The following is a 72089-nucleotide window of genomic DNA, read 5'->3' as shown; positions in this document are numbered from 1 at the left end:
AGAACTATGACAAGAAAGACCTGGAATTTGAGTAGAACAAATTACTTACCTTCTGTAACGCCTTGCATGGGAGAGACTCTAGCTAACTGCAGATTTCTCACCTTTTGAATGTTTCCCCAGGAGTCAGGCTGGATCTGGAAAAGTTTCAGCAGTACTCCTGCGCACTGGCAGGTGGCGCCACCTGGCTCTGCAATTGCATCATTCCGCTGTGGAACTGAAAGGCAGAATCATGTATAGGCACCACTCATGCATGCTGACCTTTCTTGCTTTCTGAGCTGACCATATCCTCAGATGTGGCTTGGATCAGTGTGCAGAACTCTAAAGTGGGGACCTTTTTAGTGGAAAAGAGTCCATTTCACAGAACAGGGAAGATGGGAGTGTCACTGACGAATGTACAGTTAGATAGTCTCTCACAGAAAAGGCATTACCGAAGGTATAGAACTTGTTCTTCTGATAGAGACTTCTAACCGTAGATTCCTACCCTTAAAAACAGAGATCAAAGCAGTACCATCCAGGAGGGAGGTCTGTGAACTCAACTTGAAAAGGAGTCGCAACTTTTGAGAGAAAGTAGCCTCAGGTCTTCAAAAGCAGTTTGTATGAGTACAGCACGGTGCATGGTGGGTTGACAGAGAGGACTTGCAGGATGCTAAACTACTGTGTCAATGTTGCGCTGACAAGTAAGGCTGTCTTAAGTGTAAGTAGCCATAGAGAACAGGTGTGCACAGGTTCAAAGAGAGTACACGTAAGGAATGTAAGAACTAAATTTAGGTCCCACTGGGACATAATAAATGGAGAGGGAGGAAAGGTATGCTGAAAACCTTTGAAAAACCTCATCACAACAGGTGATTGAGACAAAAAAGGCTGATTAAGCAAACTCCAAAAAGGTGAAAGAGCCAACAGGTGCCCTTTACCTGCGCCCAAGACAAAGCTTTGCTGGACGAGGGGCAATGGAAAAAGCAACACTTGGGAAAGTCTGGCCTGAAGTAAGTTAATCTTGTGGGAGGCACACCAAGCTATAAACTTGTCCCAATAATAGGTATAGACAGATTTAGTTGAAGGCCGTGTAGCCACTAAGATGACGCTGGCAACTTTGGGAGTAATGTCAAAGGAAACCAATTGCCGCCGCTCAGTCTCCGAGCATGGAGGTGGAGTGGGTGCAGGCTCTGCAGGCCCTGCTGCTGTGACTGAAGAACCTTCCAAAGAGGCAGCCCCATAGGAGGCAAATACCCAGGAGTTCTGAATACCGCACTCTCCTTGCCCAATCAAGTGCCACTAGGATGACTTGAGCCCGGTCATTCCTGACCTTCTTCAGAACTTGGGACAGGAGAGGTATCGGTCGAAGGGCATACAGGAGTCTCAAATTCCACCTAAGACAGAATGGCCCTCATTACAACCCTGGCGGTCCAAGACCGCCAGGGCTGTTTTGACTGAAGCACCGCCAACAGGCTGGCGGTGCTTCAGAGGGAATTACGACTGCGGCGGAAGTGCTGCGGTCGCACCGCCGGGGCTGGCGGTTTCTCGCCACATTTGCCCCGGCGGTGATACTCTGCCAGGGCAGCGCTGCTTACAGCGCTGCCCAGGGGATTACGAGTCCCCGACCTCCAGCCTTTTCCTGGCGGTACGGGGAGTAGCGGGGCCCCTGCACTGCCCATGCCAGTGGCATGGGCAGTGCAGGGGCCCCCTGACAGGGCCCCATGCAGCTTTTCACTGTCTGCTATGCAGACAGTGAAAAGCGCGACGGGTGCAACTGCACCCGTCGCACGGCCGCAACACCGCCGGCTCCATTTGGAGCCGGCTCCTGTGTTGCGGCCGAGATCCAGGTCTCCGCCAATGTGTCTCCAAGCCAGAGATGCCATTGAAACTCCAACACACAAACGTGCTGACATTGCACGTTTTCAGTAGCGGCAAAAAGGTCGAGCTGAGGTTCTCCAAATTCATGCAAACCTGTCGGAGCAGATGCCTTTAGTGAGCTGCTGGGAATCAATAGCTGAGTTTGTCCTCCCTGGCATTCGAGGATCCCACCAGATGGTACACCACCAGGAAAATCTCCTTCTGTTCCAGCCACTTCCAGAAACATAGAGCCTCCTGACACAAGGTCCACAACACCACCCTGCTAGTTGCAATACCAAATGGCCGTAGTGTTGTTTTAAAAAATGTTTAATGGATTACAGGAAGGCTTTCAACACCAAGCAAATGGCCTGCAAATCCAAAAAGGTGATGTTTAACGAAGCCTTTGCCAGAAACCAGATGACTCTGATATTCACCCTCAGCTCTGGATGGGATAGGCATAGGGGACTGCCACTCACCCAATCGGAGACCAGCCGCCATCACTGCAGATCTTTTTCAGTCTCCTCCAATATCTGGACATGGTCAGAGAGATCCCCAAATCCCCAGTTCAGACCCAAATGCACTATATGCCACCTGGTGTGTTTCACTAGCAGAATGCAGGAGGCCAACAATGTAAGTAGCCTCAGAATCATCCTCACTGAGATCCAGGACAGAGGCTTAAATATCAGGTTCATAGCTCAAATGTCGTGGAGCATCTGCAAAGGCATCCGATGTGACTTTGGCTCGTTGAGAGTGAACCCCAAAGATGTTAGATGGTTTGCTGTTTTCTAGAGGTGGGTGACAATTGCCTGGGGTGAGCCCGTCCTCAGCAGCCAGTGGTCAAAGTAGGGGAAGACTAGAAACCCAGCCCTCCCAAAATGTCCTGACATCACGTTCATGAACACCCAAAGGGGACTGGTGAGGCCAAAGGAGAAAAGAGCAAACTGAAAACACTCCTGGCCCACTGTGAACCACAGGAAGACCTGTGGGCCTGCAGTACGAGTATGTGGAAAAAATCACCAATGCTACCATCCAGTATCCAGGGTCAAGGGCAGGCAAGACTTGGGCCGAGGTGAGCATCTTTAAATTTGAAGGAAGGTATTGATAGATCGAAGATCTAAAATAGAACAAAGGTCTCTGGCCTTCTTTGGCACCAGAAAGTAGCAGCTATAACAGCCTAGTTCTGATGCAGTCAGCAATAGCAACCTAGTTCAGATGCAGGCATCCTCTCTATGGCTCCTTTAGCTAGACGGGCCTGTACTTCCTGCTGCAAGAGGGACACATGGTCCTCCGTCAGCCGTTCCGAAGGTGGTGGAAGGTGCAACGGGGCAGCTACAAATGGTATGGCACAGCCCAGCTGGATAATTTGCAGGATGCACTTGTATGAAGTAACTGTCAGATCCTGCCTCCGACAGGGTGGCTGTGTGCCAATAAGGAGATGTTAGAAGGCTTGGAGGCAGTGGCAGCTGGAGGGTTGAGGTGCAAGGATGGGATTAGACATTAACAGGGTTGCAGGACTCGTAACGGGTCGGAGGGCCCAACTGACACAGAGGGCAGACCTACCAGCAGAAGCCAAGTTGGTAACCCTTGCAGTTCCTTGGGCCCAAAGGCTTACCAGAGGGAGCTGATAATGTGCCAAATAGGTGAAGCATGGCCTCACAAAACTCCTCTATTTGCTGTGGAGTCGCTATCTCCACTAGGAACTTGGATAACCACTGAACGAGGGTCTGAATCGGCTTGGAGGATCAACTGCAGGACCAAGACCAGGAGGTACGTTGAGGTCAAGTCCCTCTTGGACTTCTTTCACTTCTTAGACCTTTACTGCAACTATGATCTGCGACTAGAATGCCTTCGGGAACGTGAACGGGATTTCCTCTTTGACCTTAAATGGTTGTGGCATGGAGTCTTTCTGTGTTTTGCAATGCAGAGCTCCGCTTCCCAAACATGAATGGCGTTATGATGTATTAAGGCACATTGATTGTAGGCTTGGAATCGTGATCCGACTCCAGATACCATAGGCAAACCTGATGGGGATCTGTCATACACATTTGTTTGCAATAGTCCCTACATGGTTTAAACTGTGTAGTTCTGGGAGGTGACATTTCCTTTGCACACTAGTAGTAGAATTTTAGAAAGAAAATGGTCTCACAGAGAGAAGGGTAGCATCAGATCCACATCTGTAGGCGTGAAAAGAAAGGAAGTGAAATAAGCACAAATTGTTGGCTCCTACATACAAATCCGCATGTCACTTTTCGAGTCGCAAGATGCAGTTTCAGAGCCACGTGATGCTCCTTCCTGGTGGGCAGGGGTACCGCTGAAGATTTTCCGGATCCAGTCTGATTCCTGGTGGAATATTCAAAAGGTGATGAATCTGCAGTTAGAAGCCTCTATCAGAAATGAAGATTACTGACCCCAGACTGCCAGCTAGCCACTAAGAGTTCCCGCACCTAAGGCAAAACACACACATACATTCAATCCAGCATAGGTAGGCAAGACAGTCAGCAGTAATGTCGGTTAGAACAAGATAGGCACTGAACATAGGCAATGAATGCCAAATGGAATAACACAACAGGCATGACAGCTGACACATATCTAAAACAGAAAAGATAGCCTTATAATCAGCTGTCACTTTGCACCCAACTGTGCCGCCCTCCAGGTGATGACACAAAATGCAACCAAACTAATTACACATGACACTGCACACAAGTCCAACCAAACGCAAATATGCCAAAGGCGAACGTCAAAGGCAGAGTGACTATAAGAGCAAGTACCGACATATGCTGGGTACTTGGAGACTGGCAGTTTTAACCATACTGCAGACATGAGCTGGGGGTGGTGTAAGGGGGGGGGCGATCAGCAATCCTTACCTGAAACGACATTTCTCCGGTCTTAGAAATGAACGAAAAAACCTCCGGAGGAGGGTTGCTATCTGAAATGAGAAACACAGGACATGGTCAGCTTCATCTCAGAAGAGAGGCGCACAGAGGTAATATGCATTAGGGGCATTGCCAGCATTAGAGGGGCAGTGAGTACAGGAGGTCTTGCTTAGGGGTGGTATCTACACCAAAGAGACAGGGAGTACAGGGGGACATACCTAGATGTACGTTTCAGAATTAGAGGGGTAGTGAGTAATAGAAAGATGCTCAAGGGTGCCCATTGTCAGCATAAGAAAGGCAGTGAGTACTAGGGAGTGTGCTCAGTGCACAGTGTAATCATTATAGAGGCAGTGAGTATCAGGGAGTATGCTCACAGGGTTGTGTAAGTATTATAGAGACAGTGAGTACCAGGGAGAATGCTCACGGAGTAGTGTAAGTATTATAGAGGCAGTGAGTACCAGGGAGTGTGCTCACAGGGTAGTGTAAGTATTATAGAGGCAGTGAGTACCAGGGAGTATGCTTGGGGCAGTATAAGTATTATAGAGGCAGTGAGTACCAGGGAGTATGCTCACGGGGTAGTGTAAGTATTATAGAGGCAGTGAGTACCAGGGAGTGTGCTTGGGGCAGTGTAAGCATTATAGCGGCAATGAGTACCAAGGAGTGTGCTCATGGGGTAGTGTAAGTATTAGCTGGTCATTTAGTAAAGGGGGGGCTCAGTGGGTAGTTTTAGCATCAGAGGGGCAGTGGGCACAAGGGGAGATGATCTGGGGAGGTTCAGCATTAGATGTACAGTGAACACAAGAAAAGATGGTCAGATGACTTAGGCCCTCATTCTGACCTTGGCGGGCGGCGGAGGCCGCCCGCCAAAGTCCCGCCGTCAGGTTACCGTTCCGCGGTCGAAAGACCGCGGCGGTAATTCTGACTTTCCCGCTGGGCTGGCGGGCGGTCGCCTTCAGACCGCCAGCCAGCCCAGCGGGAAAGAGGCTTCCACGATGAAGCCGGCTCGGAATCGAGCCGGCGGAGTGGAAGCTGTGCGACCGGTGCAGTTGCACCCGTCGCGTATTTCACTGTCTGCGCAGCAGACAGTGAAATACATGTAGGGGCCCTCTTACGGGGGCCCCTGCAATGCCCATGCCAGTGGCATGGGCACTGCAGGGGCCCCCAGGGGCCCCGCGACCCCCCCTACCGCCATCCGGATCTCGGCGGTCCGACCGCCGGGATCTGGATGGCGGTAGGGGGGGTCGGAATCCCCGCCGCGGTGCAGCAAGCTGCGCCGCCGCGGAGGATTCAATGGGGCCGCGGTACACTGGCAGGACCCCGCCAGTGGTGCCGGTCCGACCGCGGCTTTACCGCCGCGGTCGGAATCCCCATTGGAGCACCGCCGGCCTGTCGGCGGTGCTCCCGCGGTCCTCCGCCCAGGCGGTCAAAGACCGCCAGGGTCAGAATGACCACCTTAGTGTCAGTATTACTAGGGCAGTGAGTACAAGGCCATTATGGTGAGGGGTAAAGTCAACATTAGAGGGGGGTGACTGGGGACATGCCGGGAAAAATTCAACATTATAGGTGTAATGTCTGCATCGGAATGGAAGAGAGCAGAGAGAAGATATCAGGGGAAGGAATCAGAAGGGCAGTGAATTCAGGGGGGTGCTCACGGGGTGGTGTCAGCATCAGAAGGGCAGTGAGGACAGGGGGAGATGCTCATATGGTGGTGTCAGCACGTGTGTGGCAGTGAGTACTGGAGAGATACTCACAGGGTGGTGTCAGCATCAGAAGGGCAGTGAGGACAGGGGGAGATGCTCAGATGGTGGTGTCAGCACGCGTGGGGCAGTGAGTACTGGAGAGATACTCACATGATGGTGTCAGCATCAGAAGGGCAGTGAGGACAGGGGAAGAAGCTCAGAGAGGTAGTGTCAGCATTAGGGGAAACGGAGTACAATGATAGATGCTCAGGCACATAGTGTCAGCACGGGTGGGGCAGTGAGTGCTGGAGAGATACTCACAGGGTGGTGTCAGCAGTAGAAGGGCAGTGAGTACAGAGGGAGATGCCAGAGGGGTTATTGTCAGCATTAGAAGGGCAGTGAGTGCTGGAGAGAAACTCACAGGGTGGTGTCAGCAGTAGAAGGGCAGTGAGTACAGTGGGAGATGCCAGAGGGGTTACTGTCAGCACTAGAAAGGCAGTGAGTGGTGTCAGCAGTAGAAGGGCAGTGAGTACAGTGGGAGATGCCAGAGGGGTTACTGTCAGCGCTAGAAGGGTAGTGAGTGCTGGAGAGATACTCACAGGGTGGTGTCAGCAGTAGAAGGGCAGTGAGTACAGTGGGAGATGCAGAGGGGTTACTTTCAGCACTAGAAGGGCAGTGAGTGGTGTCAGCAGTAGAAGGGCAGTGAGTAAAGTGGGAGATGCAGAGGGGTTATTGTCAGCATTAGAAGGGCAGTGAGTGCTGGAGAGATACTCACAGGGTGGCGTCAGCAGTAGAAGAGCAGTGAGTACAGTGGGAGATGCAGAGGGGTTATTGTCAGCACTAGAAGGGCAGTGAGTGCTAGAGAGATACTCACAGGGTAGTGTCAGCATTAGAAGGGCAGTGAGTACAGTGGGAGATGCAGAGGGGTTATTGTCAGCACTAGAAGGGCAGTGAGTGCTGGAGAGATACTCACAGGGTTGTGTCAGCAGTAGAAGGGCAGTGAGTACAGTGGTAGATGCATAGGGGTTATTGTCAGCACTAGAAGGGCAGTGAGTGCTGGAGAGATACTCACAGGGTGGTGTCAGCAGTAGAAGAGCAGTGAGTACAGTAGGAGATGCTGAGGGGTTACTGTCAGCACTAGAAGGGCAGTGAGTGCTGGAGAGATACTCACAGGGTGGTGCCAGCAGTAGAAGGGCAGTGAGTACAGTGGGAGATGCAGAGGGGTTATTGTCAGCACTAGAAGGGCAGTGAATGCTGGAGAGATACTCACAGGGTGGCGTCAGCAGTAGAAGGGCAGTGAGTACAGTGGGAGATGCAGAGGGGTTACTGTCAGCACTAGAAGGGCAGTGAGTGCTGGAGCGATACTCACAGGGTGGTGTCAGCAGTAGAAGGGCAGTGAGTACAGTGGGAGATGCAGAGGGGTTACTGTCAGCACTAGAAGGGCAGTGAGTGGTGTCAGCAGTAGAAGGGCAGTGAGTACAGTGGGAGATGCAGAGGGGTTATTCTCAGCACGCGTGTGGCAGTGAGTGCTGGAGAGATACTCACAGGATGGTGTCAGCAGTGGAAGGGCAGTGCGTACAGTGGGAGATGCCAGAGGGGTCACTGTCAGCACTAGAAGGGCAGTGAGTGGTGTCAGCAGTAGAAGGGCAGTGAGTACAGTGGGAGATGCAGAGGGGTTATTGTTGGCACTAGAAGGGCAGTGAGTGCTGGAGAGATACTCACAGGGTGGTGTCAGCAGTAGAAGAGCAGTGCGTACAGTGGGAGATGCCAGAGGGGTTACTGTCAGCACTAGAAGGGCAGTGAGTGCTGGAGAGAAACTCACAGGGTGGTGTCAGCAGTAGAAGGGCAGTGAGTACAGTGGGAGATGCAGAGGGGTTACTGTCAGCACTAGAAGGGCAGTGAGTGCTGGAGAGAAACTCACAGGGTGGTGTCAGCAGTAGAAGGGCAGTGAGTACAGTGGGAGATGCCAGAGGGGTTACTGTCAGCACTAGACGGGCAGTGAGTGCTGGAGAGAAACTCACAGGGTGGTGTCAGCAGTAGATGGGCAGTGAGTACAGTGGGAGATGCACAGGGGTTATTGTCAGCACTAGAAGGGCAGTGAGTGCTGGAGAGAAACTCACAGGGTGGTGTCAGCAGTAGAAGGGCAGTGAGTACAGTGGGAGATCCCAGAGGGGTTACTGTCAGCACTAGAAGAGCAGTGAGTGCTGGAGAGAAACTCACAGGGTGGTGTCAGCAGTAGAAGGGCAGTGAGTGCAGTGGGAGATGCAGGGGGGTTATTGTGAGCACTAGAAGGGCAGTGAGTGCTGGAGAGATTCTCACAGGGTGGTGTCAGCAGTAGAAGGGCAGTGAGTACAGTGGGAGATGCAGAGGGGTTACTGTCAGCACTAGAAGGGCAGTGAGTGGTGTCAGCAGTAGAAGGGCAGTGAGTACAGTGGGAGATGCCAGAGGGGTTACTGTCAGCCCTAGAAGGGCAGTGAGTGCTGGAGAGATACTCATAGGGTGGTGTCAGCAGTAGAAGGGCAGTGAGTACAGTGGGAGATGCAGAGTGGGTTACTGTCAGCACAAGAAGGGCAGTGAGTGCTGGAGAGAAACTCACAGGGTGGTGTCAGCAGTAAAAGGGCACTGAGTACAGTGGGAGATGCAGAGGGGTTACTGTTTGCACTAGAAGGGCAGTGAGTGCTGGAGAGATACTCACAGGGTGGTGTCAGCAGTAGAAGGGCAGTGAGTACAGAGGGAGATGCCAGAGGGGTTATTGTCAGCATTAGAAGGGCAGTGAGTGCTGGAGAGATACTCACAGGGTGGTGTCAGCAGTAGAAGGGCAGTGAGTACAGTGGGAGATGCAGAAAGGTTACTTGCAGCATTAGAAAGGCAGTGAGTGCTGGAGAGATACTCACAGGGTGGTGTCAGCAGCAGAAGGGCATTGAGTACAGTGGGAGATGCAGAGGGGTTACTGTCAGCACTAGAAGGGCAGTGAGTGGTGTCAGCAGTAGAAGGGCAGTGAGTACAGTGGGAGATGCAGAGGGGTTATTGTCGGCACTAGAAGGGCAGTGAGTGCTGGAGAGATACTCACAGGGTGGTGTCAGCAGTAGAAGAGCAGTGCGTACAGTGGGAGATGCCAGAGGGGTTACTGTCAGCACTAGAAGGGCAGTGAGTGCTGGAGAGAAACTCACAGGGTGGTGTCAGCAGTAGAAGGGCAGTGAGTACAGTGGGAGATGCAGAGGGGTTACTGTCAGCACTAGAAGGGCAGTGAGTGCTGGAGAGAAACTCACAGGGTGGTGTCAGCAGTAGAAGGGCAGTGAGTACAGTGGGAGATGCCAGAGGGGTTACTGTCAGCACTAGAAGGGCAGTGAGTGCTGGAGAGAAACTCACAGGGTGGTGTCAGCAGTAGATGGGCAGTGAGTACAGTGGGAGATGCACAGGGGTTATTGTCAGCACTAGAAGGGCAGTGAGTGCTGGAGAGAAACTCACAGGGTGGTGTCAGCAGTAGAAGGGCAGTGAGTACAGTGGGAGATCCCAGAGGGGTTACTGTCAGCACTAGAAGAGCAGTGAGTGCTGGAGAGAAACTCACAGGGTGGTGTCAGCAGTAGAAGGGCAGTGAGTGCAGTGGGAGATGCAGGGGGGTTATTGTGAGCACTAGAAGGGCAGTGAGTGCTGGAGAGATTCTCACAGGGTGGTGTCAGCAGTAGAAGGGCAGTGAGTACAGTGGGAGATGCAGAGGGGTTACTGTCAGCACTAGAAGGGCAGTGAGTGGTGTCAGCAGTAGAAGGGCAGTGAGTACAGTGGGAGATGCCAGAGGGGTTACTGTCAGCCCTAGAAGGGCAGTGAGTGCTGGAGAGATACTCATAGGGTGGTGTCAGCAGTAGAAGGGCAGTGAGTACAGTGGGAGATGCAGAGTGGGTTACTGTCAGCACAAGAAGGGCAGTGAGTGCTGGAGAGAAACTCACAGGGTGGTGTCAGCAGTAAAAGGGCACTGAGTACAGTGGGAGATGCAGAGGGGTTACTGTTTGCACTAGAAGGGCAGTGAGTGCTGGAGAGATACTCACAGGGTGGTGTCAGCAGTAGAAGGGCAGTGAGTACAGAGGGAGATGCCAGAGGGGTTATTGTCAGCATTAGAAGGGCAGTGAGTGCTGGAGAGATACTCACAGGGTGGTGTCAGCAGTAGAAGGGCAGTGAGTACAGTGGGAGATGCAGAAAGGTTACTTGCAGCATTAGAAAGGCAGTGAGTGCTGGAGAGATACTCACAGGGTGGTGTCAGCAGCAGAAGGGCATTGAGTACAGTGGGAGATGCAGAGGGGTTACTGTCAGCACTAGAAGGGCAGTGAGTGCTGGAGAGATACTCACAGGGTGGTGTCAGCAGTAGAAGAGCAGTGAGTATAGTGGGAGATGCAGAGGGATTACTGTCAGCACTAGAAGGGCAGTGAGTGCTGGAGAGAAACTCACAGGGTGGTGTCAGCAGTAGAAGGGCAGTGAGTACAGTGGGAGATGCCAGAGGGGTTACTGTCAGCACTAGAAGGGCAGTGAGTGCTGGAGAGATACTCACAGGGTGGTGTCAGCAGTAGAAGGGCAGTGAGTACAGTGGGAGATGCAGAGGGGTTATTGTCAGCACTAGAAGGGCAGTGAGTGCTGGAGAGATACTCACAGGGTGGTGTCAGTAGTAGAAGGGCAGTGAGTACAGTGGGAGATGCCAGAGGGGTTACTGTCAGCACTAGAAGGGCAGTGAGTGCTGGAGAGATACTCACAGGGTTGTGTCAGCAGTAGAAGAGCAGTGAGTACAGTGGGAGATGCAGAGGGGTTATTGTCAGCACTAGAAGGGCAGTGAGTGCTGGAGAGATACTCACATGGTGGTGTGAGCAGTAGAAGGGCAGTGACTACAGTGGGAGATGCAGAGGGGTTACTGTCAGCACTAGAAGGGCAGTGAGTGCTGGAGAGATACTCACAGGGTGGTGTCAGCAGTAGAAGGGCAGTGAGTACAGTGGGAGATGCCAGAGGGGTTATTGTCAGTATTAGAGTGACAGTGAGCAGTAGGAGGTGCTCTATGGTGTAGTGTCAACATTAGAGGCATGAACATGTTGCAGTAAGGAAATTGCTAAACAACCAAATAAAGGGAATGATTACAGAGACACTAGATCATGAGATCGGCCTGAGTGACAGACAATGACACCGGGTCAGGAGATCAGTCGTCAGCCACAGTCATTGACCCTGGGCAGTACGTCACTCCTCAATTCTTGAATTACAGACAGTGACACCAGAGAAGGTGTCAGTTACGGACAGTGACACAGGAGATTATTGTCAGTCACAGAAAGTGACATTGGGCATTGGGTCAGAATTCAGTCACAGACAATTACCACAGGAGATCATTCTGAGGTTGCTGATAGTAACGCTGGGCAGAAGGTCAGTCACAGATCGGTATTCCAGACACAGTCAGTGGCCCGTGGAGATCAGTCACAGCCAGGGATGCTGGGCAATGTGTTAAGTCAAAGTAAGTCCAGCAGATCAGAGTTTAGTCATAGACAGTGACGATGGGCTGTAGGTCAGTAATTAGAAACAATGAGCCCAAGAGGTCAGTCATTAGTCAGAGACACTGACACTAGGCTGTAAATCAGCATCAGACAGTTATCACATAATATCACACTATCAGTCGTCAGTCACAGGCAGTGGCACAAGGAGATACATTCTCTGTCATAGACAATAACCCCAGGAGATCAGTCCTCAGTGATCCCTCAGTCAAATACCTTGACCACTGGAAATCAGTCATCACTCACAAACAGTGACTCTAAGACATTATTCATCAGTCACACGCAGTAACACTGGGCACTAAGTCAGTGTTCAGGGACACACAGTAAGACCAGGAAGTCAATCTTTAGTGACAGACATTTACCTCGGAGATCAGTCTTCAGTCATAGACAGTGAAGCAGGCCTTAGATCAATTCTCAGCTACAGACAGTGACATCAGGAGATCAGACCTCAGTCACAGGCAGGGAGGCTGGACAGTGGGTAAGTCACATATAGGGATCCAATGGAAATATCTATTCCTAGTTACAGTGAATGACACGGGAGATCAGCCCTTAGTCACAGACAGAGGCATTGAGAAGTAGGTCAGTCTTTGTCACAGATAATATGCCCAGGAGATGAGTCCTCAGTCACAGGCAGTTACGCTATGCAGGAGGTAATCCTCAGGCACACATAATACGACCATGATATCAGTCTTCAGTCACAGACAATGACACTGGGCAGTAGGTCAGTCGCTAGTCACAGATAATGTGCCCATGAGATCAATCATCACTCAAAGGCAAAGAAGTACCGTCAGTCCTCAGTCACAGATAGTTACCCCAGGATATTAGTCCCAGTCACAGACACTGATCTCAGGAGATCATTCTTCAGCCTTCAGTCACAGACATTGATAGCAGTAGATCACTTGACAGTCACAGAACGTGACCTCAGGAGATAATTCCCCAGTCACAGACACTGATGTTGGGTGGTAGTCAGTCACAGACCATGACCATTGGAGATCAATCGTCAATCACAGACTATCATTCCAGGATATCAGTTGCCAATCAAAGACAGTGACCCCAGGATATTAGTCCCCAGCCACAAACAGTGCCTCCGGGACATCAGTGCTCAGTCAGAGCACCATCAGGAGCAGGGGCATAGCTTCGGAAGGTGGGAGTTTGGGGTAATCTGAGATTCACACCCCTCAAATCTCACTAAGCTACGCCCCTAACCAAGAGATCAGTCCTCAGACACAATTACTACAGGAGATCAGTCCTTAGTCACAGACAGTGATCCAGGAGATCCGTCCTCAGTCACAGTTACTCTAGAAGATCAGTCCTAAGTCACAGACATGAATGCTGGGCAATTCACACCCAGCAACACCAGGAGATGAGTTGTCAATCTCAGATGATCATCCCAGGCAATCAGTTCTCACTGCTACACAGTGACAGTGGGACATTGGTCATTAGTCAATGACCTCAGGAGATCAGTCATCAGTCACAGACAGTGAACCCCCAAGGGATCAGTCGTCAGACAGTGACGCTGTGCAGAAGGTCAGATATCTGTCACAGAGAGTTACTCTAGGAATTTGGTCCTCAGTCACAGATAGAGACACTGGACAGTAGGTGAGTTCTCTGTTACAGACAGTGACCACACAAGATAAGTAGTCAGTCACAGACTGACAATGAGATCAGTCCTAGTCAGAGACAGTGACTTCAGGAGACCAGTGGTCTGCCATAATCAATGACCACAAGAGAGGAGTCCTTGGTCACATACACTGAGCACAGGAAATCAGTCCTCAGACACAGATGGTGACCTTGGGTGGTCAGTCCACAGTCGCAGACAGTACCCTCAGGTGATCAGTCCTCAGCCACAGACAGTGACCCCAGGAGATCAATCCTCAGTCACAGTGAAACCAGGATAGCTGTCCTTGTTCACAGAGAGAGACCCCGGGAGATCAGTCCTCCGTCACAGATAGTGACATCAGATCAGTCCTCGTTCACATACAGTAACCCAGGGAGAACAGTCCTCAGTCACAGACTGTGACCTCGAGTGATCAGTCCTTAGTCACAGATAGTGACCTCGGGTGGTCAGTCCTCAATCACTGACAGTAGCCTCAATTGATCATTCCTCAGTCACAGACAGTGTCCGGAGGGTATCAGTCATCAGTCACAAACAGTGACCCCAGAAGAGGGGTACCCAGCAAGTGTTAGGCTCATCCCAAACGGCAGATAGCAGTTATGTACCATGTTTCTTTAATTGTTTTTGTCTGCTGATATTTCAAGTGAAACTCCATCTTTGAATTATTATTCCTTACCGCTTTGAATATTATCCGTCTGCGCTCCAGATACTTTCTTGACGAAGTGATGGCGTACTCTGGGTCCCACCCATCCGTACATGTGCATTTCACCCCTCTTCTAGCAGGTTTTGCAGGACGCTTTGCAGTCGTTGTGCTTGTGGCGGTGGTCACACCTGCAGGGGTCAATTGGAGTTCAAGATTAATCTGATCTCTTTCCCTTCACTCAGCTTTTGTCTGCCCTGCTTCCTGGCAGGCGGGCTTCAAGGTGACATTTCATTCTCACATTATCTTAGGGCTGTCATATCACATTATCTTCACATCTTTACAGTCACATCTCTCATCACAGCTGAGGTATGAAGAACTACTTCAAAAGAGCTTACAGCATTGCTCGGGAGGATGATCATAGATGATGCATGAAAAATCGCTGCCATAGGATCTTACAAAAACAACAGATGATAGACGAAATGCAGAACAAATCAAGCATTCACCCCCAGTCACAGATCTGGGTTTAATCCATCAGTTTTTTTGCTTGCCACACCATTCCAGTTTGGACCCAGCCATATGCAAATCTTACATCATCTCTCAGGTACCAAGTATAGTCACCTCGAGCACATCCTAAAGCAGCAGTGCGCTACAGCACAGCTGAGGTAGAAAGAGTTACTGCCGTAAGCACTGAGCTATGGAGAGTTACTGTCCTTTGTTACATTAAGCATGAAGGAGGGATGAGTGTCGAGTGATGGGAAGGAGTCATAGAGCACAATGCTCACCAGTATACCCTGCAATGTCGGGGACTAAAGAGACAGAATCAGGAGAGGTGTAGTAGTGGGATTTCTCTGATGTCACATGCCTGATATTTTGTAGGTTCAAGAGGCTCCTTTTGTAGGGGGATTTCCTGACAGTGGCCCATTACAGGCCACTGTTGCATGCAGGGTTAATCACAGGACCAAAAGGAGTAGGAATAATCTGTAAAACAGGGTCAAGGGGAATGGGTTTAAAATGTAAAGGAAATATCCCTTTAGCGGGCGGACAAAAAGGATTGATACAGGATAGTGTATGGGTTGCTTCAGCAACACAGATACTCCTCGGTGAACGTCTACGCACCCAAGCCTTCAAAGGCTTCAAAGAGGCACTGGGGAAAGTTTGTACCTAACCTTATTCAGGGTGATATTTTTGAGGTTAGTAGAAGAGATAGGTCCATAGGCAAGGTGTAGGAAAAAAAACACTGTGTTCTCTCTGTCCCTCAAGGTATGCCTGGAAAAGGTCCTGCAGTGTTGACATCTGTCATGGATGTGGCTGTCATGATACATACTTCATGAGGGTCTGATTTGGCCTTCTTTCTGCCACAGGCAGGGTATTTGTCAAATAAAAATTAAATGGCATTTTATTTGACTTAAAAAAATAAGTTTCCTGTCAAGAAATGACAGAAAAACACTGCCAATGTTAAAATCTGTCGAGTGAAGTTGTTGACAAACAATTCTGAGAGAAATCTTTGAAGGAAAAAGCCATAAAAGGTTGAGCTCTGTGGTCCAAGATTTTGTCACCAGGAGCCGGAAAAAAAGAACTAAGGTAACTGCCCCCTACCGGGCATGATGGGATACTGGTGGGCTGTGAGACCTTAAAGGCACAGTGTCTCTTTTCATATCTGCAGAGCTGTATTCTGTAAGTTTACACTGTCCTCTTACTTCTTCGCCATTTTCCTTTGAAAAAGGTTTGTGAATGAGATTTAAAAGAGCAAATAACACAGCTCCAGCTATTTTTATCTGGCCTTTTAATTATATGCAAACCCTTTTTAAAATGCAAGTAAGAGCAAATGGCTAAAATAGCTTCATTTATAGGCTGAAAACCAAAAACATTTTGATAAATTAAGTTCTTATCCTGGCCGTAGTGAAGAAAGGCAGACATTTACACTTAAGAATAAGTATTGTAAAGAAGTGGGCAGGACTACTCACTGCTTATGAATGTCAATGGAGATCAACTGAGAGGGAAGTTGGTATTCAGTGATAAAGCCCAGTCTATGTTGCTAGCAAGAAACAGCAGGTGATGTTACTACTGAAACTGAAAACTGATGTAAAACATGATCACAGTTTCAAAATAAAATCAAAATTGCAAAGAAAAAAATGAGCTAATTAAAGCAAAGACAACGAAGTTGCAATCCATAAAAAACATGGTCAATAAAATGGTCCCTGGGGTCTGACTTTAATGTCAGTGTGCTTTAAAAAAGCAACTTTTTTTACTAACTGTAAGAGTTTTGTAATTTGCCTGTTTGTGTTTTATTAGGGTTATTCAAGTGCTATTGTTCAGCCTGTTACTACAAGAGCTGTTATTGTTTTGAACCCACCTGTTGTTGCAGAGGTTACAGCTACTGTTGTTCCTGTTGTTGTTTTAGCAGCAGTTGTTGCTGTGGTCGTTATAGCTGTTGTTGGGGCTGTTGTTGAGGCAGTTGTTGCTGCAGTAGTTGCAGAATTTGTTGTAGTAGTTGTGGCAGCTATTGTTGCTCCTGTTGATGCAGCTGTTGTGGCTGCTGTGGTGGCTGCTGTGGTGGCTGCAGTTGTAGTTGCGGTTGTTGCAGCAGTTGTAGCCACTGTTGTGGCTGAAGTTGTTGCTGCACTTGTTGGAGCTGTTGTTACATCTGTTGATGCAGTGGTTTCACCGGTTGAAGTGGCTGCAGTAGTTGCTGCTGTGGATGCCATGGTTGTTGCAGCTGTTGAAGCTGCTGTTGTTGTAGCGGTTGCTGCTGTAGTTGTAGCAGCTGTTGTTGCTGCTGTTGTTACAGCTGCTGATGCAGTGCTTGTTGCAGCCATTGTGGCAGCAGTTGTCAGAGTTGATGTGGCTGTTGTTTCTACAGTTGTTGCAGCTGTTGTGGCTGCTTTTGTAGCTGCAGTTGTCGCTGCAGTGGTTGCCACAGTTGTTGCTGCTGTTGTGTCTGCAGTTGTTGCAGCAGATGTTGTTGCACTTGTTGCTCCTGCAGTTGATGTGGCTGTTGTTTCTGTAGGTTTTGCTGTTGAATCTGTTGCGGCTGCTGTTAATGCAGCAGTTGTTGCTGGTGTTGCAGCTGTGGTTGCAGGTGTTGTTTTTGCAGTTGTTGCTGTCAGTGTTGTGGTCGTTGTTGCAGCTGTTGCGGCTGGTGTTGTGGCTGCTGTTGTTCCAGCTGTTGTAGCTGCTGTTGTTACTGCAGTTGTAGCAGTGGTTGTTGCTGCTGTTGTGGCTGAGGCTGTTGCTGCTGTTGTTGCAGCAGTTGTTGGGGTTGTTGCTGTAATTGTTGCAGCAGTTGTGGCTGATGTTATTGCGGCTGTTGTAGCTGCAGGTGTGGCTAGTGTTGCTGCAGTTGTTGCAGCTGTTGTAGCTGCAGTTGTTGCAGCTGTTGTTACATCTGTTGTTAGGGCAGTTGTTGCAGCTGTTGTTGCTGCAGTTGTGGCAGCTGTTGATGCAGCAGTTGTTGCTGGTGTTGAGGCTGTGGTTGCAGGTGTTGTTCCAGCTGTTGTAGCTGCTGTTGTTACTGCAGTTGTAGCAGTGATTGTTGCTGCTGTTGTGGCTGCGGTTGTTGCTGCTGTTGTTGCATCTGTTGTTATGGCAGTTGTTGCACCTGTTGTAGCTGCAGTGGTGGCTGCTGTTGATGCAGCAGTTGTTGCTGGTGTTGCAGCTGTGGTTGCAGGTGTTGTTTCTGCAGTTGTTGCTATCAGTGTTGCAGTCATTGCAGCTGTTGTGGCTGGTGTTGTGGCTGCTGTTGTTCCAGCTGTTGTAGCTGCTGTTGTTACTGCAGTTGTAGCAGTGGTTGTTGCTGCTGTTGTGGCTGCGGTTGTTGCTGCTGTTGTTGCAGCAGTTGTTGGGGTTGTTGCTACAGTTGTTGCAGCAGTTGTGGCTGATGTTATTGCGGCTGTTGTAGCTGCAGTTGTGGCTAGTGTTGCTGCAGTTGTTGCAGCTGTTGTAGCTGCAGTTGTTGCAGCTGTTGTTGCATCTGTTGTTATGGCAGTTGTTGCAGCTGTTGTTGCTGCAGTTGTTGTGGCTGTTGTTGCAGTTTTTGCAGTCGATGAAGCAGTTGTTGCAGCAGTTGTAGCAGTTGCAGCTGCAGTTGTGGTTATTTCTGCAGTTGTTGCAGCTGTTGTAGCTGCAGTTGTTGCAGCTGTTGTTGCTACAGCTGTTGTTATAGCAGTTGCAGCTGTTGCTGCAGTTGTTGCAGCTGTTGTTGCAGTTGTTGCTGCAGTTGTTGCAGCAGTCATTGGGGCTGTTGTTGTGGGGGCTGATGTTGCTGCAGTTGTTGTAGCTGAAGTTGTGGGCTTGTACTGGATTCCTGTGAACAGTACAAGAGAGAGGGAGAGAACATGAGAGAAGAATGAGAATTAGTTTATGCAAACATGTCAAACACTGACAACACTGAACAGTATGGACAACAAGCAAGTTCACAATACAGAGTTATCCTCACACGAGAGCCTTCCTATCTAGAGAAGCCATGCCATGGTGCAAGGGATGGCCACGTAGCAGTGTGTCACTAGGGATGTGTTGAGTCACTGCAGAGTTGTCCACTGACCCCTGCTGGGGCTGAGGAGCAGAGCAGGCACATGGCCATGGTGTAAGGATGGCCACGTGGCAGTGTATCACTAGGGATGTGTGGAGTCACTTCAATGTTGTCCACTGACCCCTGCTGGGGCCGTGGAGGCGAGCAGGTACATGACCATGGTGCAAGGGATGGCCATGTGGCAGTGTGTCACTAGGGATTTGTGGAGTCACTTCATTGTTGTCTACTGACCCCTGCTGGGGCCGTGGAGACAAGCCGGCACCTGGCCATGGTGCAAGGGATGGTCACGTGGCAGTGTATCACTAGGGATGTGTGCAGTCACTACAATGTTGTACACTGACCACTACTGAGGCTGGGGAGGTGAGCAGACACCAGGCCTGATTTACTGATGTTTTTTGTAGCCTAGGAGTGTCTTGATATAAATGTGAGGCCTTATATTAAGACTCTCTTTTCTGATAGTCACATCAATGCTTTAAGCCATAAAACCCCTATGAATCAACCCTCTGGTATTTTCTCTGAGTAAAAAAGCGCATTAACTTAGTGACACTGGTAGTAGGAGCTATAAGCTCAAGACATCACAGCTAGAAAACTCAGAGCCTTATGTACAAAGGGTCTTAGCGTTCAAAATCAGAGGGTTTGTGAGTGCTTAAAGTATTAAACCCATTTAACAGTTTGGAAAAGGTCTTCTGAATCGTAAAATGAATTTAGGAAACCATTTGAAATCTCTGTTTGGAAGGAACTAGTTAAGGGCATCCCTTCCAAATACCAATTCCTTATGGTATGTATTGTTTTGGGACAGAAATTCGACTGTAAAACATTAATATTTTACCATCAACTCAAAGGAGGTAGTAACACATTTTCAAAGTGGATAGGGTGCCCAGGGGCCACTTCCCATCTGAGCATGTTTACAAAAATATTTTTTAGGAGTAGGCAGCGGTTCTCTGGACCACTGCTGATTAACAAACAATGGGCCTCATTATGACCCTGGCGGTAGAGAACCGCCAGGGCCAACGGGGGCGGGAGCACCGCCGACAGGCCGGCGGTGCTCCCTTGGGCATTCTGACCGCGGCGCTTTGGCCGCGGTCAGAACGGGAAAACCGGCGGTCTCCCGCCGGTTTTCCACTGCCCGTAAGAATCCTCCAAGGCGGCGCAGCTCGCTGCGCCGCCGAGGGGATTCTGACAATCCCTACCGCCATCCTGTTCCTGGCGGCTCGGTAGGGATTGTCGTGGGGCCCCTGGGGGCCAATGGCATGGGCACTGCAGGGGCCCCCGTAAGAGGGCCCCGCTAGTATTTCACTGTCTGCGTAGCAGACAGTGAAATACGCGACGGGTGCAGTAGCACCCGTCGCACCTTCCCACTCCGCCGGCTCGATTACGAGCCGGCATCCTCGTGGGAAGGGAGTTTTTCCCTGGGCTGGCGGGCGGTCTTTTGGAGACCGCCCGCCAGCCCAGGGAAAAACTCATAATACCCTCCGCGGTCTTCTGACCGCGGAGCGGTATTATGGAGGGCGGCATCCTGGCGGGCGGCCTCCGCCGCCCGCCAGGGTCATAATGAGGCCCAATGTTTGTTAAACTTTTCATTTATTTTTAAACACATCCCCTTTTCTTTTTAGGAAGAGGGCCTGTTAAAAAAAAGATTACTGTATTGAACAGCCATCACAAACATGATCAACACATCAAGCCACCATCCCTATGATTGTAGCCAATCAAAGTAGGTCACAATTTGTGACTAATTTCATGCATTTTAAAGAAGTAGGTCAAATTGCAGCCCACTACAATTCTGTAGTTTTTGAACTGACCTATTAGTACATAGTTCGGTTCACAAAATACAAAGGCATTCTGTAGACTTTTACAGAATCCATTTTAGAATATTCCAAATAGGAAATTGCAGATTGTGAATTGTTAATCTTAATTTACGATTTCTAATTTTGAATCCTTGTACGTGAGGTCCTCATAGTAGTTATCACCTGTCGACGTTTTTAAGCTGTGCTTACACCTGTCACTGCACTGACTCTGTATTGGTTTAATGCTTGTGCCTGTAGAACACACAATGGGCCCCATTCACAAAGGTAAAGTTAGACCACAAGTCTAACGTAGACCAAAAGTCTAACTTTTCTACTTTTTGGTATTCACAAAGGTAAAGTTGGACCAAAAGTCTAACTTAGACCAAAAGTCTAACTTTTCTGCTTTTCGGTATTCACAAAGGTAAAGTTGGACCAAAAGTCTAACTTTACTAGTAGTAAAGTTACTAATAGTAAGAGACCTTTGTGAATACCAAAAAGTAGTAAAGAGAGGCTTTTGGTCTAAGTAAGACTTTTGGTCTAACTTTACCTTTGTGAATACCAAAAAGTAGTAAAGTGAGACTTTTGGTCTAACTTTACCTTTGTGAATACCAAAAACTAACCCGCCTGCCAAACTCTAAATCAAGCCCTTAGTTTTGATTTTTCCTTAAGCCTAGTTGAAATCTGTACAAGCCTGGCTGCATTTCATATTCAATAAAAACTCTCCTTACATGTAAATAGATTTTTTACTGTGTGTATCTTTTTCAGTTTTAGTAGTTGGCTATAAATGTGGCTCCTCTTTTCTGAGGAGAGGCTCCACACATACCGTAAACTACTTTTTTCAGATTATTTAACGTATGTGTCAGTCATCACTTTCTTTCCAACTATTTTGATGTTCTCGTCCAAAAACATGAAATTGACAGGCGTGCCTCTTATTTCTTGCCATAACATTCTTGGCCTACAAACCTCTACCACCAAGTCCTGTGCTCCACAAGTTTCAAGGTTGTGGCTGAACATTCTAGCGTCTGGGTGACTGCTCCGTCCTCTGGTGTCAAGGTAGTAGTGGTCCTCCTTTGGGCATAGGGTATTTTATCACCCACCTTCAGTGCCAAAGCAGCCGAGCCCCAAAATTAAAGCTAAGGTTGTTCGTCCATGGTTTGCGCTAGGGTTTCTACCCCACAATCGTAGCTCCTGGGCCTATTCCCATCTAGTGTGAGGATCTTTCCCATCGAACTTTATTATAAATATCTCAGTCCCCATTTCAGGTAGCCAAGTCTCTTCTGAAGTTTAGCACCAAGGTTTCTTCATCGTGGCTTCTGTTGTCCCTCTGCTTCCATCGGGGTATTTGTTCCCACATTCAATGACTGGATTTCTGTACTCCCCACCTTACGTGTCATGCTCCCTTCCTTCCATCATTATTGCTGGGTTCTCTTTCTCCTCCTTAGGACTCTTGACCACTGTCTCCTGCCTTGGATTCTAGGGTCTCTGCTCCTCCTGAGTGGACTGTGTGGACCTCTGCCAGCCCCTTAGCACCAAGGCGTCTGCTTTTCATCTTTTACACTAGCATCTCTGACCCAATGCCAGCATCTCTGCCCTCCATTTTAGAGCCAGGCTCTTTGTCCCTCTCATGTAACATCGTGCTCTCTGCCCTCCCCTTTAGCATGAAGGATTCTGCCTCAGCCTTCAGTGCTAGTGTATTAATGGCCCTCACCGGTAATGCCAGGATCGCTGCACTCCACCTACAATGACAGGTCCTCAGACTCACACCTTGCATGCCAGGCACTCTGCCCCCTTTTAGCACCAAGGCCTCTGTCACTCACCTTTCCTGCCAGGCACTCAGTGTGCCAGGCAGTCCTTTTTGATGCCATAATGTCTCCCACTGTATCACTGATAGACCTGTTACTGCTGTTTTTAGTGCTTCCCATGATGCGTCTGAATCTCTCTCTTTAGTGGCAGGTGGAGTGGCACAACAGGAAGTGCTGTAATTTGCCAACAGGATGGTCTGTCTCTGGAAGGGGCACAGTGCTGAACACACTATACCGCAGTGTCAGCCATAAAAAAAATAAAAAAATGACACATGCAAGATGTCCCAGCATGATGCAGACTGGCCCTGGGGAAGATCACCTGTGACCCAAAAGGCCATTAGTGGTCCAACAGTCCACCGGTAGTCCAACAGAGAGATGACAATTTACCCAACCAGGCATTACGCAGCTACAACAGCCCTCACCTGGCCAATGTTAGCTGTTTCGCCAGAACTTCAAGTACTTTACTAGTCCATCCTCAGAGAGAGGTAGTGTGAAGTAGGAATGGCAACCCAGCACAGTAGGGCTGTCTTTCACATGTAAACACAGCTTCAGAATTTGGTGGTTTTACTAACTAGTTCTCTATCCCTATTACCGATCACTGGTTAGCAGTATGGTGTTGGCGGGGTGGAGGTGGGGAATCCAGAACTGGATCATGGTGATGTTTGACAGGAGTATACCACTTCAGATAACCCCATTCTGTCACATCCTATCATTGCGTGGGAGTAAAAGGGTGTGTGACGTCACTTCCCCGCCACCTGTAACTTCAGTGAAATTACGCTTGACAGGTTTCACCTTGTAGTGAGGGTCCTCTAATGAGGATTTCTCTCTGTTCAAAGTGAGACACCATCTTCGGAAAAGACTGGTGCAAGCCTCTGTAGAAGCCTTTGCTCCTTCCCTGGATGGTGCTTTAACAAACTCTGTATTTCAGGTATGGAAACACCTGGTGATCTTCTTGTCTGAGAAAAGTAGCAACTGATGCAATACATTTGGTGAATATTTGAGGTGATGATTTTAGCCTAAAAGGTAGCGCTTTGAATTGGCAGTGTTGCCCCATCACTTAGAAACAAAGGTTCTTTCTGTTTTTTCAATGAATAGGTATGTGGATGTATGCATCGCAAAGGTCCAGGGAGGTCATAAACTCTCCTTCCTGCATCATCTGGAAGATGTTTTATATAAAAATCATGCAAAATGGCTGTTTCTTTACAAATTTAATTAGCAGTCTCAGATCTAGTATTGGTCTCAGTTGATCCATCGTCTTTTTGATTAGGAAAACCGTGGAATAAATCCTTGGTGTCTTTGTGAGTTGGAGACAATTTTTATAGCTCCTTTGAGGAGAAGCATGAGCATTTCAATTTGAAACTCCTTCAAATAAAGACGATGGTCCTTTTTAGGTGGACAAACTGGCGATCTCTGATGAACTCCAACGTATGGCCTGACTGGACAATTTGTATCACCCATTTGTCTGATGTTATGTTCTTCTATGCTGGAGCAAAAAGGGAAATTCTCTCCGCCAACTTCTGAAGACCAGATAGAAAAGGGGGTACAAGCTGGAAGTCAAGTTTATTTTTTTGATTATCATTGTGCTTATGAAGAACCTCTCTTCCTTTCTGAAGACCTCCTGTAAAACTGTCTTTGGTTCCGATTGATAGAGTATCCTTGATTGTATGCAGACTGCCTTTGAAGATAATATGAACACCCATGAACGTCCCTGACCTCTATATTAATTGAATCCTGCTCTGAAATTTGGAGATCTTCTCGAGCCACAAAAATTAGACGTCCCAAATCTGCGATACTGCAAAAGTCTTAACACTCTTGTGGTGTCAATGTAAGTTTTAAGTCCTTGGAAAGCGTCATCTACATGTTACCAAAAAGAGTGAGGCCATTGAATGACATATCTATGATCCTAAGTTGGACGCCATTATGGAAGGGTGTGGACTTTAACCAGCCCATTCTTATTAGTACAGTACCTCCTGCCAATTGTTGAAAATCTGTATTTGTGGTTTCCATTGCTGCTCTCACTGTTTCCCTCTTATCCTCAGGAATGAGTTCCAGTAATGGAGAATTGTCATGCCAAATCTGGGGGCATAACGACCTAGAATTTCTAGGGCATCGGCTGTATTAATCGAAGCTTTTGCCATAGACGAAGGTCTTTGGCCCAGATTATCAATGCGTTTGCTATTCTTGTCTGGAGAACTAGAGGATGGTGTTATTGGGATTTTGGTTCTTCTTAGAGCCGCAAATGACTGCATACAGTTAAGTATCACCAGTGAGGCAAGCCGGAGCTGAATCCAGAGCATAATGTTTTTTTACTTCAGACAAGGTATCACTTTTGAAACTGTAGCAGGTGTCCACATCAATTTCAAACTTTCCGACCAGACATAAACAAGAATGGGGGTGGACTTAAGCGTTCCTGAGGTTGGTCTTCAAAGTCATAAAGAAAGTATGGTTGATCTACAGTCATTGATAGATTGAATTGCTTGCAGCTCTCTCAATCAATGAATTACATTTTAAGTTGTCATCTGTAGAATCATGTGGAATTGTCCCAGCATCATTTCCACTTGGGACAATGAAGTCACATCCGTTATCATCTCATCTGCCACTGCCTGGTGGAAGCTCGCCTTCCTCTACCTCCGTATCAGAATACACAGAATCATTAGAATGAACATCATCCATGTCCTCTCCAGGAACAGGTCTGGAAGAGGATTCCCTTGGTGTTGGAGGAGGAGGCGAAAGTGGTAAAGGAGCAGATTGAGGAGGTAGCAGAATGGGTGTAGCAGGTAAGCCAATATTAGGAATATTAGTTGGTTCCAGTGGTAATACCTTGTTGAAAGTATCCATCATTTGTTGCAACATTAATAAAAAAAGACCATTGGCACTTGGACTACATCTGGTTCTCTATAATATTTTGGTGATTTCTGCCTCATACCAATTCAGGTGCTCTCAGACCTAAAATCCTGCTGGTAAACATATTCGCTGTAGGACTCCTCATCGATTATTTCATCCTCTCCAAAATTTGGGCCATATCTTGCATCTAATTATGTTGGGCTGTAAGCTGTCGGCAAAGGAAAATCACTAATCGCTTCTTCTTGAACAGACTTCAGTATTTGAGCTGGAGGTAAATTTGTCAACATAATGGTGAAAAATCATCTCCTCCTATGTTTTTTGTAAGCTGTGTGGCCATCAATGGTGAAGTCGTTGAAGGTGATTTTGTCATTGATGGTATGGTTATTGACAGTGTTCTCGTTATCGACGATATGGTCATTGTCGACGGTATGGCCGTCATCAGTGGTAGAGACATCATCAACGGCATGGTCGTCGTCGTTGGTTTCCTCGTCATTGACAGTAAATTTGTTGTCAACGGTGTAATCATTGATGCTGTTGTCGTCAACAGTGTGGTCGTCGTCAATGGTCTCATCATTGTTGACGATGGAGTTGATATAATCGATGGTGTTGTGATCAACAAGGCTTCCTTTGAGGATGAACCTTTTGAAAATGTTGTCTCCTTTACAAAAGGTAGATCATCTCTATAGATCTTAGAGGAATACTTATTTGGTTTGTTACCAGAGAAGGTGGCCGTAAAAACCAGGGGCATAGCTTCGGGAGGGGGATGTTTGGGGTACTACTCCCCCCAAATGAATCTATTTTGTGATAAATAGTTGGGTACAGGTGCTTTCAGTCGGGTGTGGTGCGGTGTCTGTCGAATTTCACCACTAAGTTTTACACATACAGACAAAAACACGCACACACACTCGCCCTCTCATTGTTTGGAATGACTTTAAAAATGTTGTTTTTTCACAAAACAATGTGCTTTCTCTCACTTAGTGCCCCTGTCAATCTGCATTTCTCTCCCTTTTGCTGCCCCTTAAGCACCTTTTCTGTGTCCTGCTTGTTGTATCATGCATTTCAGCATTATGTGCCAGCGTGAGTGTTGGGAAATCTGAAGCTCACCCCCCCCACACACCTCCAGTATTAGAGACCAAGCTACACCCCCAGCAAGCGCTATACCAATTAAATTTTGCTCAGGAAACTGTACAAGTGTCCCCGTGTGGAAATGCTTGGAGGGGCACTTTTTTTTGGAATCCTCCCCTCAAGAGGGGGGATTCGCTTTTAGAAGGAGGAAAATTCTCTTTATCCATAAAGAATAATGCCAACCTCCTTTCTCTAACCTTAAGTGTTTCAGTTGAGAAAGACTGACAAATATTGCATTCTGATGGCTTATGCATGGTATAAAGGCAATGAATACACTGAGAGTGTGAGTCATCAGTGTAAATCTTCTTGTTTCGACAGGATGAACAAGGTTTAAAGAGAGATTTCCCCTCCTTATCAGCCATGGTGACAGTTGGTGACAGTGGGGTGTCAGGTCAAAAGATCTCCCTGGTCCAGAAAATATAGTAATCTACCCTAACAACAACTCACAGTACCACAGAGCTAGACAGGGCCGGTTCAAATCTAGGGCAGACCAATATAGTAATAATTTCAGGGTCACTGAAAGGTTAGAGCAGAGCTCACACATGCTGTACGGTAGAAATCTGAGCTATGGTGGCCGCTAGAGGGAGACGAGCTTAAGCTTCCACCTCATTGGCTAAAGTTTGTGTTCTTTCCCAATAAGTGGATTTACAACAGAAGGTTCTATGCTGTGTTAGGCCTATGGCCTTTTTTGAACTGGCTATACTATGATGTATATTTTTACTGTATACTGCTATGTTACTGTACCTGGGATTGTCAACCTGACGATGGGGAATGGTTGCGGTATGTTAATATATAAAAGACCCAGTGTTGGAGAACTGCACAAGATGCTTTTGGGGGGCTGTGAGGGTCCCATTACTAAGAGAACTAATGGTTCCTTTAGTACATCAAAAATTTGAACACTGTGACCCTTGGGGTCCCATGTAGTAATACGTTAGTGCAGTGAGGGCCTGTGCTCCTCAGCAAGGGGTTGGACACCGTTACCTGGGACTCTGATGTATTAGTGAAGTGCTGCTCCTTGCTCTCTAGCAGGGGGTTGGGCACGAAGACCTAGGGGATCCCATGCACAAGTGTAGCAGTGCCTCGTGCGCCACAGCAGGGTGATGGGCATGAAGATTCTGGGATCCCATGCATTAATACAGCAGTGCTTCCTGCCCCACAGCAGGGGATTGGGCATGAAGACCCTGAGATCTCATGCATTAATGCAGCAATGTTTCCTGCTCCACAGCAGGGGTTGACCATAAAGACCCAGAGGATCCCATGTATTAGTGCAGCAGTGCTTCCTGCCCCACAGCAGGGGGTTGAGCATGAAGACCCTGGGATCTCATGCATTAGTGCAGCAGCGCTTCCTGCTTCACACCAAGGGATTGGAAAGAATGATTCAGGAGGTCTCAGTGCATTAGTGCAGTGATGGTTTCTGCACTACAGCAGGGCATTGGCCATGAAGACCAAGAGGATCCCATGCATTAGTGCAGCAGAGCTTCCTGTTTAACACCAAGGGCTTGGATAGCATGATTCAGGAGGTCTCAGTGCATTAGTGCAGTGATGGTTTCTGCACTACAGCAGGGCATTGGCCATGAAGACCCAGAGGATCCCATGCATTAGTGCAGCAGAGCTTCCTGTTTAACACCAGGGGCTTGGATAGCATGATTCGGGAGGTCTCAGTGCATTAGTGCAGTGATGGTTTCTGCACTACAGCAGGGCATTGGCCATGAAGACCCAGAGGATCCCATGCATTAGTGCAGCAGCCCTTCCTGCTTTACACCAAGGGCTTGGATAGCATGATTCAGGAGGTCTCAGTGCATTAGTGCAGTGAGGGTTTCTGCTCCACAGCAGGGCATTGGCCATGAAGTCTTAGAGGATCCCATGCATTAGTGCAGCAGCCCTTCCTGCTTTACACCAAGGGCTTGGATAGCATGATTCAGGAGGTCTCAGTGCATTAGTGCAGTGATGGTTTCTGCACTACAGCAGGGCATTGGCCATGAAGACCCAGAGGATCCCATGCATTAGTGCAGCAGAGCTTCCTGTTTAACACCAGGGGCTTGGATAGCATGATTCAGGAGGTCTCAGTGCATTAGTGCAGTGATGGTTTCTGCACTACAGCAGGGCATTGGCCATGAAGACCCAGAGGATCCCATGCATTAGTGCAGCAGCCCTTCCTGCTTTACACCAAGGGCTTGAATAGCATGATTCAGGAGGTCTCAGTGCATTAGTGCAGTGATGGTTTCTGCTCCACAGCAGGGCATTGGCCATGAAGACTTAGAGGATCCCATGCATTAGTGCAGCAGCCCTTCCTGCTTTACACCAAGGGCTTTGGTAGCATGATTCAGGAGGTCTCAGTGCATTAGTGCAGTGATGGTTTCTGCTCCACAACAGGGCATTGGCCATGAAAACTTAGAGGATCCCATGCATTAGTGCAGCAGCCCTTCCTGCTTTACACCAAGGGCTTGGATAGCATGATTCAGGAGGTCTCAGTGCATTAGTGCAGTGATGGTTTCTGCTCCACAGCAGGGCATTGGCCATGAAGACTTAGAGGATCCCATGCATTAGTGCAGCAGCCCTTCCTGCTTTACACCAAGGGCTTCGATAGCTTGATTCAGGAGGTCTCAGTGCATTCATACAATTACGATGTGGATATGATGCAGTACACAGCGCCATGCATTAGTGCAACTGCGCTTCCTGTTCCCCATGTTGGGTTGCACAAGATGACCCAGGAGTCGCACATGATAAGACACAGGACACATTTGCATTAACAATCCGATGGTCCTTGCTCCGCTTTAAGCGTCTTAACACCATACTGCATGAGGTATGTTGGTGCATTATTGCAAGTGTTGGTCTCTGCACCACAGGAGGTGGTTGGACACAATGACCTAGGGGATGCTGTGCAGTAGAGCACTGATAGCTCATTCACCACAGAAGGAATTGTATGTGAGAATACAGTGTGTGCCTCTTGCATTAATACTGTGAGAAAGAACACAGCCATGTGCCCATCGTCTACACTCTCAAGTGATGCATGCACGTCAAGAAAGCAGTCTGCCACACACTGCAGGCTGAAGTCCATTTCTCCACTGTATAGCTTCTTAGAGTGTCTGGAAAGTGATGCCATCTTGAGGCCTACTGAATATTGCTCTTAATGGTCTGGCTTGACAGTGCAGCGGTTGTCAAACCACTATCTGAGAATAACGTGGAGAGGGGCTTTGGCTCCATCCACATGTTGAGTGCCAGGAGTACGTTTTGATTGGGCAGAAGTTTTCTGCTTCCATAAATTTATGGTGTTTTTTTCTCATGCAGCAGCAGGGATGGGAGGAGGGTTGTCATTAAACTTCACAGATTTTTTAGAGCTGGCTTGACAGTGCAACCTTTAAACCTCCTACCTACTACCAGGATACAACATTACTGGGACTTACTTTTCCAAATCATTGGTTTAGGTCTGCTGTTTGGTTTAACGAATTTAAGCAAGTTTACAACTCCCACAATGCACTGCTTTTTTTGTGTTTTTTAATGAGGCCCCCAGACCGAAAAGAAAATGGCCTGGATTATGGGGCCTTTAGTAAATTTATGTGGCAGAAAAAATACCTTCTGTTAAGAAAGTATCATGACTTAAGCACATGACCCTGAGCCCATCCCTCGCCTAGAGGTTGGTGTGATTTAGGTGGAGCGCCTCAAACCCCCGTGATGTGTCCTGCATTGAACAGGAGCAGCACGTGCTGCGGGTTCTCCAGACAAGGTCCGCCAGAGCGGAGTTACTGCTATCCTGATCTTAAAGGCACCCCTGTGGTCTAATCTGTGTGGATTTCACAAACCTTTTTCATGTTTCATATTCAAAGTATTATTTCATTTATATAGCGCTTACAACCCCTGGCAAGGAGTTTATGTTGTTTTGTAATTGCATTTATTTAGCACTTACTACCTCTGATGAGAATTTTGTCTTGCAGTTGTATTTCAATAGTGCTTACTAACTCTGATGAGGCGTGTGCTTTGTATTCTAATTGCATCTATATAGTGCTTACGACCCCTGATCAAGTGTATGCGTAATTGCATTTACTCACTAGTGCTGTTGAGGAGTTTTTGTTATTTTTTATATGCATGCATACATAGTGCTTACTAACCCTGATGATGAGTTTGTGTTGTATTATAATTGCATTTACATAGCGCCTGCTACCCTAAATGACAAGTTTGTGTAGTATTTTAACTGCATTTACATATCGCTTACTACCCCTGATGAGGTGTTTGTGTTGTACTGTAATTGCATTTACATAGCACTTACTACACCTGTTGAGGCGTTTGTGTTGTAATTGTGTTTACATTGCGCTTACTAACCCTGATGATGAGTTTGTGTTGTATTGTAAGTGCATTTACATAGCGCTTACTACCCCTGATGAGGTGTTTGTGGTGTATAATAATTGCATTTACATAGCACTTACTACACCTGTTGAGGCGTTTGTGTTGTAATTGTGTTTACATAGCGCTTACTACCCCTGTTGAGGTGTTTGTGTTGTAATTGTGTTTACATAGTGCTTACTACCCCGACGAGGCATTTGTGTACTTACCATTGACTGTGATGCTGTTCAGATCCACAGGGAAGCCCGCCAGCGTGTTGTTGCTATTTGCGATGTAGTCTCCAATCTCCTTGGTGATTTCCTCAGCGGTAGGCACACCAGAGGGGAGGTAGAACAAAACTTCCAGCTCTGTTACCACTGAGTCCTCCTGGCTGTGGAAAAAGCACAGAAAGAGTGAACGTTTCCGTGGATCACACCAGCACCCACCAGCCTTGCACACCCCTAGTGTCTGTACTTCTCTAGAAGGCCCTGTGGACATTTAAATATGTTACTGGCTAATTATATGTGCTGGTTATCTACAGGAGTGCTTTAAGGAATTGATTAGCCATCTCACTCTTTACCGTTTGCAAAAACACCTTTTAAGAGCATGGATTCCACGTCTTCTGAAGTTTCTAATCTGTTCAGGCCACTCACTTGCCCTCGTACCTTGCTGAGTGCTGCTCTGCCATTGGCTGGTCTCTCAGCTATAAATCTGAGGGCCTAATTTACAAGACCCTTGATGCAGGGCGGTGCAGCAAGTGCCTTCCTGCACTGTCCCACCGGGAAACGGCAAAAATGTGCAGTAAATACAAGATACGGCACATTCTGTCCTCTCCCCCTGCGCTGGTGCACGAACTGCTGTCTAGCACCAATGCACGCAGGCACCCTGGTCACCAGGGACACCTTCCTGCACAAAAACAATCACAAGGTGTGTTTTCATCTCACTATGTGTGTTGCAGAATGCAGCACACAGAAAGAGGAAAAATGGATCCCCATTGTGTCATTCTTACACCACCCATGACATGGCTTGGGAACATGAAGCATTCTCAGAATTGTAAATCTGGAATGCACCAGATTTCTTCAGGTTCCATTGGTGTTGCTTAGGAACACCCTATACAACAGCTATGGCACGCCCCTTTCACACAGTGATATGCATGAAAGGGGTCCATATTTACAAGGCCATTAAAAGCCAAGCAAGGTGGCTTTGTGTGGCCTTGTAAATATAGGCTGGCATACCGTGCCACTGGAGCGTAAAAAAAAAAAAGACACTCCAGTGGCACAGTGTGCCACTTAGGACCTCGTAAATGAGGCGCTGAGAATTGTTTTTGTGCCCTGTCTACTTTGGGTGAGCACAGACGGGGCCAGGGTGTTCTTGCTCATAGTCACTGAAGTGATTGCCCTAAGTAGAGTTAATGCATGTTAGAGTGGTTTTCAATTAGACCTGGGTGAGATTTGCATAATTTCCTCTGTGGAAATTACGCGAAATGTCCAGATGATTAGATGTCATTACGCAAACTTGCTGGTCTGGCATTATATACTATTTCTGGCACAAAATGCATATTCACGTCCATTGTGGACCCAGACTTGTGAACCTGAAAATATACCTGACAGTGCGAGAAGGGAGCAGGGCTCTATGCCAAGAATTACCTGAGAGGCCTGTCCCTTGCCCTATTGACCTCCTCCACACTAACAAAATCGAAAATAAAGGGTGGCTGAGGCTGCCACCAATGTCCTGGGGTGTTTTCACACCCCTTGAGGACAACAGTAGTCTACAGCCTCCAAAAACGAGCAGGCAATATAATCTTTGCAGTGGTTTCCAGCTTGTCTTCTCTGCCACCAAGAGATTTCGGCTTCTCACCGCATAACCATGTGAAGGGAGCCAAAATCGTGTGACATGCAATGGCACATTGGGAGTTGGCAGGTCCGTGGACTCATTTTATACTTAAAAAAAGTAGCACAAAAAAGCATGTGGCGCAAACAACAGCCGCTTGCATACTGATCATTCAATTACTTCCAGTTCTCCTATGATGTGATATTGACCTGAACAAATTTTCAATTACACCTTGTGGTGTAATGGTGTAAAAGTTAGGAATTTGGTGTAACAAAGGGCAGCATGAACTCCTGGAAATTACAGATGATTACGCTGGCATAAATAAAATTGCACCTGGTTCTAGTTTTGAACTGGAATCTATATCAGATGCGTGTCATTTTGGATGATGCGGTTATTTAACCCAGTCAGGGTCCTTGAGGTGGGCTGGTGGCTGTCTCAGCCTCTTTGAATGGCCACATAGAAGGGGTTTTGCCATAATCAAGACAGTAGCCAACAATGGCAAGGAAGGAAAGAGAATCCTTGCAGTAAAATTCCATTAACAAAAGGTCCTGCAAACAGGTCCTGTGGTGTGTAGTGCTTGCTTTGTTGTGCTTCTGCAAGATGGGGCAGAAGGCAGAGAGGAGTCACCAGTGGAATGGTTCTGCACCGTCTATGCACGGATGGGCTCCGGGCACATTTCTTGGTGTTACTTGAATAAAGAATGGTTGTGAAATGGGGCACAATGGTTAGTTATGGAACAACATCCCTGTATTCTCCAGGACTGCCCCATCCCTGCTCCAGTCTGGGAAACAGCTATAGGCGCATCTCTTTAAAGAACACTACATCATGATGAAGTAACAGTACTCCTCTACTCACGGAGCCCAGCTACCCGGTCAATCATTCGCCTTTAACCCTGTACAACACTTGGCTACTTTTCAACGTGGTCTGAGATATAGAAATACCACATTCGTAAATCAGTTTTCATACCATTAATGCATATCCACTTTGTGGGAGTCAATGAATGGATTTGGATACATATATCTTAGAATCTGCAGAGTAAGAGCTTGTGTGGGGCCATGTTTTATTGGCTCACTTTCGACAACGAACCAAACAACAACAAAGAGCACAGGCAACCAAGAAACACAGAAAAAGCAACAACGGAACAGAGCATCTCTTATGCACGTGTAATGTATCTGGAAATAGCTTAACTTCAAAGAGCTCCAGCTCCCAAGATACACAACACAGAAAGAGAACAGAAGATATTGATTAGAGCATTACTGCTACACACCACATCACAGATCTGTCACACGATGGTCTATCTCCTGGTCCCTCTTCCAATCCACCAGTCCTACATGTAGTAGTTGAAGAAATTGCTCCTTATTCTTTTAACATATAGATTGAGATGTACTTGTATTTCTTTGACTGAAAAGTTAGAGGGATTTGCAAAGTGAACTATTTAACAATCTTGCTGGCATACAGGGAGTGTGAAAGGAAAGGCTGCAGGACATAGTTTCTTTTCTACCACACAACATTTAAATACCTATACAAAAACTACACCTCAGTGCCAATTGTAAAATGTTTTTTGTAAAAGACAGTGTGTTACCCCACTTTTATAATATATGTGCACTGTGCACCAAAACGCACATACATACTACACCGATACCATTCTCCTGCTGATTGGACATGGCTCATTTCCTATACTTGATCTTTGGGTGACGCTTGGGGTTTTCACCATTCCAATGACTCCAGTGATGGCAGCACCCCCACTCTGAAATATTAATCCAGCACCTCTAAACTTTCCAAACAGTTCTTCTGTTCTGGTGCCACCAGTGTTTACAAACTGTTCATGGCTCTTTCAACTGCTTAACACCTGAGTTTAGAGCAGGTCGTTTCATGGCTAGACACCCTGTAGAGTGCACCGTTAAACTTTGTTACTACTTAATTTGTGTGTGGTCTCTAAGTACACACAAGTACCCACCCCTAACACCTTGTTTTTTGCCCCTGCACCCCCAAGTGGTTTCTCCCGAGATTCAACTCTATTTCTAGTTCTCTTCACGCGTCAGGTGCACTGCAGGCTGCCCACTCAAGCCCTGCCTGGGGTTCCATACAGGAAGAAGGTGGGAAGTGTTGAGAAGGAGAGTGTGGTGTATTGTTGTAGCCGCGCCGCGCGCAGGTCTCCACGGAGATGCCGAAGGAGAATCCTCGCGCGGTCTCCGTGGAGAAGCGCGGCTCGCGGACGGGGAGAAGACGGTTGTAAGATGATGAAGGAGGACGGAGAAGCTTTGTCAATGGCTGGGTCAATATTATAATAAACGTACCTTTTAAATCATCTCGTTTGATTCCTGAGCCCACAGATGTTACACTGGCGACGAAAGTGGCTCAATTTTTGCCCCAACATCAAGGAATACATTTATAACGGTAAACCGAGGTCCCATTTGATGGACACTGGTGTTTTTGTTGAGTTTTTCAACGCGAGGAGCGCACAGACGAGTGAAGTGCACTGGAGTTGAATCGAGGAAGTGAAATGCCCTGGATTTCCTGAGAAAACGGAGGTGTGGTTTCCTCTTAAAGGCATGGTTGGAGAACAACGTTAAAGGGGAGGTGTCTCTTCTCAGCAGCATTGGCAATGGTTTCAAGATTTTCTGGAGGTGTGGTTTCCTCTTAAAGGGATAGTCGTGAACCAACATTAAAGGGGAAGTGTTGCTCTTTGTTCAACTGCATTCTTTATTGATGGACTCAATATGTTGGAAAATCTGTAGCATCTGTATACGGTGATAGGCACACCTTTTTCATGAAAGCGTACTTGCCTGTCACATACATTGCACGGTGACAGGCACACCTTTTTGAAGTGGGATTTTGTTTGAGTTCAAACACGCTTTTAATAAGTTCTGTGTTAATTCGCCTGTCGTATACATTGCACGGTGACAGGCACACCTATTGGAAGGGGTTTGTGAATGAGTTTAAACGTACATAAAATGTGAAAATGTGTGTGATGGATATTATATAGGAAATTTGAGAATTTAGGATTCTGCTTTTAGTCTACACTAGCGTATTTTATGTATTTGTGTTAGTTGTGTTAAAATATTGAGTATTTAAGAATGCAGAATGTAACACCCCTCACTTTTTCTTAAGCAGTCCTGGTGATCCTACTTATTCTTGGTCTAAGTGGGAGAAAATGTTTGTTCATTATGCTAGAGTGTGTGGGCCGACACTCAGCACAGAGAGAAAACATGCACTTTTGATGCACTGTTTAGGGGGTGAAGGTCAAGAGGTTCTTGAAAACCTACCAGATTTAAGTCTTGAAGAATCTAAAAATTTAAATGAATACGAATTGTGCATTAGAAAGTTGGACAAACATTATATACCAAGAGTCAGTACGATAATGGAGAGGTACTATTTTGGAAGAAGGGAACAAGGGAAAGATGAATCGGTGGAAGAATACATTACTAGTTTGAGGAAACTTGCAGCCTCTTGTAAATTTGGATCTTCAGTGGACGAAAGAATTAGAGATCAATTTGTTCTTAGGTGCAACAGTGACAAAATTAGGGAGGAATTGTGGTTAAAGGATGAACCACCTTTGGAAGAAGTGATTTTGGTAGCAAAAGGAGTTGAGCATATGCTTAAATGTGTTAAAGAACTAGGCAGTAACAAAGGTATGACTAGTGAATCTTCAAAGGTGGATGATGTGATATGTGAAGTAAAAAGCAAAGAACTTAATGCAATGAGGAAAAAAGATGATAAGTCTAAGATTAAAGGAGAATGTTTTCAATGTGGGAAAATTGACCACAAAGCTAATGCTAGCAATTGCCCAGCTTTAAATGTAGTGTGCAACAGCTGTGGGAGAAAAGGTCACTACTATAGATGTTGTCGTAACAAGAAGAAGAAGTATAGTAACAGCAACACCATGAAAGAGATTAAAGAAGTGTCCCAGGAAGTGGTTTCCCAAATTAAAACATGGGAAAAAAATGAGGACCATCCAAGTGAAGTAATGAAAGTAGAGGGAGTTGATATTTTGATGAGGTTTGATTTATGTTCACAATTAACAATAATTTCTAAGAAAAGCTTTGACTTATTAGCAAGGAAAGTTAGGGTTTTAAATAAAATGGATGTACGCCCAGGTGGATATGGTGGTCAACCAATAAAAATGTTAGGATTCTTTGAGGGTCATCTTGAACTGAAAGGGAGACATTTAGTTGGTAAAGTATATGTGTCTAATCAGGGGGACAATCTTTTAAGTTGGGCACATCAAAGGTTGTTGGGGGTAGTATTGAATCACAATGCAAAGCCACAAGTGCAAGCACAGTGTGTTAAGGGTGTGGAAGGAGAGGTAGTCTCTGAATTTCCTGAAGTGTTTTTGGAGAAGTTAGGTTGTCTAAAGGGATACAGACATAGAATTAGACTGAAGAAGGGTGCCACTCCGGTAGTAGCTAAAGTGAGAAAAATACTGTTGGCGCTACAAGAGCCGGTGAGGTCAGAACTCAAAAGATTGCAGGAGTTGGGTATAATAGAGGAAGTGGAAGCAACTGAATGGTTGGCACCCATAGTAGTAGCAAAGAAGGGAGATGGAGATATCAGATTATGTGTAGATCTTAGGGCCCTAAACAGAGAAGTTGTAGTTGACAGATTTCCTCTTCCAAATATTGAAGAAATTGTGTCTACGATTGGAGGAGCAAATTTTTTTTCCACCTTAGACTTAACGTCGGCATACCATCAGGTAGAGCTGGAAGAGATTTCACAGGAGTTGACGGCATTCATCACTCCTTTCGGCGCATTTAAATTTAAGAGGATGCCTTTTGAACTAGTATCGGCAGCCTCTGTATTCCACCGCATCATGCACAAGGTTTTGGGGAATATAGGAGGTGTGAAATGTTATCAGGACGATGTTCTAATCTTTGCAGACACAGTCGGAGAACATTGGGAGCGTGTGAGGTTAGTTTTGAGGAGATTAAGTCAAGCTGGTTTTACTCTTAAAAGGAAAAAATGTTGGTTTGGTCTAACGGAAGTTGAGTACCTTGGACATTTAATCACAGGGGAAGGTGTAAAACCCAAACGTGAGTTGGTCTCGACAATAAAAAAATTATTAGCACCCCATACCAAGGAAGAAGTGAGTTAATTTTAGGGGTTGGTAGAGTACTATGGGAGGGACATCAAGAATTTGTCTGAGAAGACAGCGAACATAAGACTTCTTTTAAAGAAAGGGAAGGAATTTATTTGGGACACTAATTGTGAAAAGGAATTTATTAAAGTTAAGGAAGAATTGGATAATGCTCCGTGTCTTCAGGCTTTTAAACCGGACAAGCCTACCTTTATTGTCACTGATGCCAGTGCGAAGGGTTTGGGTGCAATTTTGATGCAAGATGACAATGGGAAGAAGTGTTTAATTGCTTGTGCATCTAAAGCTTAGAGTGGAGCTGAGAAAAATTACTCTGTAATTGAAAGGGAGTCATTGGCCAGTCACTGGGCACTGAGGAAATTCAAGCATTTTGTCTGGGGTACAGAATTTGTTGTACTGTCCGATCATAAACCTTTAGTTGAGGTATTTGGCAGCAAAGGTTTGAATTCTATTTCTGCAAGAATTAGGAGGTGGATAATTTCAAGAGTTTAGATTTAAAGTGGAGTATTTGCCGGGAGCGTTGAATTTTAGCGCAGATTGTCTATCCAGATTGGTTGTAGAGGATGTTAAGGAGAAGGAAAAAGGATTTCATGGACAGGAAGATAAAGATTGTGAATTATTCTCTGATGTGTGTGAAATTACATGTGGGGTGATATCTGAGTGTGAGTGGAAAGAAGCGGTGAAGGATGATGTAGAACTGCGAGAAGTGTGCGAAGCATTGGAGAGTGGAAGATTTAGATCACTAAATAAGGTGTGGTTTTTGGTAAAGAATGAATTAGCTGTGGATGATGGCATGTTTCTGAGAGGCACAAGATTGGTTCCACCTGAAGTATTAAGGGCTAAAATAATGAACCAAGCTCATGAAGGTCCTCTGGGAATTGTAAAGACAAAAGAAAATTTGAGAGAGTGTTTCTGGTGGCCAGGAATGGATTTGGAGGTGGAACGTGTGGTCAGAAACTGTATACAGTGTTCACAAAGTGATAAAATATTGAGGACTCGCAATGTACCAATGTGTTGTAGGCAATTGCCATGTAAACCCTGGGATGAAGTTGCTATAGACATTGTTGGTCCATTATCGGGTGAACATTCCACCCCATATCTGATTGTACTGATAGATTTATTTTCCAGATGGGTAGAGGTCAAAAGTGTACGTGATGTTTCCTCTTCCAGTGTGATTTGTTTCTTAGAGGACATTTTTAGGAAAGAAGGTTTTCCTAAATCGTTGTTATCGGACAATGGTTCACAATTTTGTTCCACAAGCTTTGAGAAATTTATGAGTGAGTATGGCATCAAACACAAAAGGTCAGCGATATATCATCCTGAGACTAATGGCGCGGTAGAGAGATTTAATACATTTATTAATGAAAGTATCCAGCTGGCAAAGGCGAACACTTTAAATTGGAAGACGGAGCTGTTGAAGAGGATCACAAGTTATCGATTTTCACCGCATGCTACCACTGGAAAATCTCCTTTCGTTTTGCTCAAGAAGAGCTTACCTAATACCAAGTTTTGTCCTGGTTGGATGGAGTGGAGGAAAAATTGTTTCAATTTAGATAATTCTCATTGGCGGGACAGAGAATTAAGACTTTTAGAGAAAAGGAAACAAGAATTTGATGCAAGAAAGAAAGTTTCAGAAATGGAGCTAGCTGTAGGGGACGTGGTGAAGATTAAGGCACCCACAGGGTGTGCAAAATATTCAAGTTTCACAAGACCCTTTGTGGTGATCAAACTATTTAAAAACGCTATAAAAACTTCTGATGGCAGAATTTGGAACATGAACCGTGTGGTTCGGATTAATGATATTGTGCAACCAGAGTTAAGTATTGGATGTAAAAGCAGTAGTGGTTCTGAGTTAAGAACACAAAGTGACAGCTCCTGTGGTGTTACTAGGTGTGAAGGGATAAGGAGAAGTTGTCGGAGGAAGAATTCTCCTGAACACCTGAAAGACTATGGGGGTGATTCTAACCCTGGAGGTCGGTGTTAAAGCGGCGGCCAACCCGCCAACAGGCTGGCGGTAAAAAATATGGGATTCTGACCCTGGCGGGAACCGCCAACACAGACAGCCACTTTAACACTCCGACCGCCACGGCGGTACAAACAAACAGTGCGGCGGTCACCGCCAACAGCCAGGCGGCAGCCAATGTACCGCCCACACTATCACAACTCACCAATCCGCCACCTTTTCCGGGGCAGGAGCACCGCCGATAAAAACACGGCGGAAACAGACTACGGACGGGAAAACGCTCACCACTACGCACTCCAGGAGGAAGGAGGACAGCATGGAACCCGAATTAAACATCCTACCTGCTCTCGTCTACCTTCTCATCTACCACGAGTATGAAGTCCGGCGCAGACGACAACGGTGAGTACTGCACCTACGACACACGGGAGGGGGGAGGACGAAAGGTTACGGGCACACACATATGCGACCCCCCCCCCCCCAACTATGTACACACCAATGCAGAGCAACAAGTCACAGTGACACCACCCAAACACCCCAGAAAAATGCTAGGACATAATCAAATTTGGAATAAATATTTATGTACCAAAAAGCTCCTGAAAATTATCGTACAACCATGAAAGATATTCACAACAAAACTAATGACATACACATCAGTGTATAACTGAAGTAACAAGTCCTGCACATCCTACGAATTCATCATGTCCGTGGGCCAAAGTTTTGAGAAACAAGGGCAAAGCCCACACAGGAGACCTGAGTCCTTTGGAGAGAACACTGCAGGGGCATCAGATGTAAAAACTACAGGCACCTCAGGGGGAAGGGAAGGGGGGGGCACCACAGCCACATGAGTCCACGACGCCAGATCCACGAGGAACCACCATGCCCACTGTACCATCCTGGGGAGTGCAAAGCCACAGTCTCTCAATGTCTCTACAGTGGGTGGGCTGCCCACTGGACCATCCTGGGGAGTGCAAAGCCACAGTCTCTCAATGTCTCTACAGTGGGTGGGCTGCCCACTGGACCATCCTGGGGAGTGCAAAGCCACAGTCTCTCAATGTCTCTACAGTGGGTGGGCTGCCCACTGTACCATCCTGGGGAGTGCAAAGCCACAGTCTCTCAATGTCTCTACAGTGGGTGGGCTGCCCACTGTACCATCCTGGGGAGTGCAAAGCCACAGTCCATCAGGTGGATGACAGTCTCCACTGGTCAAGGAGGAGGCATGGTGGGCACAGTGAACCATAAACAGTGATTGAGACAGCGGTGCCCAGCGGAGCGGTGCTTGAGATGAAGGGCCCAGCGGAGCGGTGTTTGAGACGGCGGTGCCCAGCGGAGCGGTGCTTGAGAAGAAGGGCCCAGCGGAGAGGTGGAGAGACAGCGGTGCCCAGCGGAGCAGTGCTTGAGATGAAGGGCCCAGCGGAGCGGTGCTTGAGACGGCGGTGCCCAGCGGAGCGGTGCATGACAGGAAGGGCCCAGCGGAGCGGTGCTTGAGATGAAGGGCCCAGCGGAGCGGTGCTTGAGACGGCGGTGCCCAGCGGAGCGGTGCATGACAGGAAGCGCCCAGCGGACCGGTGCTTGAGATGAAGGGCCCAGTGGAGCGGTGCTTGAGATGAAGGGCCCAGCGGGGCGGTGCTTGAGAAGAAGGGCCCAGCGGAGAGGTGGAGAGACAGCGGTGCCCAGCGGAGCGGTGCTTGAGATGAAGGGCCCAGCGGAGCGGTGCTTGAGACGGCGGGGCCCAGCGGAGCGGTGCATGACAGGAAGGGCCCAGCGGAGCGGTGCTTGAGATGAAGGGCCCAGCGGAGCGGTGCTTGAGATGAAGGGCCCAGCGGAGCGGTGCTTGAGAAGAAGGGCCCAGCGGAGAGGTGGAGAGACAGCGGTGCCCAGCGGAGCGGTGCTTGAGATGAAGGGCCCAGCGGAGCGGTGCTTGAGACGGCGGTGCCCAGCGGAGCGGTGCTTGAGAAGAAGGGCCCAGCAGAGCGGTGCTTGAGATGAAGGGCCCAGCGGAGCGGTGCTTGAGATGAAGGGCCCAGCGGAGCGGTGCTTGAGAAGAAGGGCCCAGCGGAGAGGTGGAGAGACAGCGGTGCCCAGCGGAGCGGTGCTTGAGATGAAGGGCCCAGCGGAGCGGTGCTTGAGACGGCGTTGCCCAGCGGAGCGGTGCTTGAGATGAAGGGCCCAGCGGAGCGGTGCTTGAGATGAAGGGCCCAGCGGAGCGGTGCTTGAGATGAAGGGCCCAGCGGAGCGGTGCTTGACAGGAAGGGCCCAGCGGAGCGGTGCTTGACAGGAAGGGCCCAGCGGAGAGGTGGCGAGACAGCGGTGCCCAGCGGAGCGGTGCTTGAGACGGCGGGGCCCTGTTCAGCGGTGCTCTTCTGCACCGCGGGCCCTGTTCAGCGGTGCTCTTCTGCACCGCGGGCCCTGTTCAGCGGTGCTCTTCTCCACGGCGGGCCCTGTTCAGCGGTGCCTATCTCCACGGCGGGCCCTGTTCAGCGGTGCCTATCTTCACGGCGGGGCCCTGTTCAGCGGTGCTCTTCTGCACCGCGGGCCCTGTTCAGCGGTGCTCTTCTGCACCGCGGGCCCTGTTCAGCGGTGCTCTTCTCCACGGCGGGCCCTGTTCAGCGGTGCTCTTCTCCACGGCGGGCCCTGTTCAGCGGTGCTCTTCTGCACCGCGGGCCCTGTTCAGCGGTGCCTATCTTCACGGCGGGCCCTGTTCAGCGGTGCCTATCTTCACGGCGGGGCCCTGTTCAGCGGTGCTCTTCTGCACCGCGGGCCCTGTTCAGCGGTGCTCTTCTGCACCGCGGGCCCTGTTCAGCGGTGCTCTTCTCCACGGCGGGCCCTGTTCAGCGGTGCTCTTCTCCACGGCGGGCCCTGTTCAGCGGTGCTCTTCTCCACGGCGGGCCCTGTTCAGCGGTGCTCTTCTGCACCGCGGGCCCTGTTCAGCGGTGCCTATCTTCACGGCGGGCCCTGTTCAGCGGTGCCTATCTTCACGGCGGGGCCCTGTTCAGCGGTGCTCTTCTGCACCGCGGGCCCTGTTCAGCGATGCTCTTCTGCACCGCGGGCCCTGTTCAGCGGTGCTCTTCTGCCCCGCGGGCCCTGTTCAGCGGTGCTCATCCAGCAGGTCAAGGGAGCCAGGCCTGGACTCCCGGCTCAGTCGCCCTCAGACCATGACGTTTCTGGACCCTTCGGGGACGGACTCCTGGCCTCCTTAGTGTCCTCCTTCCCAGCTGGGATGTGGCATGTGGGGTCCACCTTCTCCGCGCTCCTGCTGCCCTTCCGCTCCTTTGATGGGGCTCTCGGGCCCTTGCCTCCCCTAGATGGTGTGGGTGGTGAAGTGGCCGCACATTGCTCCTTGGGGGCAGCCCTGTCGGTCCTCGCACGGCGGCCCTTGTTTTTGCGGGTCCTCTTGCCGGGGGGGGGGGCTGGACGTGTCCTTGCTGCTGATCGATGTGTCACTGCTGGCAAAGGGTGGGCTCCAGAACCCATGCACAACAGTGACACCCGAAGCTGGGCTGGTGGTGGCTGCGGTGCTCTTGGGACTCTTTGAAGATGGATGGGGGAGCTCATTGGGGGGAAAGAGGTCAAGGTTAGCCAGGAAAAGTTTTTTAGGGCCAAGGTAAAGGGTAGGAGAAGTGGAGATGGAAGTGGAGGTAGAGGAGGTGGTTGTAGGAGAGTCAGGTGTGCTGTCATTGGGTGAAGGTGCTGGTGCTGTAGGCTGTCGTGAGGTGGATGGCTGTTGGGTGGGTGGCTGCCTGCGTTTGTGTGTCTTGGAAGAGGGGGTGACAGACACAGTGGGAGAGGACACAGGGGACGTGTAAAGGGCAGTGGGGGTGGTGACTGCACGAGTGTGGACTGTACTGGAGGGTGAGGTGGTGATGGAAGCACTGGCTGATGTTGGGGTGCATGCAGGTGTGAGTGTAGACGTCACAGGGAGGGAGGAGGGAGACGAGGAGGAGGGGGACACAGGGGTGGCAGTGGCTGTTGGCATGTCTGCATCTGGGTGTTGCTTGGGTGAGTGTTTGTGGGATCTGTGGTGCTTGTGTTTGGATGAGCTGCTCTTGGGTGTTGAGGTGTGTGCAGGCTGGTCTGATGGTGTGGATGGGATAGGCTGAGGAACAGGAGACAGAGAAAGGCTGGAGGCAGTAAGAAGAGGGAGGCTGGAAACAGGGACAATGGCTGCCGTCAGTGCTGAGGCCAGAGCAGTGAACGCTTGTTGATGGGCAGCCTGACCCGAATGAATGCCCTCCAGGTACGCATTGCTCTGTTGCACCTCCCTTTGCACACCCTGGATGGCATTCAAAAGGGTCGTCTGCCCAACAATGAGCATCCTTACCAGGTCAATGAGCTCCGCACTGAGGGCAGCAGGGGCAACAGGGGCAGGGGCTGAGGTGCCTGGGGCGAAGGAGACGCGCGCCTTCCTGGGTGAACCGGCACGGAGCGAAGACTGAGGGGCTGCTGGGAGGGCGGGCTGGTGCGCTGGGTGGCGGCTGTACCTGTAGAGGCGGGGGGCACGGATGTTGCCGCCACCGCTAGGGAGCTCCCATCCGAGGACGTGTCGCTTTCGCTGCTCTCACCAGCGGTCCCCGTCGTGGTGCTCCCCTCGCCCTCCGGATCACTGGTGCCCTCGGTGTCTGTTCCTGGGCCCACCGGGGCCTTGTGTCCTGCAGCTCCCTCATGCTCCGATGCCAAATCTCCTCCGCCTGATGATGCTAATGCACACATGCACAAGAAGATGAAGAGAAAGGGTGGGGGGAGAAAAAAGAAGACCAGGTTGAGTGCATGCAATGTCAACACCGTTGGCGGAGAGGACAGACACAGGAGCCTAATGCACTAAGCCGCGCATTCGGGGTACACTACTCAGTACTACTGACTAGGACAACAGGCCAAGAGACGTCAAACGCGCACATGGGAGATGCTGGACCTTCAATGGCTGTACTTGTCACCCTACCGAGGTGGGGGCCGGGGGCACAGGGCCATGCCTAAGGGAGAGGACTACACTACAGAAAGCGCCCTGGCCTAATGTCACCCACAGCCCTCCTCCCCCACCCAGACGCCTCCACTGCGCAGAAAGATAGGAGAATGTGCTGATACTCACCCCCTTGTGTCTGCTGTGATGTCTTAAAGCGCCCATCCAATTCTGGGTAGGCCACCGCCAGGATCCGGGACATCAGGGGGGTCATGGTGCGACTGGCACCCCTCCTAGGTTGGGAGGCCATCCCCAGCAGTGTTTCTGCGGTCTTCCTTGTTCCGCGGCGGATGTCCTCCCACCTCTTGCGGCAGTGGGTGCCCCGTCTGTTGTGGACCCCCAAGTTCCGGACTTCCTTGGCGATGGCACGCCAAATCTCGATCTTCTGATGGGCGCTGACCTATTTGACATGTACAGGGTGGAAAGGAGGAAATCATCAATGACCTGCATGTTAGATGTGATTGGCCCCCCCCACCAACTTTGCCATATGGCACATGCTCTCATCTGTCGTGCGTTGCACTCCTCATTCGCCCCCCACCCCACCAACTTACATCCACCCCAATCCACACAGGCATAGCCCATTCCATGTGCACCCGGTGTACTCACTTGTTGGTCTGGAGGACCGTAGAGTAGCGCATACTGGGGGAGGACCCCATCCACGAGCTTCTCCAACTCTTCAGACGTGAAGGCAGGGGCCCTTTCCCCAGTCGCAGCAGCCATTGTATCTTCCAGACCGAGGTCACAGCAGCACTTGCAGTATAGGTCCTCTCCTGTGGATGATCAGGTCTCGAGTGATTAAGCAGATAGAAAATGGCGGTCACGCCCGCGGCGGTGCGTACCGCGGCGGTGCGTACCGCGACCGCTGGCGCACTTCGTCATTGGCTCCTGAAACCCATAGGCTTCAATGTTAACCAATGCGGCTTTGCGCCGCGGTCTTCGACCGCCTACCGCCACGGTGTGCCCCGCCAGCGCATTGACCTCACATCCCATTGTCCCACTTCACAGGTCAGGCAGCCGCCATTTCAAGGGCCTACATGGCTTAATTTTGACTGCGACACACAGGCCTAGGCCTTGCATTGCTACACATACACGCCTTTCAACCCATTGCCATTCTTTAACTGTGCAAGCTGTCTGTACTTACCTGTGGTTTGGCTGACTCTGTGCTCCATGTTGTCCTTCCTAGGCACCGTCCGCTGGGACTTGGGATGAGAAGGAGGAATCCTCGCGTGTACCGACCGCTGGTGGACCTGTCGACAATGGAAGAACGCCATATAATACTTCGATACAGACTTGACCGTGCCACTATCCATGAACTGTGTGCCCAGCTGGAGCCAGCCCTGATGTCCCCCATCCGCCAACCCACAGGGATTCCCCCTCTGGTGCAGGTTTTGTCAGTCCTCCATTTTTTGGCAAGTGGGTCATTCCAGACCACAGTGGCCATGTCATCTGGAATGTCTCAGCCTATGTTTTCAAAGATTTTGAGTAGAGTGTTGTCTGCCCTGATGAAACTCATGCGGAGCTACATCATTTTCCCAGAGGAGGGTGACTTGCCTACAGTGAAGGGTGATTTCTATGCCCTTGGACATATCCCCAACATCATTGGTGCCATTGATGGGACCCATGTGGCTTTGGTACCCCCAAAAGACGATGAGCAGGTGTACCGAAACAGAAAAAGTTATCATTCGATGAATGTCCAGGTGGTCTGTTTGGCTGACCAGTACATCTCCCATGTAAATGCCAAGTTCCGAGGGTCAGTGCATGACGCGTATGTGATGCGAAATAGCAGCATCCCCTATGTGATGGAGCAGCTACAGAGACAACGTGTGTGGCTAATAGGTGACTCTGGTTACCCCAACCTGCCTTGGCTACTGACCCCAGTAAGGAATCCCCGGACCAGGGCAGAGGAACGGTACAATGAGGCCCATGGGCGAACTAGGAGGATCATCGAAAGGACCTTTGGCCTCCTGAAGGCCAGGTTTAGGTGCCTGCATATGACTGGGGGATCCCTGATGTACTCACCAAAGAAGGTGTGCCACATCATCGTGGCCTGCTGTATGCTTCACAATCTGGCATTGCGACGTCAGGTTCCTTTCCTGCAGGAGGATGGTGCAGATGGTGGTGTTGAAGTAGCTGTGGAGCCTGCGGAGAGTGAAGAGGAGGAAGACTCAGAGGACGACACAGACAACAGGGACAGAGTAATAGCACAGTATTTCCAGTAGCACACAGGTAATGATCACCCATGCCATTTTACATTTCCTGAAAGCCTCCTGCATCTCAACTTTGTCGGTTTCCCCCCAGACCTATGAACATGATGTTTGATTTTCCCTTCCCTTTTCTGTGCTGTATGAGCCACTGCGTGACCTCGGCTTGGTTGGCCCATGTACTAATGCTAAGTTACCTCGGTATGTGTAATTCACAATGTTCACAATACATAATTGATATGTAATGTGTCATACATTTGTAAATAAGACAGGCTGAGTCCTGATTGATTTCAGTGCAATGTGTGATTTATTATTAGTGCATAGATATTGGTACATGATAGTGAAACAGTGATGGGTGGGGGTGGAGTAATGTCCATGGCGGAGTCCAGTTCTCAGTCTCACAGGTGCATTGTCCATATGCCTGTGGCAGGATGGAGCAGGGGCAGTTCAAGGTTTGACAGGGTGGCAATGTGGGACAGTGGGAGGACTTCAGGGGGTATGTGATGCTGGCGGGGGACTTGACATCCTACTCTGTCGGTTTTTTGGATCTCAGGCTCCTTTTGCGGGGCGGTTGTTCTTCAGCAGGAGGTGGGGTTCTGGTGGGCTGTCGTTGTGGTGGGGCCTCCTGTCCACTAGCGCCGGCGGAGGTGGTAGGCTGTTCCTGTTCCTGGCTAGTGACAGGGGCCCTGTGTGATGCCACATGGTCCCGAAACGTGTCCTCTATGCGGTTCAGGGCCTGGACTATGCTCCCCATAGCGGTTGAGATGTTGCTGAGTTGGTCGCTGAACCCCATGTAGCGTTGCTCCTGCTGTGCCTGGATCTCCTGGAACCTGGCCAGTACCGTCGCCATCGTCTCTTGTGAGTGGTGGTAGGCAGCCATGATGGTGGTGAGGGCCTCTTGGAGAGTGGGTTCCCTGGGCCTCTCCTCCCCCCCCGTCGCACAGCAGCCCGCCGAGTTGCCCTGTTTCCCTGGGCCTCTGTCCCCTGGACGGTGTGCCCACTCCCACTGCCCCCAGGTCCCTGTTGTTGTTGGGTTGGTGGGTTACCCTGGGGGCCCTGTAGTGGTAGACACACCGCTGCTTGACCTGTCCTAGAGACAGAGGCATGGGCCCGCTGGGTGGGAGCTGTGCGGTTGTTCCCAGAGGGGGTTGGGTCTGCAGTGGCCTGTGTCTGGGTGAGGGGAACCGACTGCCCAGAGGTCCCCGATGGTCCGGGCTGGTCGTCAGGTTCCAGGTCGACAGAGCTGCTGTCATCACTAGTGGCCTGTTCCGGGGGTGGGATGGACATTTCTGGTCCCTCCTGACCGGTGTGTTGTCGTTCGGGTCCTGCATGGGGTAAGAGGGTATGGTTATTGTTTCTGTGTGTGCATTAGCTTGCGTTTTATAGGTGCCCTTGTCCCCCAGTGCTGGCATTCCCTTGGGGGAGGTGTTGTGAGGGTGTTTTGTGGGGGGGGGTGATGGGTATGTGCAGTGGTCATGCTTAGGTGATGGGTGTCCATAGTTTGGGGGTGGCATGCAGGGGTTGGTGTTGGGTGGGTTGTGCTGGGGAGACATTCTCAGGGAGGATGTGTGCTGGGGGGTTGGGTGTGAGGGTGGGGGTTAGCATGCTGGGGGGGGGGGTGAAGTGGTTGGCCTTGTACTTACCAGAGTCCATTCCTCTGTGTACTCCAGCGAGGCCATCAGGATGCAGGATGTTGAGTACCTCTTGCTCCCATGTTGTGAATTCGGGTGGAGTGGGTGGGGGTCCCCCGCCAGTCTTCTGCACTGCGATGTTGTGTCGCGAGACCATCGAGCGCACCTTCCCCCGTAGGTCGTTCCATCGTTTGCGGATGTCCTCTCTATTTCTGGGATGCTGTCCCACCGCGTTGACCCTGTCCACGATCCGCTGCCAGAGCTCCGCCTTCCTTGCTATGGTGGTGTGCTGGACCTGTGAGCCGAAGAGCTGGGGTTCCACTCTTATGATCTCCTCCACCATGACCCGGAGTTCTTGGTCCGAAAAGCGTGGGTGCCTTTGTGGTGCCATGGGGTGGTGTGTATGAGGTGTGGGGTGGTGTATGTGATGATGTGTGTGTTGGTGTGTGGTGCTATGTGCTTCTATGTGGTGTGTGTGATGTTGCGGTGTGCCTCTGTGTGTCTGGCTCTCTATTCTCTGATGTGTCTCTCTCTCTCGTTCGTCTCTGGTTTTTGTTGGTAGGGGTTTGTGGGTGATGTGGGTGTGTGTTTTATATGGTATTGGATGTGTGGGAGTGGTGTGTGTATGTGTTTCAGGTGTGTGCCTTTCAAATTGTCCAATGTGGTAGGGGTTTGTAAAGGTGTGTGTATTTTGACCGCGGCGGTGTGTACCGCCAATGGAATACCGCGGTTGAATGACCGGCGCGTCGATTTGCGGGTCATAATGGGATGGGCGTATTTCTGTTGGCGTGGCGGTGGAGGTTTGGTCTTCTCCAGTTTACCGCTGGCCGCTGATGTGGCGGACTGCAGTGGAGGGCGGATTTTCGGAGGTTTTGCAGTTGTGAGTCAGAATGTCCGTGGCGGCTGGCCGCGGCGGTATTGTGGCGGCCTTCTGACCGGCGGTAAGCGGCTTTTACCGCCGAGGTCAGAATGACCCCCTATGTTCTAAATTGGATGTAATTCCTGAACAGCTGAATGACTATGTTCTGAATTGAATGTAATTTGTTTATAAGGTTATGTGGGGTCTCTTTTTGGAATGCAATTATTTTTTGGGGGGAAACATATACTGTTGTGTTTGGTCCATGTTCATGATTTTATATGTAGTTAAGATACTCTTCTTTGTTAAAATTTTGTTCGTTATAAGAGTGGGAGATGTGTGGTGTATTGTTGTAGCCGCGCGCAGGTCTCCACGGAGATGCCAAAGGAGAATCCTCGCGCGGTCTCCGTGGAGAAGCGCGGCTCGCGGACGGGGAGAAGACAGTTGTAAGATGATGAAGGAGGATGGAGAAGCTTTGTCGTTGGCTGGGGCAATATTATAATAAACATACCTTTTAAATCATCTCGTTTGATTCCTGAGCCCACAGATGTTACAGAGAGCCCAACAAGAAGTGGCCCACCTACCTACCAACACCTCCAGTCTGGCCCGGCATGTCTCTCAAGACTCAAGAGAGGTTCCCTTTCCGCCTCAGCATCCCAGACACCTCGACGTTTTCTGCCCAATGCTGCCTCGAGACAGGTGAGATGCTGGGGGGGTCAGCAGCCATCTTGTGAGCAGCAGTATGGAAGGAAGTGTTGTTTTTCATCTTTTTCCTCTATTTCATGGCAGTTTCTCAAGATGTCCTTTCCAGGGCAATCAACATTGGGTGATAATTAGGATACATATCCCTTTGGGCTTGCTCTGCCCTCCTGGGGACAATGAGTAACTGTCATAGAGCCAGTAAGACCCCCATTTCAACCTTTCTCTTACACATTCTGTTCCCTTGTGCTTCAACAGCGACAGATATGTGCAGACTACCTCACAGCACCCTACACAGCAGGATGGGCGGCCATGACCTAACTAGGAACAGCCTCCTGCTCTGTGGGGCTGATTTCAAAGTTGGATTGGGATTTCAAACCTGGATGGGCTGCCATGACCCAAACATGCCTCTCTGGACCCCTTCTAGTCACAGCCCCCTGCACTGTGGGGCTGCTTTCAAAGTTAGATTGGGGTTTAATCCTGGATGGGCTACCATGACCCAAACATGCCTCCATGGCCCCCTCTAGTCACAGCACCCGGCAGTATGGGGCTGTTTTCAAACCTGGATGGGCTGCCATGACCAAAACATGCCTCCATGGCCCCTTCTACTCACGGCTTCCCGCAGTGTGGGGCTGTTTTCAAACCTGGATGGGCTGCCATGACCAGGGTCGGAGTGGGACCAAAATTAGGTCTAGGCAGGTCCAAAAAAGTGGCCCACATTTGAGAAGCGCAACCTTTCACAAAACATTTCTTAGCGAGTATCAGGAGGCTAATTTTGGGAAAAATGTGTGGTACATTAAGCATTTTAAAACTTGTAGGGTCTGTATTATTGTTGAAGACTGGAAACACAGTTGCTGTAAAAACTGAATACTTATTCCAGTCTCAATGTCTAGTACAAAGCCAAGAGGCAAAAGGGGTTAAGACAGGACCCCTGGGAAAATAACCTAAAATGACAAAAGAGAAAAACCAACTCTGAAATTCCACCTCTTGACTCAGTGCAGAGGGGTTTCACAGAGCAAAACCTGTAATTTTCAGTGGCACTCGCCTTTGTTTCTGCCCCCTTTTTTTAATAATGCCAGTAGCTAATAATAACCTATTATTTGCTAGTACAATAACAAATATGTCCACCCTTGTTGCCAGGCAGTAAATCAGTTTAATGGCTGTCGAAGGTGCATTGAGGCATCTACAACAACCATCAGAGAGATTGACCAGGACTAGCAAATTCCTAGCCTTGGCCTCTGGATACTGCCAGGCTTCAAGACCTCCCCAGTAGTGACATGCTGTAGTGTCACTGTACCAGTAACCCTGGGCACTTTTGTCATAATGCCTACTGTGCCCAGGGCTACCATCAGCCATGCAGCCAGCTCATCCTTTCCCATCTCATCACAGGAAAGAGGGGTTTGGCAAGAGCCTCACTCACCGCACCCCACCTTATAGCCAGATGGGAGAAGGTGAGGTGAAAACCCAAGAAACTGACAGCTGTAGCCTATGCATCACTGGGCAGACTCCAACAATGTGCTTCAGTTCTTGAGGATGGAAGGAGGTGTGACCCTGCCCTGAGAGTCTACCCAGTACAATCAGCTGAAGCACAACAGGTCAGGTAGCTAAAGGTAAGTAGGTAAAATAAAACCCAGTGAAATGTTGTGTGAGTGTGTGTGTGTGTATGGGTGTGTGCGTGTGTGTATGAGTGATAGTGTAACTATGTGAGATTGACTGAGTCAGAGGGAGTGGGTAAAGTGAGTCTAAGTTGGAATAAGAGAGTGAACAAAAGTGAGTATGAGTTAGAGTGACAGAGTGAGTGAAAATGAAGAAGATTGAAGGAGATAATTGTTGGTATATGATATACACGGGCAAAAGACAGGCACATAAGTTGTAACTCTTGGAGCATGTGGGACACCTGTGGCAAAATACTGGTGCTGACATATTGGGCACAATTATTGGTACAAGGTGAACCTATGGCAAAATGTAGACAGTGGCATGTTGAAGGTAAATATTGTCATATGGGATAGGGCACCTACGGCAAAATTCTGGTGCTGGCATACTAGAGGTAATTTGTTGCCTATGGGATACCAGTAGTAAAATACTGGCGCTGACATATTGGAATTAAATCTTAGCACATGGACACCTGTAGCAAAATGTTGGTGCTTCCATACCCAAGATAATTCTGGGCATTTGGGAGGACAACCATGGCATATAGGGCGGGGGACACAGACAATCACAACAAAATTCTGGCCTTGATATACTAGTGGTAATTGTGACCTATGGGTCACCCATTATATATATATATATATATATATATATATATATATATATATATATATATATATATATATATTTATATATATATTTATATATATATGGAGGCAGCCAATGGAATATTCTGCCACTGGCATAGTGTATGTAATGCGTAGCATAACAGAGTACCCATGCCATATGGGACCCATCCATACCAACATTCTAGCCCTGACCCAGAGGTAATTATTAATGGTAATTATTCATGTACAGATGCGTCCACTGTACATTTTTAATTAAATGGGATTGAATCCTGGGAAGTGTCTATCTTCAATGTCTTGCCACACCTTTAAAGTATTTCAGAATGTAATAGTGCACTTTGAGAGACAGTGATGTTTGAGCTAGCTTATGTGAAAATTCTGCTTTAAAATGCGCTATTTGATCTTTTTTTTAAAAAACAAATTTAGGGGAACACATCACTGGAACCCTCCTAAATGTTGGGCATGCTCGCCTTGCTTGTTCACTGGAATTCAGAGCAAGTATTACACCACTCCACAGTCAAAGCAGCTTTTTGACTTTGTCCAACCCCTCTATGCAAGGGACAGGCATAGTTTATTTTGTTATTTAATTTCTTTTATAAAGCTGTGTGTCCCAGTGTGGGATGTCCTAGCGATTTACATCACACTCACATATTGTACACAGAAATTGAATCACACAAGTGTGTAAATCAATTCATAGGAAACAATACATAAGACAATGAGGGTTACAAGGTGTAGAAGTTGCATACCTTCTATACTGGTTGGTATTATATGTTAAAAATTCTTGGTCTAGTGAAACACACCCAAAAATTAAAGGATAACTCAGTGGTTAGGATTGTCTTCACTAATGAGACTTTGGGCTGATTTAGAACTTGGTGAAGGGGATCACTCCGTCACAAACGGGACGGATATCCCATCCACGAATTACAATCCCATTACATTACATGGAGATCAGAATACAGTGGACAGGATATCCATCACGCTTGTGAAGGAGAATTCCATCCACCAGGATCTGAGTCAGGCCCTTTATTACCACCTAACCCCTTTTAGCAATATCAAAATAAAGCTTGATTAAAAATTGGATAAGTTGCTCTGCTTTGCAGTTTGCATTCAGCCCCTTGATGCTGGTTCATAGCTCACTGTGCTGCAGTAGAAAGAATATAACTAGGGCCACTGAAACTATGTGATTCAGCTGCCGCAGCATTTTCCATATAATTACAGATCTGTCGCGTTTGCCACTTAATCCTTCATCTACTGCATAATATGCAGATTTTCAGAAAAAAAATTGTTTGTAGCTCAGTCGGTTTAAAAGTTACAAAAAACATGTTGACACGTGTTCCCGCGCATTGGAAGGTCCTTCATAAATGTTGACTGGTGATCATCCCTTTGTTAATTGCCATGTTTGATTGTTAAACTTATACTAATGAGGTGAAACATTTGTCCAGACTGGGTTACAATGTTTTAAAGTGACAAATTAATAAAGCAAGACCATGACAAATGTGGAATAATTTATCTTTTCTTGCCCCAAAATTTAGTCAACCCTGCCACAATATTTGGTCCTCCCAGGCTGCATAATTCCAGGGGACCTGATTATAACTTAGGAGCTGCAAATAACAAAAGGACCTTGAAGTAGTAACCCACTGACCTTTCTACATAAAATACAAGGCTGTGAACTGTAAACCACACGTTATGATTTGCAGCAGGTACATAAATCGTCCTTGCTAACTTATGGAGAGTTAAAACTGACTAGACAAAACAGGGCTCTCTCGAATATGTACTGAAATTTGGACCGGCTAGGCCGAGGTGAAAATGGCCACAACACCTGACCTGAGCACCCACGGAGGACTTTCAGTTTTGTACATCCCTACACCCACTCCAACTGTGACTTAAATGTAAAGTCCTATGGAGGAGGGGTCAGGGGAAAAGTGAATGACATTGCTTAGCTTCTGGACAGGGATGGCCCCATGGGGGGCAGAGGTGAGAACTGACAACTAGGTGAGAATGCCCCAGCTGCCACAGCAACACCTGGCCTCTTAACACTCCTCCCTCCCCTGCTCACAATGGCCTCAGAGTGGGGGCTGGGCGAGGAGAGTTGGGGAAGAACACTGTTTCTGGAGTCAGGTCAGGATGGGAAGGGATGGGTCCCAAAGCAACCTTCCAACAATCATGCTGTAAGCCTCACATCCTTACCCCCATCTCAAAACATAGCTCTGTGTTTGACTAGCCTGCATGCCGGCCCTAAAAAACAATGACCTGGGCATGTGGGAATGGCGGCGGCCGGGGAGGACAATAGGACTGGGGGAAGTTAACAGAGGCCCACAAAGAAAGCGGCCCCCTACTGGCATTTAGACACCGGCCCATCGGCCTGTGGCCGATTTCCCACTTTAACAATTCGACCGTGGCCATGACCAAAACATGACTCCACGGCTTCCCGCAGTGTGGGGCTGACAGGGCGGACTGATTTTAGTTCCCAGCCTGGCCCAGAACACAAGAAGTATCCTTGCAACATAAGACTCCAGCAACAGTAATTCATTTGGCAGAACGTAAGGACTGCACAGCAACACAGCAGAACACAACAACATGACATCTGAAGTAGAAGAGACCCTCAGCTATCACTTGCTTCCAACTGCACTGTCCACCACAAGATGCCACAAAAACTCAACACAACTAACTAGATGTGACATTGGACACAAGTCCAACCAAACTGAAATATGCCAAAGGCGAGCGTCACAGGGAGAGTGACTGTTACAGTCGCTACCAACATGGTGGGTACTTGGAGACTGAGGCAGCTTCAATCATACTGCAGACATGGGCTGGGGGTGGTGGAAGAGGGGGCGATTAGCAGTCCTTACCTGAAATGACAGTTCTCCAGTCGTTGAAGTGACTGAAAAAAACGGAGGAGGATCTCTATCTGAAATGAGACACACAGGACATGGTCAGCTTTATCTGTCACCACAGCATGCAGTACAACCGATATGCACGGGGGGCATGTCAGCATTAGAGGCTCAGTGGGTACAGGATAACTACGCAGGGGGTATTGTCAGCATTAGAGCGGGAGTGGGTACAAGGATAACTACGCAGAGGGTATTGTCAGCATTAGAGCGGGAGTACGTACAAGGATAACTATGCAGGGGGTATTGTCAGCATTAGAGGCCCAGTGGGTACAGGATAACTACGCAGGGGGTATTGTCAGAATTAGAGGCCCAGTGGGTACAGGATAACTATGCAGGGGGTATTGTCAGAATTAGAGGCCCAGTGGGTACAGGATAACTATGCAGGGGGTATTGTCAGCATTAGAGGCCCAGTGGGTACAGGATAACTATGCAGGGGGTATTGTCAGCATTAGAGGCCCAGTGGGTACAGGATAACTACGCAGGGGGTATTGTCAGCATTAGAGCGGGACTAGGTACAAGGATAACTACGCAGATGGTATTGTCGGCATTAGAGCGGAAGTGAGTACAAGGATTACTACGCAGAGGGTATTGTCAGCATTAGAGCGGGAGAGAGTGCAAGGATAACTACACAGGGGGTATTGACAAGGATAACTACGCAGGGGTATTAGCATTCGAGCGGGAGTAGGTACAAGGATAACTACGCAGGGGTATTGCCAGCATTAGGGCGGGAGTGGGTACAAGGATAACTATGCAGGGGGTACTGTCAGCATTAGAGCGGGAGTGAGTACAAGGATAACTACGCAGGGGGTATTGTCAGCATTAGAGCTGGAGTGAGTACAAGGATAACTACGCAGGGGGTATTGTCAGCATTAGAGCTGGAGTGAGTACAAGGATAACTACGCAGGGGGTATTGTCAGCATTAGAACGTGAGTCAGTACAAGGATAATAACGCAGGGGGTATTGTCAGCATTGTAAGCATTAGAGCAGGAGTGAGTACAAGGATAACTTTGCAAAGGGTATTGTCAGCATTAGAGTGGGAGTAGTTGTAGGAAAGTACCATCTTGCCTGGCATGTTACCCCCATTTTTCACTGTATATATGTTGTTTTAGTTGTATGTGTCACTGGGACCCTGTTCACCAGGGCCCCAGTGCTCATAAGTGTGCCTGAATGTGTTACCTGTGTAGTGACTAACTGTCTCACTGAGGCTCTGCTAATCAGAACCTCAGTGGTTATGCTCTCTCATTTCTTTCCAAATTGTCACTAACAGGCTAGTGACCAATTTTACCAATTTACATTGGCTTACTGGAACACCCTTATAATTCCCTAGTATATGGTACTGAGGTACCCAGGGTATTGGGGTTCCAGGAGATCCCTATGGGCTGCAGCATTTCTTTTGCCACCCATAGGGAGCTCTGACAATTCTTACACAGGCCTGCCACTGCAGCCTGAGTGAAATAACGTCCACGTTATTTCACAGCCATTTTACACTGCACTTAGGTAACTTATAAGTCACCTATATGTCTAACCTTTACCTGGTAAAGGTTAGGTGCAAAGTTACTAAGTGTGAGGGCACCCTGGCACTAGCCAAGGTGCCCCCACATTGTTCAGAGCCAATTCCCTGAACTTTGTGAGTGCGGGGACACCATTACACGCGTGCACTACATATAGGTCACTACCTATATGTAGCTTCACAATGGTAACTCCGAATATGGCCATGTAACATGTCTAAGATCATGGAATTGCCCCCTCTATGCCATCCTGGCATTATTGGGACAATTCCATGATCCCAGTGGTCTGTAGCACAGACCCTGGTACTGCCAAACTGCCTTTCCTGGGGTTTCACTGCAGCTGCTGCTGCTGCCAACCCCTCAGACAGGTTTCTGCCCCCCTGGGGTCAAGCCAGGCTTGTCCCAGGATGGCAGAACAAAGGACTTCCTCTGAGAGAGGGTGTTACACCCTCTCCCTTTGGAAAATGGTGTGAAGGCAGGGGATGAGTAGCCTCCCCCAGCCTCTGGAAATGCTTTCTTGGGCACAGATGTGCCCAATTCTGCCTAAGCCAGTCTACACCGGTTCAGGGACCCCTTAGCCCCTGCTCTGGCGCGAAACTGGACAAAGGAAAGGGGAGTGACCACTCCCCTGACCTGCACCTCCCCTGGGAGGTGTCCAGAGCTCCTCCAGTGTGCTCCAGACCTCTGCCATCTTGGAAACAGAGGTGCTGCTGGCACACTGGACTGCTCTGAGTGGCCAGTGCCACCAGGTGACGTCAGAGACTCCTTCTGATAGGCTCCTTCAGGTGTTAGTAGCCTATCCTCTCTCCTAGGTAGCCAAACCCTCTTTTCTGGCTATTTAGGGTCTCTGTCTCTGGGGAAACTTTAGATAACGAATGCAAGAGCTCATCCGAGTTCCTCTGCATCTCTCTCTTCACCTTCTGATAAGGAATCGACTGCTGACCGCGCTGGAAGCCTGCAAACCTGCAACATAGTAGCAAAGACGAGTACTGCAACTCTGTAACGCTGATCCTGCCGCCTTCTCGACTGTTTTCCTGCTTGTGCATGCTGTGGGGGTAGTCTGCCTCCTCTCTGCACCAGAAGCTCCGAAGAAATCTCCTGTGGGTCGACGGAATCTTCCCCCTGCAACCGCAGGCACCGAAAAGCTGCATTACCGGTCCCTTGGGTCTCCTCTCAGCACGACGAGCGAGGTCCCTCGAATCCAGCAACTGTGTCCAAGTGGCCCCCACAGTCCAGTGACTCTTCAGTCCAAGTTTGGTGGAGGTAAGTCCTTGCCTCACCTCGCTGGGCTGCATTGCTGGGAACCGCGACTTTTGCAGCTACTACGGCCCCTGTGCACTTCCGGCGGAAATCCTTTGTGCACAGCCAAGCCTGGGTCCACGGCACTCTAACCTGCATTGCATGACTTTCTAAGTTGGTCTCCGGCGATGTGGGACTCCTTTGTGTAACTTCAGGCGAGCACCGTTTCACGCATCCTCGTAGTGCCTGTTTCTGGCACTTCTCCGGGTGCTACCTGTTCAGAGAGGGCTCCTTGTCTTGCTCGACGTCCCCTCTCTCTCCTGGTCCAATTTGTGACCTCCTGGTCCCTCCTGGGCCTCAGCAGCGTCCAAAAACACTAACCGAACGATTTGCAGCTAGCAAGGCTTGTTGGCGTTCTTTCGGCAGGAAAACACTTCTGCACAACTCTCCACAGCGAGAGGGATCCGTCCACCAAAGGGGAAGTCTCTAGCCCTTTTCGTTCCTGCAGAAACCTTTGCTTCTTCTGTCCAGTAGAAGCTCCTTTGCATCCACAGCTGGCATTTCCTGGGCATATGCCCATCTCCGACTTGCTTGTGACTTTTGGACTTGGTCCCCTTGTTCCACAGGTACCCTAGATTGGAAATCCACAGTTGTTGCATTGTTGGTTTGTGTCTTTCCTGCATTATTCCTCTATCACGACTTCTTTGTCTTTGGGGGAACTTTAGTGCACTTTGCACTCACTTTTCAGGGTCTTGGGGAGGGCTAATTTTCTAACTCTCACTATTTTCTAATAGTCCCAGCGACCCTCTACAAGGTCACATAGGTTTGGGGTCCATTCGTGGTTCGCATTCCACTTTTGGAGTATATGGTTTGTGTTGCCCCTATCCCTATGTGTCCCCATTGCATCCTATTGTAACTATACATTGTTTGCACTGTTTTCTAAGACTATACTGCATATTTTTGCTATTGTGTACATATATCTTGTGTATATTTCCTATCCTCTCACTGAGGGTACACTCTAAGATACTTTGGCATATTGTCATAAAAATAAAGTACCTTTATTTTTAGTATAACTGTGTATTGTGTTTTCTTATGATATTGTGCAAGTGACACTTGTGGTACTGTGGTAGCTTCACACGTCTCCTAGTTCAGCCTAAGCTGCTCTGCTAAGCTACCATTATCTATCAGCCTAAGCTGCTAGACACCCTATACACTAATAAGGGATAACTGGGCCTGGTGCAAGGTGCAAGTACCCCTTGGTACTCACTACAAACCAGTCCAGCCTCCTACAGTAGTTACCAGGATAACTACGCAGGGGGTATTGTCAGCATTAGAGCGAGAGTGAGTACAAGGATAACTACGCAGGGGGTATTGTCAGCATTAGAGCGGGAGTGGGTACAAGGATAACTACGCAGGGGGTATTGTCAGCATTAGAGCGGGAGTGAATATAAGGATAACTACGCAGGGGGTATTGACAAGGATAACTACGCAGGGGGTATTGTCAGCATTAAAGCAGGAGTGAGTAAAGGGAAGATGTTCAGGGGACAGTGTGAGCATCAGAAGAGCAATGAGTATAGGGGAGATGCTGAGAGGGGGACGTGTCGGCATCAGAAGTGCAGTGAGTATAGGGGAGATCTGAGAGGGGGCAGTGTCAGCCTCAGAGGGGCAGTAAGCATAGGGGAGATATTTCGATGGGCAGTGTCAGCATTAGATGGACAGTGAGTATAGGGGAAAAGCTGAGAGAGGGCTGTCTCAGCATTAGTGGGGCAGTGAGTATAGGGGAAATGCAGAGAGGGGGACTGTCAGAATTAGAGGGACAGTGATTATAGGGAAGATGCTGAGAGCGGGACAGTGTCAACATTAGAGGGACAGTGATTATAAGGGAGATGCTGAGAGTGGGACAGCGTCCGCATTAGAAGGACAGTGAGTATAAGAGAGATGCTGAGAGGGGGACAGTGTCAGCATTAGAGGGGCAGTGAGTATAAGGGAGATGCTGAGAGGGGGGCAGTGTCAACATCAGAGGGGCAGTGAGTATAGGGGAGATGCTGAGGGCGGAAATGTCAGCATGAAAGGGGCAGTGAGTATAGGGGAGATGCTGAGCAGGGGACAGTGTCGGCATCAGAAGGGCAGTGAGTATAGGGGAGATCTGAGAAGGGGGCAGTGTCAGCATCAGAGGGGCAGTGAGCATAGGGGAGATGTTTAGAGAGGGCAGTGTCAGCATCAGAGTGGCAGGGAGTGTAGGAGAGATGCTGAGAGGGACAATGTCAGCATTAACAGGGCAGTGAGTATAGTGGAGATGCTGAGAAGGGGACAGTGTCAGACATCAGAGGGGCAGTGAGTACAGGGGAGATGCTGAGAAGGGGACAGTGTCAGCATTAGATGGACAGTGAATATAGGGGAGATGCTGAGAGGGGCCATCCCTCTCAGTATCAGTGACTTGGGGAGATCAGTCCTCACAGACAGTCTTGATGGGCAATAGGGCATTCACAGAGAGTGACACTGTGAGATCAATCCTCACTCACAGGCAGTGACACAGTAGGTCAGTCCACAGACACTGGCAGTGACGCCAGATATTTACAGACCGTGAGGGTGGGCAGTGGGCTAACTACAGGTTAGTCTCTGTGGAGAATAGTCCTGGGTCACTTAAAGCACCACCAGAAGATCAGTCCTCAGTCACAGTTACCACAAGAGATCAGTCCTTGATCACAGACATTTACCCCAGAAAATCAGTCCTCAGTCCTTGGGCAAAAGGGCATTCACAGACAGTGTAGCCAGGAGATGAGATGTCAGTCACAATTACCCCAGTCGACCAGTTCTCAGTCACACACAGTCACACTAGAACATAAGTCCTCAGTCACAGATAGTGACCATAGGAGATCAGTCATCAATCACAGACATTTATACTAAGATATGAGCCATTCATCACATATAGTGACCCCAACAGATCAGACATCAATCACAGACATTGATACTAGAAGATGTGTCAATCATCATATGCAGTGACCTTAGGAGATCATTCATTAGTTACAGACAATGACCCCCCAATGACAAGAGATTAGACATCACTCACAGACATTGATACTAGGAGATGAGCCATTCATCACATACAGTGACGCCAGGAGATCATTCATTAGTCACAGACAGTGACGTTGGCCAGCAGGTCAATCTTCAGTCACAAACAGTTACTATAGGAAATCAGTCCTCAATCACAGACAGTGAGGCTGGGCAATGGGTCAGTCCTTTTCACAGATAGCGAGACCAAGAGATAAGTATTCAGTGACAGACTGGGCAGCTGATCATTTCTCAGTCACAGACAGTGACACCAGGAGATCACATACAAACAGTGACGTTGCTCAGTATATGAGTTACAGACAGTGATGCTGGGCAGTAGGTCAGTCTCGGACAGTAACCCAAAGTGAGTTCTAGTCACAGACTCCAGGAGATCTGTCCTACATCATAGACACTGACCCCGGACAGTAGGTCGGTCACACACAATGATACCAGGAGTTCACTTGTCAGTTAAAAGTCTGTGACGACAATAAGTCAGTCCTCAGTCACAGACAGTGACTCCAGGAGATAAGTCCTCAGTCAAAAACAGTGACGCTTGGAGTAGTTCAGTCACAGACCTTGACTTCTGGAGATAAGTCATCAGTCACTGACAGTGACTCCAGGGGATCAGTCCAAGTGTTGGACTGGGACAGCAAATCAGCTCACAAACCAAAATAAGAGTGGCCCCCATTAGTGAATCATATAGATAAGAGTGGCCCCCATTAGTGGATCACATAGATAAGAGTGGCCCCCATTAGTGAATCATATAGATAAGAGTGGCCCCCATTAGTGGATCATATAGATAAGAGTGGCCCCCATTAGTGGATCATATAGATAAGAGTGGCCCCCATTAGTGGATCACATAGATAAGAGTGGTCCCCATTAGTGAATCATATAGATAAGAGTGGCCCCCATTAGTGGATCATATAGATAAGAGTGGCCCCCATTAGTGGATCACATAGATAAGAGTGGCCCCCATTACTGAATTATATAGATAAGAGTGGCCCCCATTAGTGAATCATATAGATAAGAGTGGCTCCCATTAGTGAATCATATAGATAAGAGTGGCCCCATTATTGAATCTATAGATAAGAGTGGCTCCTATTAGGGAATCATATAGATAAGAGTGGCCCCCATATAGATAAGAGTGGCTCCCATTAGTGAATCATATAGATGACTGGCCCCCAATAGTGAATCAATCATATAGATAAGAGTGGCCCCCATTAGTGAATCATATAGATAGGAGTGGCCCTCATTAATGAATTATATAGATAAGAGTGGCCCCCATTAGTGAATTATATAGATAAGAGTGGCTCCCATTAGTGAATCATATAGATGACTGGCCCCCATTAGTGAATCAATCTTATAGATAAGATTGGCCCCTTTTAGTGAATCATATATATATAAGAGTGGCCCCCATTAGTGAATCATATAGATAAGAGTGGCCTCCCATGAGTGAATCATATAGATGAGAGAGCCCCCCATTAGTGAATCATATAGATAACAGTGGCCCCCCATAAGTGAATTATATAGATAAGAGTGGCCCCCATTAGTGAATCAATCATATAGATAAGAGTGGCCTACGTGTGCAAATCGGCACAGTCTTGATCTAGTAAAAACACACAGGGTACGTCTTTTGCAAGATTTGGAAGATTGCATGGACTTGTGCTTGCTGCAGTCAATGTTTCTTTGAAAATTAGGGGAATCAATATTAAAACCCATCCCAGCAGAGCACTAACAGGCCCACAAACTGCCAAAAAACTGGCAGACCAGCCCTTCAGCCACTGCCTTATTGCCCTGTAGGCCAGTCCGACCCCGACCAGTCCTCAGTCACACACAGTGACCCCAAGACATAACATCTTGATCAAAATTACCTCTGTAGGTCAGTCCTCGGTCACAAACAGTGACCACGAACGATCAGTCGTCACTGACAGACAGTGACCTCAGTAGCACTTTAATCATGACATTTAGTTGTATACAGGTGAGGGGGGTCCAACCTGCGAGTGTCAGGCTCCTCCCAAACAGCAGCTGTTAGGTGCACCTCAGGAGTTATGGAATTGTTCTTGTGTGCTGACATCTCAAGTCAGGTTCAACCTTCAGAGGTACTATTTCTTACCACGTCGAAGATCTTCTTCTTGCGCTCCAGATACTTGCTTGACGTAGTGTTGGCATAATCTGGGTCCCAATGATCCGTACATCTGAATTTCACCTTTTTTCTGTCAATGTTTCCTGAAGTCTGCGTAGTTGTTGCACCTTTGGTGGTGGCCACACCTGTAGGGTGAATCAGAATTCATGGTTAATGCTGGTCTTCTCACCTTCGCTCTGCTTCTCGGCAGCTGGGCCTGAAGGTGACACTTCCTTCCGACTTTTAGGACTGCCATATTTTACATTTGTTGTACCTTACATCATCTAAAGCTGTTGGGCATTACTGTAACATCTCACGTCATAGCTGAGGTGTGCAGTAACACTGGCATAAGAAATTACATTATCTTTGAAGTATGGAGAATTACTGTCCTATCTCTTTAAGCTGTGGTGCGTTAATGTCACATCTCATAGATAAGTTACAAAGAATTACTGTCATAACAGCTTACGTCATCGCTCAGGTATGTAGTGTTACAATCATATCTCACATAATCTTCAAGCTGTGGTGCATTTCTTTTTTTTGTATATGTTTATTGAGAAGTACATGTCAATATATAAACAATGTATTAAAAAGCGAAACAATAAATCAAATTATGGCCACATAGTAAAAATATTATGAAATATTAACTTCTCAGATTTCTAAACACAAAAAAACATAATAAATGCTGTGTTGCATTACTGCACAGCTGATGTATGAAGAATTACTATCATATCATATTATTGATCAGGTCTGAGGCGTTACTGTCAAATCTCACATCTTCACTCTTGTGTGTGGCATCACTGGTAATAAATGCAGCGTAACTGCTTAAGTTTGTAAGCAGTTAAGTTAAGTGGCTAATTTGGAAAGGAGCACAGCGAGTAAGTTACTCATCTTCAGTAATGCTTTTTTTCTGGTGGATACAGTATCTACCTGTGGATTGCTCATCTGTTAAATATCCCAATGCACCAGCATTCCACAGAAACGTTTCTTTACAGCTCTCCCATGTGGATAAAGATGTCATAATGCCACAGCTCCGCAGGCGACTGCGCGCTATGTCATCGAAACCATAAGAGCCCTTGTCAGTTTGCTGCCGTCAGTTTTCACCCTAGGAGGCGAATGGGTGAAACCAACATCACCGATGCAAAAGCATACGGCAAACTTGAAACCAAAGACTTATAAATATATAACAACAGATATATATTCATATATATACAAATATATACATATATATGTATGTATATATATATATATATATATATATATATATATATAGCGAGCAAGAGAAATTCAATACATATTATCCAGATAGCTTTGTTTTTGGCATATGCAGACAAGCAACGGGAAGGTGGGTGGCTCAGTGAGGAATCCACAGGTAGATACTGTATCCACCAGAAAAAGAGTTACGGAGGGTAAGTAACTTGCTCTTCTGATGGATGCATCTACCTATGGATTCCTCATCTTTTGACTGGAATCCCCAAGAAGTCTTGCACTCGGAGGTGGGTGTTTGTTTGGCTATACCAAAAAAATCCGGCAAAACAGAACGGGCAAAGTGACCATCCCTCCTCACTTCGGAGTCTAAGCAATAATGCTTTGCAAAAGTGTGAAGGGAGGCCCAAGTTGACACTTTATAAATGTCAACTACAAGAACAACTCTAGCTAAAGTAGAAGACTCGCTCTAGTAGAATGAAATCTACTTCAGGCGATTACTTGTTAGCCATGGTGTAGCAGATCTTTATGCACAGGATAATCCATCTGGACAATGTCCTCCTAGGCACTGCTTTTCCTTTAATCTTGCCCACATAACCAACAAACAGCTGATCGTCCAGCCAGAGATCACGAGTCCTGTCTATATAAAAGCTTACAGCCCTTTTAGGGTCCTCATTAGATGGATGTGGAAGAGGATCAAAAGTAGGAAGGGTGACAGACTGGCTCAAGTGAAAGAGAGTAACCTCCTTTAGTAGGAAAGCAACCATTATTCTCAATACCAACTAAGCTGCAAAGAGGAAGGCTTCACACTCAACACCTGCAATTCACTGACACGTTTAGCCGACATTAAGGTGACCAGAAACATCGTTCTGAAATTAAGTAGTCTCAAACAACAACTATGTAAGGGCTCAAATGGAGTACTAATAAGGTTATTTAATACGAAATTAAGATCCCACTGAGGCACAATAAACAGAGTAGGGGGTGTTGTTAGCAAGTCACTTAATAAACCTTAAAACGATGGGAGACTTCAACAGAGAAGGTTGATCAGGTAAACAAAGGAAAGCCGAAAGGGCAGACAAATATCCCTTAACTGCTGCAACTGCACAACCTTGCTGCACTAAGGAACGTGCAAAACATAAAATGTCAGATAAATTGGCTTTTAAAGGGTCAATACATTTTTCTTCACACAACTTTACAAACCTAGCCCATCTGCCAGAATAAACAGACTTGTTCGAGTGTCTTCTGGCTAATAAAATAACACTCACCACAGCAAGGGGAAGAGAAAAATAACTCAGGTTGCCCCATTCAATCTCCAGGTATGTGGGTGCAGGCTCTGGAGATGGGGGTGTAGAACCTGCCCCTGCGACTGCGAGAAGAGGTCTGCTCTGTGAGGGAGATGGAGTTGAGGGCACAATGAGAGGTGAAGAAGGTCTGTGTACCACTTCCTTCATGGCCAATACAGAGCTATTAATATGACTTGGGCTAGGGCTTGCCAAATCTTCCTCAGAACTCAAGGAATCAAGGGTATGGGGGAAATGCGTAAAACACCTCTGAGCCCCAGGCCAACAGAAATTTGTCCCTCAATGCACCCTGCATTGGATACTGGAGGCTGCAGAATGACGGGCAATGCGTGTTCTTGTGAGTGGGAAAAGCATCTATCTGACAGGTCCCAATAAGTGAAAAATGTGAAAAACTACTTCCGGATGGAGACGCTACTCGTAATCTACTGAAAAATGACGAATGAGACTGTCCACATGCATGTTCAGAACTCCGGCCAAGTGATGTGCCATGATGCAAATCTGATGGTCCTGAGGCCAGGACAAAAGCTGTATAGCCTCGCTCCAGAGAGGAGACAACCATACTCCCCTTGGCTTGTCGACGTCACACATTTAAGCAAAATTATCTGTCAAGACTTGTACTGACTTCACTGCAAAGGGAAGGGAGAAAGGCCTTGAGAGAGAGACGTATTGCCAGCAATTCCAACAGACTGATGTGCAACAACTGTTCCTCTGGAGACCAAAGTCCTACCTGTGGGTTAAAATTCTTCCCTACACACCATACTACGGCATTTAGTATCAATACAAGATCTCCGGCAAAGAGCCCCCTTCATGGGGTGTCCGTCAGACAATGCAGCGCCAGTCTGACAAGGAGCAAGCCCTATGATGAATCATGACATTCTATTGGATGTGTGAGGGCATTTGCTTCTAGCTAGTGGAGCGCCTGGTGGACTTACTATTCTTTATTGGAACAGTGTACCCTTATTTATTGGTCAAACAATGAATACCCGGGAGCCGGCTTGTGCCTCCTTGCAATGGATCTAGATAACGCAGGAGCAGACATAGGCTTTAGCCAGACCTCTAGAACAGGCTCAGACAAAGCCTTATTAAAAGGCAATAAAGGCTCAGAAGCTGAGAAAGCAAAATGTAATATTTATGTAAGTGATAAGATGTGACCTTAGGTGTAGGAATGCCTTTTGGTGACAACAACTGCCATTCCGGAGACATGTCCAAGCCACTCTCCACTTCCAAGCCCTCTAAATCTGGATCTAGGGACACTATTTCCCTTTCCTCTAGGTCAGGATCTTGATTTGCAAGAAAATATTGTTCCTCCTCCAGAAGTTGCTGCGCCTCTCTACCTGATCTTCAGTCATTGCACTAGAGAGGCCTGTACAGGCACCAACGATGTTGATGACGGCGCTGGTGACTCTGACACCAGTGCAGCAGAACCCACTGGAACTGGAGCGTGGAGGGTGCACAATATGATGCTAGTGCTGAACCATCTGACGTCAGAGAGAGTGCAATCAGCGCTGGTGTTTCCTGCCACTTCTCAACTGGTGAAGGAGTCCCCTTTCTTGGCACTGAAGGAGACCAGAGTACCTAGGCCATCAACATAAATGGCAGGAATGGCACCTGCTGGTACTGCGCCGGAAAGTCTCCCAGTAAATACGACATTGGACCCATGGGGGCAAAAGTGCACCAGATGGAGTAACTGCCCTGCTGAAAATGCTGCACATTGCATTTAAAAAACTGGAAGGATCAGTCCCAGGTGCAGGGAAAGCTGGATACTCCTGCTCCTGTCGAGAAGGTGGAGTATGAGCAGGCAGAGAAACCACCTCTGGCTCCAGATGAGGATGCCCAGGCGAAGTCAGAGGGACCGCAGGACTCGAATGCGATGGTGGACAGGCTACTGGGGACTCTGATGCGACCTCGGATGTGGAGACAGACTTTGGAAACCCATTTCTCGAAGATCAGTGCTGGGAACTATGATGCTGCTTCTTCTTATGCTTCCTCTTGGATGACTTTGAGGAGTGGGGAGACGGCGACTCCGAACGAGATTTTCAACGACCTCTTTTCTCCTTTCTCACCTTGGCCACGAAGAGCTTCACCTCCCTTTCCTTGAAGCCCTTCAAAATAATCTTCTGGCATGAACAACAGGCGTCAACATTGTGGTCGTAGCTGAGACACCAAAGGCAGTCCTAGTGAGGATCAGAGATCGACATCTGACCCTCACACTCTCTGCAGGGCTTGAAAGCAGATTTCCTAGGTGGAGACATTGTTTCCTACGACAGTGCCGCAATTCTTCCAGAAGCAAAGTCAGCAAACAGGTAACCCTATGGAAAGCCTACGAAAAAAACGTTGTGCGTTAAAGGACTGGAAAAATGGGTTGACAGAGTAGCTGTGACATTGTGACCCCCTTGTCAACGTGGGAGAGCTGTAAAGAAAAGTTTCCATGGAATGCTGGCGCATTGGGATATTAAAAATGTGAGGAATCCACAGGTAGATGTACCCATCAGAAACATTTGTTTAATAATTCCTTATACATTAGAAATTACTAATACTAGCCACCAAGCTTAAGGCAGCATGTAATCGCCCAAATTGTCGCCCTTGTAGAAGCGTCATGGTCAAGTAGTTGCTATTGCCAGTGCTAGCAGGGACAATTGGTGATGCAAGCTGCAGTGGCTTCCTAAAAAGGACCCTGGCACTTCTTTCTTATGAATTAAGGACTGTGCCTGACTGAAATGTCAGTGTGCTTTGCAAAAGCAACTTCTTTTACAAAAATGAAGAGCTTTGGGATTTGCCTCTAAATGACTGCTGTGTTTAAAAAGGAGTATTGAAGGCATAATTTTTGTGGACCCACCTGTTGTTCCAGAGGTTACAGCTGCTGTTGTTCCTGTTGTTGTAGCGGTTGATTTTGTTGTTGAGGCTGTTGTGGCTGCTGTTGTTGCGGCAGATGTTGAAGCTGTTGTTTCTACTGTTGTTGTAGCTGCAGCAGTTGTAGGTGCCGTTGTTGCTGCTGTTGTTATGGCAGTTGTTGCAGCTGTAGTTGTGGCAGTTGTTGCTGTGGTTGTTGCAGCTGTTGTTGCAACTATTGTTGCTTCTGTTGTAGGTGTAGTTGCAGCAGTTGAAGCTACTGTTGTTGCAGCTGTTGTTGCAGCTGTTGTTTCAGCTTTTGATGAGACTGTTGTTACTGAAGTTGTTGCTGCTGTTGTTGCAGGTGTAGCTGCAAGAGTTGTTGCAACTGTTGTTGCAGCAGTTGTAGCTGCTGTTGTAGCTGCAGTTGTTGCAGCTGTTGTGACTGTTTTTGCATCAGTTGTTGCTGCTGCTGTTGTTGCTGCTGTTGTTGGTACTGTTGTTGCTGCTGTTGTAGCTGTAGTTGTTGCAGCTGTTGTAGCTTCAGTTGTTGCAGCTTTTGTTGCAACTGTTGTTGCAGCAGTTGTAGCTGCTGTTGTTGCAGCTGTTGTTGCTGCAGTAGTTTCAGCTGATGTTGCCACAGTTGTTGCATGTGTTGTTGCAGGTGTAGTTGCAGCGGTGGTAGCTGCTGTTGTTGCAGCTGTTGTAGCTGCAGTTGTTGCAGCTGTTGTTGCAAATGTTGTAGCTACAGTTGTTGCAGCTGTTGTTGCGACTGTTGTTGCAGCAGGTGTCGTAGCTGCAGTTGTTGCAGCTGTTGTAGCTGCAGTTGTTGCAGCTGTTGTTCCAGCTGTTGTTGCAGCAGTTGTTGCTGCTGTTGTAGCAGGTGTAGTTGCAGCAGTGATAGCTGCTGTTGTTGCAGCTGTTGTAGCTGCAGTTGTTGCAGCTGTTGTTGCAACTGTTGTTGTGGCAGTTGTTGCAGCTGTTGTTTCAGCTGTTACGGCAGTTGTTGCAGCTGTTGTTTCAGGTGCAGTTTCAGCTGTTGTAGCTGCAGTTGTTATAGCTGTTGTTGCTGCTGTTGTATCTGCAGTTGTTGTAGCTGTTGTTTCAGCTTTTGTGGCTGCAGCAGTTGTAGCTGTTGCTGTTGTTGTAGCTACAGTTGCTGCAGCTGTTGTAGCTGCAGTTGTTGCAGGTGAATTAGCTGCCGTTGTTGCAGCTGTTGTTGCAACTGTTATTGCAGCAGTTGTGGCAGGTGTTGTAGCTGCATTTGTTGCAGCTGTTGTTCCTGCTGTTGTTGCATCTGTTGTTATGGCAGTTGTTGCAGCTGTTGTAGCTGCAGTGGTGGCTGCTGTTGATGCAGCAGTTGTTGCTGGTGTTGCAGCTGTGGTTGCAGGTGTTGTTTCTGCAGTTGTTGCTGTCAGTGTTGCAGTCATTACAGGTGTTGTGGCTGGTGTTGTGGCTGGTGTTGTTCCAGCTGTTGTAGCTGCTGTTGTTACTGCAGTTGTAGCAGTGGTTGTTGCTGCTGTTGTGGCTGCGGTTGTTGCTGCTGTTGTTGCAGCAGTTGTTGGGGTTGTAGCGACAGTTGTTGCAGCAGTTGTGGCTGATGTTATTGCGGCTGTTGTAGCTACAGTTGTGCCTAGTGTTGCTGCAGTTGTGGCAGCTGTTTTAGCTGCATTTGTTGCAGCTGTTGTTGCATCTGTTGTTATGGCAGCTGTTGCAGCTGTTGTTGCTGCAGTTGTGGCTGTTGTTGCAGTTGTTGCAGTCGATGAAGCAGTTGTTGCAGCAGTTGTAGCAGTTGCAGCTGCAGTTGTGGTTATTTCTGCAGTTGTTGCAGCTGTTGTAGCTGCAGTTGTTGCAGCTGTTGTTGCTACAGCTGTTGTTATAGCAGTTGCAGCTGTTGCTGCAGTTGTTGCGGCTGTTGTTGCAGTTGTTGCTGCAGTTGTTGCAGCAGTCATTGGGGCTGTTGTTGTTGGGGCTGATGTTGCTGCAGTTGTTGCAGCTGAAGTTGTGGACTTGTACTGGGTTCCTGTGAACAGTACAAGAGAGAGGGAGAGAACATGAGAGAAAAATGAGAATGAGTTTATGCAAACATGTCAAACACTGACAACACTGAACAGTATGGACAACAAGCAAGTTCACAATACAGAGTTATCCTCACACGAGAGCCTTCCTATCTAGAGAAGCCATGCCATGGTGCAAGGGATGGCCACGTAGCAGTGTGTCACTAGGGATGTGCTGAGTCACTGCAGAGTTGTCCACTGACCCCTGCTGGAGGACCCGAGCAGGCACATGGCCATGGTGCAAGGATGGCCACGTGGCAGTGTATCACTAGGGATGTGTGGAGTCACTTCAATGTTGTCCACTGACCCCTGCTGGGGCAGTGGCGCGAGCAGGCACATGACTATGGTGCAAGGGATGGCCATGTTGTACAATGACCACTACTGAGGGTGGGGAAGTGAGCAGACACCAGGCCTGATTTACTGATGTTTTTTGTCGCCTAGGAGTGTCTTGATATAAATGTGAGGCCTTATATTAAGACTCTCTTTTCTGATAGTCACATCACTGCTTTAAGCCCTAAAACCCCTATGAATCAACCCTCTGGTATTTTCTCTGAGTAAAAAAGCGCATTAACTTAGTGACCCTGGTAGTAGGAGCTATAAGCTCAAGACATCACAGCTAGAAAACTCAGAGCCTTATGTACGAAGGGTTTTAGCGTTCAAAATCAGAGGGTTTGTGAGTGCTTAAAACTCTTTTTAAAAAGTATTAAACCCATTTAACAGTTTGGAAAAGGTCTTCTGAATCGTAAAATGAATTTAGGAAACCATTTGAAATCTCTGTTTGTAAGGAACTAGTTAAGGGCACCCCTTCCAAATACCAATTCCTTATGGTATGTATTGTTTTGGAACACAAATTCGACTGTAAAACATTAATATTTTACCATCAACTCAAAGGAGGTAGTAACACATTTGCAAAGTGGATAGGGTGCCCAGGGGCCACTTCCCATCTGAGCATGTTTACAAAAATATTTTTTAGGAGTAGGCAGCGGTTCTCTGGACGACTGCTGATTAACAAACAATGGCCCTCATTACGAGCCTGGCGGTCTGTGACCGCCAGGCTCGTGGTTGGCGGGAGCACCGCCGACAGCCCGGCGGTGCCCCGCAGGGCATTCTGACCGCGGCGCTTTGGCCGCGGTCAGTGCAGGAAAATCGGCGGTCTCCCGCCGGTTTTCCACTGCCCGTTGGAATCCTCCAAGGCGGCGCACCTTGCTGCGCCGCCGAGGGGATTCCAACCCCCCCTACCGCCATCCAGTTCCCGGCGGTCCGCCCGCCGGGAACCGGATGGCGGTAGGGGGGGTCGCGGGGCCCCTGGGGGCCCCTGCAGTGCCCATGCCACTGGCATGGGCACTGCAGGGGCCCCCGTAAGAGGGCCCCTAAATGTATTTCACTGTCTGCTGCGCAGACAGTGAAATACGCGACGGGTGCAACTGCACCCGTCGCACAGCTTCCACTCCGCCGGCTCGATTCCGAGCCGGCTTCATCGTGGAAGCCTCTTTCCCGCTGGGCTGGCGGGCGGCCTGAAGGCGGCCGCCCGCCAGCCCAGCGGGAATGTCAGAATTACCGCCGCGGTCTTTCGACCGCGGAACGGTAACCTGACGGCAGGACTTTGGCGGGCAGCCTCCGCCGCCCGCCAAGGTCAGAATGAGGGCCAATGTTTGTTAAACTTTTAATTTATTTTTAAACACATTCCCTTTTCCTTTTAGGAAGAGGGGCTGTTAAAAAATGATTACTGTGTTGAACAGCCATCACAAACATGATCAACACATCAAGCCACCATCCCTGTGATTGTAGCCAATCAAAGTAGGTCACAATTTGTGACTAATTTCATGCATTTTAAAG

Source organism: Pleurodeles waltl, chromosome 4_1 (genome assembly GCF_031143425.1).
Source record: "Pleurodeles waltl isolate 20211129_DDA chromosome 4_1, aPleWal1.hap1.20221129, whole genome shotgun sequence".
NCBI lineage: Eukaryota > Metazoa > Chordata > Amphibia > Caudata > Salamandridae > Pleurodeles > Pleurodeles waltl.
Note: the sequence above shows the minus strand (reverse complement) of the source record.